General features: G+C 35.8%; 2 protein-coding genes across 2 annotated transcripts; both read left to right on the plus strand.

The window, feature by feature from the left end:
• The first annotated feature begins 25,192 nt into the window (after positions 1-25,192).
• On the plus strand, positions 25,193-26,295 carry LOC129877361 (protein MIZU-KUSSEI 1-like). Its single transcript, XM_055952862.1, has one exon. It carries the CDS (start codon positions 25,253-25,255, stop codon positions 25,964-25,966), a length of 714 nt encoding a protein of 237 aa, XP_055808837.1. The 5' UTR covers positions 25,193-25,252; the 3' UTR covers positions 25,967-26,295.
• A 7,441-nt stretch (positions 26,296-33,736) lies between these two features.
• LOC129873230 (secreted RxLR effector protein 161-like) lies at positions 33,737-34,282 on the plus strand. The gene has a single exon (XM_055948280.1). The coding sequence runs from the start codon at positions 33,737-33,739 to the stop codon at positions 34,280-34,282; it is 546 nt and encodes a 181-aa protein (XP_055804255.1).
• Positions 34,283-53,710: the final 19,428 nt, after the last annotated feature.

Here is a 53,710-nt window from a genome sequence, read left to right on the forward strand (position 1 = left end):
CAGTTTTTTAGAAACAGAAACATTAGAAACTATATTATTATTGAACTGAGATGGAGAGTCTCCATTTACAGTAGATTGTCTGGACTCACACGATAGTAAAGCCTGACTATCGGACTCTAAATTTAAAGAACTAACTCTATTCTTTGAACTTAAGAACTTGACAGAAACAAAAAAATGACTCAGAACTTTGGGACTTGGCGCAGGTTTCATCCAGTACATAAAGTTCACCAACTGCTCTACCAAACACCACTTGCATCTTCAGAGAAAGAACCTGTAATATGCAAGCACTTTTGTTAAAGATAACATAACAGTCAAGTTGCCTGCACAACTTATTAATTGAGAGAAGATTATGTTTGAAAGAGGTCACATATAGGACATTATGCAATTCAATATCAGAATTTAGAATCACTGAACCGATTTGAAAAATCTTGACCTTAAACGAGTTTGGCAGCTTTACTACGATTGGATTATCTAACTGTCTCATGTTATACAGGAGAGTTTTTTCATGAGTCGTGTTGTGAAGCCCCTGAACATATTATCCAGTGGTTGGAACCAAGAGTGGTAAAACAAAAATCAAAAATGTCAGTAATAGAACATTTACCCACATAGTTAGCACTGGCATTGGACTCAGAACCTAAAGCACCTGATTTTCCTGCCTGAACAGTTTGCAGCATTTGTATCAACTTCTTACGCTGGTCACTCGTGAATCCTTGTGAAGTCATCCCTCCAGGTGTGTTATTTCCATTCTTTCCTTCTTCTATTATACTTGCATTGACTTGTCCGTTTTCATACCCTCTTTTTGGCTTATTAAACTTGAAGGATTGTGGATATCCAACTAGCTTATAACACTTTTCTTTCACATGACACTGCTTCTTACAATAAGAACAAATGCTACTATTCTTTCTCATATCAGTGTTAGCATATTAATTTAAAGTTTGATTATTTCCTTTGTACTCACTGCTTCCCCTGTCATTTTGTGAATTAGTATTGAAAGTAATAGAGTCAATGGTAATATTAACCTGGTTTCCAGAATGCACTCCCCTCTGTGTTTCTTCATGCAATATGATTGAATATGCCTGTGCTGTGGTAGGAAGTGGCTTCATCATGAGGATGTTTCCTCTTATGCCACCAAAGTTTTCATTTAGTCCCATAAGGAACTGGATCAACTGCTGATCTTTATTCATCTTCACCTTGTGTGTTTTTGTGGCACAATTACAGTCACAACTGCATATCATCAAAGTATTAGTTGCCTTTGTTTGATCCCAAATCTTCTTCAGCCTGTTGAAGTAGCCAGCAACATCATTGGTGTTCAACTCTCTCTGCAACTGGAACATCTTGGCACCATCAGTTTGCCCATATCTCTGTTCTAATTCGTTCCAAAGATCCTCAGCTGTCTGAGAGTAAATCACACTTTCTGCTATCTCTCTGCTAAGAGAATTCAGAAGCCCTCAGGCCAACACCATGTCGTTAGATCTCCTCCATTGCTCAAACAAAGGTGTGTCCTCTTCCGGCTTCTTACATGTTCCATTGATAAATCCTAATTTGTTTTTGGCAGAAAGGGAGATTAACACACCTCTTCTCCAATTTCCATAGGTTGTTCCATCAAAGAGCTCAAGCTCATATATTTATGCTCTCTGCGTAAAATGTCTTCCGATGTGGATTATTAATCGTCCCTGAGTATCAAAATGAGTTCTTTACAAGAAAGAATTACTTTTACAAAAAAAAGGGTCCATAATCTCTAATTAAGCCGTTTATGTACCCAGAATTTGACCAACCCTGCTTTTCCATGACATTTACACATTTATATACTACTATAATGATTGAACTTTGAATTAGATTGGATAACTCGATAGAAAATCTAAATAGTAGTGGAAGAAGGCGGAAGATACTTTATTATATACAAGGAACTCGCTAAAATTTCCAAATGCTCAAGCATTCAATCAACTGAAATGAGGATCAGCAAAATAAATAGGACCTATTATTTTTAACATCAGTAATATTATCTTGAGATGTTACTGTGGATTTTGCTTGTGTTTAGTTTTTTCCGACTAATCATATATGAATTTCTTTTAGATGGAGTATTTTTTTTTAAAAAGTTCAAAAATATATTTATTCTGATTCAAATGAATTAAGTGCACTAGAATTTTAATATTTATCATGTACCTAAATTACATTTGATAATATTCATTTATTGCAAAAAAAAAACAAGTCATTTATGAAAATTATTGGGAGGGTCCTGTCCTGCATCCTCCTCGAACATAGACTTTTTTTAAGTGTATAAAAAGGGCATGGGTTAAAGGGCATTTGTTGATTGTATTTGTCTATTGATAGGAATTTAGAATTAATTATGGGCTAATTCATGGGGCCTTCCTACCTCTATAGTTACAGAGAGATTAATTAAGTGGAAATATTAGTTTAATTTGCAATTAAAAATATGGCAGGCTTTTGCATACACTGGGAATTTAACTGTAATGTGCTGCAGTAGTTGAGAAATTTGAGCTATATATATTTCAGCAAGAAAGAATATAATACAAATGAATGCAACAAAATTTTAATCAGTTGTCAGGTAACATGTGTTAGTTTTTTCTCTTTTTTCTACCTTGTGGTGGCTAACGAAACGGATTCAGGATTTTTATTAAAGAAATCAAAAATAATGCATGGAATTTGAATTTGAAATCTCAAGGTCAATCCGTTAAATCACAGAGTCAAAATCTAGTTCTTGTGTTCAGGGATTCGGTGAACACCCGAACACCCCCCTATATCCCCTTGGCTGCTAAGGTCAAGTAGGAGTGGAGTTGCAGTTTTGCTTACGAGTTCGGTAAAATTTAGTAATTTTACTTCAAATCTTATATTTATATTTTAAAATGAAGAAAACTGTCTTCTCAAAAATTCTCACTCCGTCTCTACTAATGTAATGACCCTAAAGGTCATTTTTTTGAAATGTTTGTAAAATGACCATTTTACCCCTCCCTTTAGATGACCCGAGTCGTTTCTAATTGTTACCGGGTGTTGATTTTTAGAAAATCCCATGAAAAGTTAAGTCCTTGAAAATTTTGAGTTTCATAAGCTTTAAGTATTAAAAAGTGGTATTTGGGGTCAATCGAAGTTACGGGTCTCGGAATGGAATTCCGTCGATTCCATCAGCTCCGAAATGTCGAAATTGGCTTAGGAGACTTTACGGAATCAGTTTTGGAGTTGTAACGAAGTTTTGAGGCCTTGAGTTGAGAAATTGAGGAATTTTAAGTCAAGGTTTGACTTTGGTCAACTTTTGGAGTTTCGATGCTCGGAATGGAATTCCGACGACTCCATTGGATTCGGGAGATGGTTTTTGGTCTAGAAGAAGTGTTGGTTGAATTTTTAGAGGTCCCGAATCCGTTTTGGTATTTTAAAGGCCTAAGTTAGTTTAGTTGCGACTTTTTGAGTTTTGGGTCAATGAGATCTCGGATTCAAATTCTGATGTCCCGTCAGCTCCGGAATGACCAAATTAGGCTAGCAGCACTGTTAGATTGACTATCGAGTCAATCGATACGAGTTTGGGGCCATTTATCGCTTTTGATTTTGAAAGTTAGCCTATGGTTGACTTTGGTCAACATTCTTTGAAAATATGCTCGAATGAATATTCTAACAGCGCGGTTAGTTCCAAAATATTGATTTTGATCTAGAACAACCCTTCGTTCGCTTTTTGAGGCTTCCGGACTAATATCGAGGCCCGTTGTGGAATAAGGCTTAAAATAGCTTTTGGGTGTGGGATCCACTTTTTATTAAAATGATCTCTTTTGGGAATTCTGAATGCGCCATTGAGTCCGGAACGTCAAATTTAGTGCGGTAGCATATTTGGTTTATTTTTATCGGATTTCGAACGAATTCCGAGTACCCCATCGGAGATTTTGGATTCTCCAAAATCTGAAAAAAAACACAGCAGTGCAGCAGACCCAATTTTTGGGATTTTTCTCCAACTTTAAAACCCCATAACTTGAGCATTAGGGCTCCAAATTGGGTGATTCAAAAGGCACAATTGTGAGGTTTTTCATGGAGAACGCATTGGAGAGATTGAAAACTGATTTGGAGCATTCGATTCAGGTAAAAATCGCGATTTTAATTGCAGCTGTGTCCATTTTCGGATTGAGTTTTTGAAGAACTTTGAGTAATTATTTATGGACCTATATAAACCCGATTTTGGTGATTCAAGGGTCTAAATTCAAGAGAATATCGTGAGAAATCTTGTGGTAATCTCAGAAACGCGAGAAGAAGCTTTGTTCGAGGTAAAAATGCATTTTTAAGTTACTGATTTAGTCATTTTCGGAATGAAATTTTGTGGAATTTTGGAAGAGTGTATCTTGGTCAATATAACTCCGTTTTGAGTGATTCTTGAGGCTAGATTGTGGGGTTTTTCGCAAGAAACGTCATGGTGTAATATTTTTGGATTGAAAGATTTTTGTTTTTGAGAAATCGACGTGTAAAGAGGCTGCCTTATATCGTTTTCTTAGTTTGAAAATATGGGAATTGATTTTTGATCATCTAACGTAATTTCTCACCCCGAATTGTGTTATAAATCTGATTTGTGAGCTTGGGGTGACGTTTAGAACCTATTTTAGAGGTCAAATCTAGAATTTCGTATATGAGTTCCACAATTCTCGTTTTCGATCTCAAAATTGGTCCGTCTTTAAAAATTATGAAATTAGTGTCACAATGACTGTATTGACGTCGTGGTTCTATTTTTGACAGCTTGGAAACATTTTGAGGTAGTTCAGAAGGAAAAAGCTCCAACACAGTGATTTGGAGCCCGCGTGTTTAGCCTACAGGTAGGCTACGGTTTACCTTTCTTTAGATTGAGCTGAAATATGTGAAAGCATGTTGAAATAGTTGGAAATTGGGTTGGGTAGTTTGATTGAATATCTTAGGTGTTAGAAATCATGCTTTAGGCTTATTATCGGGTTTTTGGATATTTAGAAGTATGTGTATCTTGTCGTTATTTGTTAGTATTACAAGGGGAATTGAATGAGCATGTTGTTGATACGGTGGGGTATGTTGGCCTTAATATAGGATGTAAACTTGCTTTAGATGTCCCAGCGTCGCTCCGATAGATTTAGATCCTTATAGAATGGTGTAGCGGGCTAGTGCCTGACAGTTTGGCCTTAGCTAGGCGTTACTCTTGCTCTTAAAAATATCATCATCCCTAAATCGGTATAATCGTGACTTTCGTGATGCGTCGACAACACTAAATTTCGCGATCATTGATTTTTGCTCCGGTTTTAATTTTGGCGGCATATTGGTTGACTCATTGGGAAGGAAATTCTCAGTACTATTATTGTTTAGTTGAAAATGAGAATATTCGACACCATAGGATAAAATATCTGTGAGTATCTGGGTACCCAATCCCGGCCTCTATTCTGAATTATCGAGGAACATCCGGGTACCCGGCCTCCGCCGACTTGCTAGTATGACGAGCATTCGAGTATCCAGTTCTAGCCTCGATCATATCGATGTGTTACAACGAGCATCCTGGTACCAGTCCAGGCCTCGACCGCACCGATGTAATACAGCGAGCATCCGTGTACCCAGTCCCGACCTTGACCGCACTTATGTATTATGGCAAACATCCGGGTACCCAGTCCCAGCCTTGGCCACTTTGAACATTCGGGTGAGCATCTGGGTCCCAGTTCCGGCCTCGACCCCTAAGTCACCACTAGATTGATTGACTCTTAGAGATTTTGGGTTTGGAAATGATATAGTACTTCGGCTCCTAACATCTCAGATTCTTGATTCCTAGCCTTGGTAGTTGTAGCTATTCTGTGTACCCGGCGGGCTTATGGGGGTTCATCCGAGTTTTTAATTAACTTGCGCATGAGTTTTCCGATTGGGCTTATGGGGCCAGTTGGATATAGTTACCTGTAGTTCTTATAGGTAGTACTCTTTCCTCTTTTGATGCTTATGTTGACTCTTATTTAGGCTATTCTCCTATTTCATATTGTTTTTACCTTTTCTGCTCAGTCGGCCTATGATGCCTACTGGGTACCTGTTGTCTTGGTACTTATACTACACTCTGCATCTACTTTCATAATGCAGAACCGAGCACCAGCTACCGACGTGGATAAATCGAGCCTGTTGTAGTCAACTTCGGAGACTAGGGTGAGTACTTGACGTTTTTGGATCATTCTTGTCTCCTTCAGTATAAATGGCCTGTCTTTTGCCTTCTGAGACTAGCCAGTTGTTATATATATTTTCGGTCCACTTTTGGAACTTGTACTCGTATTTCATTTTGTGGCAGCTCTGTACTTGTGACTTCCAGGTTCTGGGAGGGATCTTTAGTTGTTTAAAACATATTTTGGTTTACTTTCGCTTATTAATTCTGTTTACTTTTATAATTCGATACTCTTATTTAGTTTCTGCCCTCAAACCAATTACTTAAAGTTCCGGGTTGACGGATTGGCTTACCTACTAGAGGGTTATAGTAGGTGCCATCATGACCTAAGGAATTGGATCGTGACAAGTTGGTATCAGATCCCCAGGTTCATTGGTCTCACTTGTACAGAGCTAACGTCTAGTAGAGTCTCGCGGATAGGTGCGGAGACGTCCATAACTTATCTTCAGGAGGCTACAGGATATCATTAGGAACATTCTCTATGTTGTATCATTTCGTGCAGTATTGTGTCTTATTGATTTCGTGAAATCTCATTTGTTTTACTCTTTCACAGGAATGGTTTGTACGCGCGGTACCACCGGTCATGATAATGCACCAAGGCCTAGCATGCCTAGAGGTCGTCCTCATGGGATAGGTAGGGGAGCGGCCCCAGCTCTTGACCCGGAGATAGAGCCGGAGCTGGTAGAGGAGCATCAGGACACTCCTATTCCTACTCATCCAGAGGGACCACCACCACCAGAACAGCCTCCAGCTGCACCAATTATGACCACAGCACTACAAACAGCGATTGTGCATCTCCTCACAGCTATTGGAGTTGTACCACAGGCCCCGACCCTAGTATTGGGCATACCAGCACCGCAGAATCTGCCTATTCAGCCGGCACCTGAGGTTCAACTGCCTTCACCAGTTGTTGCACCCCCGCCAGCAGTTTCAGAGGGTATGATGTCATTGCAGGATCAGAAAATATTAGGGGTATTTCAGAGGCTGTCGCCCCCGATATTTTCTAGAGCAACTGGTGAGGATGCCATGGAGTTCTTGACTACCTGTCAAGAGCAACTCCATTCCTTGGGTCTTATAGAGTCCAGAGGCGCCGACTTCACTGCTCACCAGTTCAGAGGGGCAGCCAGACAGTGGTGGCGCTCTTATTTGTAGTCCAGACCAGCTGAGTCACCACCATTGACATGGGACCAGTTCTCAGAGGCTTACTTGGCTCAATACATCCCTAGGAGTGTTTGGAACCGACTTTGGGATCAGTTTACTTAGTTGGAACAGGGCCATATGACGATTGCAGAGTATGAGGCTAGATTTCATCAGCTTTCCCGACATGCCACTATGATTCTACCCACTGAGGAGGAGCGGGTACGATGTTTTATGAGTGGATTGAGACCTTACCTGAGGTTGGGGATCGAGCACCTAGTTTTTGTGGGGCGCACTTTTCTGGATATGGTGGATCATGCTCGCACGATCAAAATTATTCATCGCCAGGCCCAAGGGGGTAGCGATAAGAGACCCAGACATCAGGGTAGCTTCAGTGGGTCCCATTTTAGAGGCCATGATAGTTATGACAGGCCCCGCCAGCGATTTCGGCAGGATAGGTACCAGCAGGGTCAGTCCAGCCGGCCGATTCAGGCCGCCCTACCAGTAGTTGAGGGTAGTCAACCCCGTTTGGGGAGTTCCATCGCAGGGCAGAGCTCGAGGGGATCAGGTCTGCTTTCTTCCTACCGCGGATGAGTTATCACGGGTCGCTCAGCTTCAGGATGTTTTGATTGTGGCTCACTGGAGCACTAGGCTAGGGAGTGTCCCGGCCGGGCTAGACCATTGGTAGTAGCACCACCTCCACCAGGAGGTATAGATCGGGGTCACGGCCGCGGCGATGGTCAGTAGGGTATTCGAAGAGGTTCCCGAGGAGGAAGGTCAGGTGGTAGGGTGAATATTCGTGAGAGAGGTCGACATGGCCACTTTTATGTTGCTACGGTAAGGGCAAAGGCTGAGGCATCAGATGATGTTATCACAGGTACTATCCTTATTTGTCAGCAGACTGCTTCAGCTTTATTTGATTCAGGTTCCACGTATTCCTATGTGTCTATATATTTTGCTCCATGTTTGGGTATTCCTTATGAGTCACTTGAGGTCCCGTTACATGTTTCGACCCCTGTAGGGGATTCTTTAGTAGTGGATCAGGTTTGTAGATCCTGTGCAGTGACTATTCAGGGGCATGAGACTCGGACAGATCTTATTTTACTTGATATGCTGGACTTCGATGTTATTCTGAGAATGGATTGGCTATCCCCTCATCATGCGGTTTTGGACTGTTATGCCAAGACCGTTACATTAGTCATGCTTGTTATTCCCCTGGTCTTATGGTAGGGTGTTTATAGTTGCTCACCGACTGGGATCATATCCTTTATGTGGGCCCGACGGTTAGTTGCATCCGGGTGCTTAGCGTAATTAGATTATGTCCGTGATATGTCCAGCGAGGCCTCTACTATTGATTCAGTTCCTGTGGTTAGGGAGTATACTGATGTCTTCCCTACTGACCTACCTGGTCTACCCCTAGAGAGAGATATTGACTTTGCCATATATTTGGAGCCGGGAACTAAGCCTATTTCTATACCACCTTATCATATGGCCCCTACAGAGCTCAAGAAGCTCAGCGTGAAGCTTGAGGATCTTTTAGGTAAGAGATTTATTCGCCCGAGTATGTCGCCGTGGGGTGCGCCTATCTTATTTGTTAAGAAGAAAGATGGGACTATGTGGATGTGTGTTGATTACAGGTAGTTGAACAAAGTGACGGTGAAAAACCGTTACCCTATGCCCCGTATCGATGATCTATTCGATCAGCTCCAGGGTGCGATCGTATTTTCTAAGATTGACTTGAGGTTTGGCTACCATCAGTTGCGGATTAGAGCAGCCGACATTCCTAAGACTACTTTTCGGACTCGCTATGGCCACTATGAGTTTCTTGTGATGTCTTTTGGGCTTACTAATGCCCCCGCAACTTTTATGGACTTTATGACTCGAGTATTCAGACCTTATCTTGACTCCTTCGTGATTGTATTCATCGATGACATACTGATATACTCGCGGAGTAGGAAGGAGCACGAGCACCACTTGAGGGTTGTGCTCCAGACTTTGAGAGATCAGCAGCTTTATGCTAAATTCTCAAAATGCGAGTTTTGGTTGGAGTCTATGGCATTTATGGGACATGTGGTGTCTAGAGAGGGTATCAGAGTGGATCCAATGAAGATTGAGGCTATTCGTGATTGGGCTAGGCCCACATCTGTTACTGAGATTCAGTGTTTCATTGGATTGGTCGGGTATTATAGACGATTCATTGAGGGTTTCTCTACCATTGCAGCCCCATTGACCCGTTTGACCCGCCAAGATATTCCCTTTGTATGGTCCGAGGAGTGTGAGTGAAGCTTTCGAAAGCTTAAGGAGTTTCTTATCACCGCTCCTGTTCTAACTCTACCAGTTTAGGGAGAGATCTTTTCGGTATATTGTGATGCTTCTGGTGTAGGTCTTGGGTGTGTACTGATGCAGTGTGGCCGGGTGATTGCTTATGCTTCCAGACAATTGAGAGTGCACGAGCGCAACTACCCCACCCATGACTTGGAACTGGCAGTGGTAGTTTTCGCGCTTAGGATGTGGAGATACTACTTATACGGAGTCCATTGCGAGATATATATAGATCACCGCAGCTTACAGTACATTATGAGTCAAAAAGATCTTAATTCTAGACAGCGGCGTTGGATTGAGCTACTGGCCGATTATGACATCTCTATTCTTTACCACTCGGGAAAGGCGAATGTAGTAGCAAATGTCTTAAGCCGGAAGATGGGGAGTATGGGTAGTTTAGTTACTTGTCTGCTGCAAAGCGACCCCTAGCCTTGGACATCCAATATTTGGCTAATCAGATGGTCAGGTTAGAAATCTCAGATTCCGAACCGATTTTGGCTTTTGTGGGAGGTGGATCATCTCTACTGGACCAGATTCGTGGCCGATAGTTTGAGGATGGAGAATTGGTAAAGCTTCGAGAGTTAGTATTGTGAGGCGAGGGTGGCCAGGATTCTATAGATTCGGATGGAATACTAATGTTCGATGGTCGCCTTTGTGTTCCCAGAGTTGGAGATTTCATTCAATTGATCCTTTACGAGGCCTACGATTCTAAATATTCTATCCATCCGGGCACCGCAAAGATGTATCGGGATTTGAGACAATATTACTGGTGGAGTGGTATGAAGAGAGATATAGTGGAGTATGTATCCCATTATTTAAGTTGCCATCAGGTTAAGGCGGAGCATCAGAGGCCTAGTGGAGTCTTTCAGAGATTACCGATTCCCGAGTGGAAATGAGAATGAATTACCATGGACTTCATGATGGGATTGCCTCGATCATCCAAAGGTAATGATGGTATTTGGGTCATCGTTGATCGATTGACCAAGTCAGCGCATTTCTTGCCAGTACAGTCTACTTTTACTGTAGATCGTCTAGCTCAAATCTATATTCAGGAGGTGGTCCATCTGCACGGGGTACTGATATCCATTATATCAGATAGGGATCTCAATTTACTTTTAGTTTCTAGAGGGCCTTTCAGAGAGAGTTGGTCACCCGGGTTGATCTTAGTATGACATTTCATCCACAAACCGACGGTCAGTCAGAGCGTACTATTCAGGTTCTAGAGGATATGTTGCGAGCTTGTGTATTAGAGTTCAAGGGTCATTGGGAGAAGTATTTAGCTTTGGCAGAGTTTGCGTACAACAACAGCTACCACTCTAGTATTCAGATGGCCCCATTTGAAGCTTTATATGGTAGGCGTTGTCGTACTTCGGTTGGTTGGTTTGAGTCTTCAGAACCTAGGCCACACAGTACCGATTTACTTCAGGATGCCATAGCCAGAGTTCGGGTTATTTAGGAGAGGTTGAGGACAACTCAGAGTAGGCACCAGAGTTATGCTGATCGTAGGCGTCGACCCTTGCGCTTCGAGGTGGGAGATCGGGTGTTCTTATGGGTATCGCCCTTGAAGGGCGTGATGTGATTCGGCAGGCGAGGTAAGCTTAGCCCTAGGTATATCGGGCCATTTGAGATTCTGAGGAGAGTTGGAGAGGTTGCTTATGAGTTGGCTTTGCCACCAGCATTTTCAGCTATACACCCTATTTTTCACGTTTCTATGCTGCGCCGGTACATTCCAGATGAGTCTCATGTGCTTCAGTATGACTCTGTTAAGTTGGATGATCGCCTGAGTTTTGTTGATGAGCCAGTTGCTATTCTAGCCAGAGATGTTCGCCAACTTCGTTCTAAGTCCATCCCTGTGATTAAGGTTCAGTGGCGCCATCGTCCGATCGAGGAGGCTACATGGGAGACCGAGCAGGAGATGCGGGAGCATTTCCTCAGCTTATTTGAACCTCCAGGTATACTCTTGTTCTTACTTTCGCGGACGAGAGTTCTTTTAGTAGTGGATGTTGTAATGACCCTAAAGGTCATTTTTTTGAAATGTTTGTAAAATGACCATTTTACCCCTCCCTTTAGATGACCCGAGTCATTTCTAATTGTTACCGGGTGTTGATTTTTAGAAAATCCTATGAAAAGTTAAGTCCTTGAAAATTTTGAGTTTCATAAGCTTTAAGTATTAAAAAGTGGTATTTGGGGTCAATTGGAGCTACGGGTCTCGGAATAGAATTCCGTCGATTCCATCAGCTCCAAAATGTCGAAATTGGCTTAAGAGACTTTACGGAATCAGTTTTGGAGTTGTAACGAAGTTTTGAGGCCTTGAGTTGAGAAATTGAGGAATTTTAAGTCAAGGTTTGACTTTGGTCAACTTTTGGAGTTTCGATGCTCGGAATGGAATTCCGATGACTCTATTGGATTCGGGAGATGGTTTTTGGTCTAGAAGAAGTGTTGGTTGAATTTTTAGAGGTCCCGAGTCCGTTTTGGTATTTTAAAGGCCTAAGTTAGTTTAGTTGCGACTTTTTGAGTTTTGGGTCAATGAGATCTCGGATTCAAATTCTGATGGTCCCATCAGCTCCGGAATGACCAAATTAGGCTAGCAGCACTGTTGGATTGACTACCGAGTCAATCGATACGAGTTTGGGGCCATTTGTCGATTTTGACTTTGAAAGTTAGTCTATGGTTGACTTTGGTCAACATTCTTTGAAAATATGCTCGAATGAATATTCTAACAGTGCGGTTAGTTCCAAAATATTGATTTTGGTCTAGAACAACCCTTCGTTCGCTTTTTGAGGCTTCCGGACTAATATCGAGGCCCGTTGTGGAATAAGGCTTAAAATAGCTCTTGGGTGTGGGATCCACTTTTTATTAAAATGATCTCTTTTGGGAATTCTGAATGCGCCATTGAGTCCGGAACGTCAAATTTAATGCGGTAGCATAGTTGGTTTATTTTTATCGGATTTCGAATGAATTCCGAGTACCCCATCGGATCATTAATTCATAGTAATCATACAAAATATGCATAGGTATGTTTGTGTTTGAACTGCATTTTGACTTGATTCTTGTCCTGCTAAGATACATGAGCAACCCTACATAAGGGTTTAGTCTTTCACTATTTCAAAATAATTTCTTCACAATTTTAAAACTTGGGGCAGTTGTTTTAAAAAAATAGTTCAAATACGCTCTCCAAAGTTCAGCTAAGAGGGCAAATCAACAATTCTCTTAAATCCAAATCTCCTAGACATCAGTGCCAATATCGACCTTACATTCAAACCTTCACTCAACTTTGATCCCGGAGCATAGGACATGAGTTTTTTTTCGAGCATCGTAGGTTATGAAATATGAAGTTTTGGCCTTCACTTTCAAAATTAAGATCTCAACACTCTCTCAATCATTCAATCCTTCCGACAACAGCGAAGATGAAACAACATCATCTTTGAAACTCATGGGAGAATCACACTAACAGTCGATTTTAAATCGGATGCATTACTTGATCACATGGCCTAATTCTAATACCTTTTATTCTTATCATCTGAGAGGGACTTTAATACATTGTTATTTGATTCTTGAAGGTTAAACGATCCCTTAACTTCACATGAGACAATATCAGACCTCAAACTTTTTGAGGCATCAATATTTAATGGGGCAGACAAATTAAGGGAGTTTTGGATCAAACGGTCACATTTTTTTTTATATATTATCTTTTATGGCTTCCCTATTTTCTTTCATTTTTCATATTTCTATAGGAGAACCAACCCTACCTACAGGTGGGGATGATCACAATAATTCACAATCATAAAGGCATCTAAAAAAAATACCAATAAATGCCCTCGCAAACAACTGAGAGGCAACAACATGTCATCTCCAACAATAATTGGAGACTATCACAATAATAATCGCTCCATAAGACTTGGGAGATCACAACAATGTTTGTGGGAGTTACTCTCTCATCAAGGATGTCGCCAACACTCAGCATACGAGGTATCGCTCTGAGTTTTTTTTTATATCTTTTGCATTAATTTTGTACATATTTTTATATTCGGTAAATATCTTAATATGTTGTCTTACATTATTTTAGAGGTGAATTTTTTTTTCTTTTTCTACACATACATTTGGTACTGTATTTTCATGAACTATATGTAGTAACCCTTCTTGGGTTCAATATTCCTTATTAAAAAAAAGAAGGAAAAAAAAATTGTACATACATTTAGTTTGTCTTTTCATGGACTAAGTGAATCTAATTCTCATCTCGATGAGATACATAAGAAAATTATTCTTGGGTTAGGTACTCATTACAAAAAAAAATTGCTTGCTTAGCAGCTTATACTATAGTGCCTAAACTACACAGACCTGATACTTGTTTTCTACTAGATACGTAGGCAACCCTTATTTGGGTTCGGTCTTTTTTTTTTCAAAAACAATAATAATAAAAAAAGAATTAAAGTCTGAACTTGATTGGTACCAACATTGTTAGGAGTGTGCATAAGGAAGAAATATTTGGTATGATGGAGAGGATCAACCTCATGGTAAACCATAAATTATTTTGGTACCTCTTAATTGCGCTTTAGTGACACTTGAGAGAATTCTCTTGCATACATCTAATTCAAGAACGAAATCTACCTCATTGTTTCATGTGCATTTGTGTGGTGAACCTTAGATTAATTCATTACATTGCAATGTTGATCTAGAACTTGGCCTAAATGTCTATTAAGATAAAATTATGAGTAATGTTTGATTTGAAAAATGACTGTAGGCCTTCTTTAACCCATTTGTGCCTTTCAAAGCCTACCAAATGACATTAACCCTTAGCATGTCCTACTTTGAGCCCAAGCCTTTTCTTTGGACAACCACATTTTAGCCTATATCCTTTCTGAGTGCTTATATGGACTATCTCTCTCTTGGCCTGACCTTTTTGAGCGTACTGAAGATGTGTGAGTTACAAAAGAATATTCAAGGTTCAAAGTTGTCAAAGACAAAAATTTAGAAGTCTTTCAATTTTTAGGATGCAAGAATGACTTCAAAAGAAAAGAAAGTTGAAATTTTTTCACAAGTTCAGGCAAGCAAAATTGCAACAAAAGAAGAATAATATTCTAAAAAAATAGGAGAAACTTCAAAAGATTATTAGAAGAGGAAAAACTCAGACAAGTTAATCTTCAAAAGAAGTCCAAAAGAAAACAAAAAAGGTACAACAATGAGGATTAAGCTCTAAAAGCATAACAAAATGTTGAAACCACAAATTCAGTGCAATGCTCAAGATGGAATTAAGTCGCTTTTATTCCAAATGACTATACTACCCGTCCCTAAGCCTACATTACAAGCCAATAACAAATCCTACATGATTTCATTTCAAATATTCTCACATTAGTAGAGATTTACATGGAGGCCAAGCCTATGGTGTCACAATTGCATGCATGAATATCATTCTGAGCGTGAGCGTACTTTCCAAAATGTCCTAAAATTATAATATTCAAATATTTGAAAAATAGGACTTTCTTTGTGGTGAGGGAACTTGAAACATGAGGGACAGATATAGTTCAAAACATTGTTTGAAATAAGACAAACAAATCGTGTCGACACTTAGATATGTTTGAGGTACCACTTGGAACTATAGAAATTACTTTGATGTTGATCTTGGTTAGCTGAAAAAAATGGTGGAATTCTTATACACAATACTAATTATTGGTACCAACTGAAGTCAAGATGTGATTCTTTCTTTTTCACTTTTCAACATTTCTTACAAAAACAAACAAAAAATGAAAATAAAAAAATAACTCATGTTTTCCCCCTCCAGATATGGGCATTTTAAAATTCAAATACGGGCGCCCACCTTCTAATGCGAGTATTTCATTATATTTTATAGGTGCCCACCTTCTAATGTAGGGATTTCAGCACATTTTATAGGCGTCCACCTTCTAATGCGAGTATTTCAGCACATTTTATAGGTGCCCGCCTTCTAATGTGGGTATTTCAACATATTTTACAAGCGCCCACCTTCTAATGTGGGTATTTCAGCACATTTTAATGCGGATATTTTATCATATTTTATAGGCACCCACTTTCTAATGCGGGTATTTTAGCACATTTTATAGGCGTCCACCCTTTGAAGTGGGTATTTCAGCACTTTTCATAGGTGCTCACCTTTTAATGCGGGTATTGCAGCACATATAGGCACTCACCTTCTAATGCGGGTATTGCAGCACATTTTATAGGCACTCACCTTCTAATACAGGTATTTCAACACATTTTACAGGCACCCACCTTCTAATGCGAGTATTTCAGTATATTTTATAGGCACCCACCTTCTAATACGGGTATTTCAATAAATCTCACATGCACCCACCTTCTAATACGGGTATTGTATTATATTTTACAGGCACCCACCTTCTAATGCGGATATATCAAAATATTTTACAGATGCCCACCATTCTAATGAGGGTATTTCAGTACATTTTTATAAGCACCCACCTTTTAACGCATGTAATCACACTCTAACTTTTACATTTTGTCGTCCTGCCAATCAGAGGCCTTTTACATTACATGCTTGCCTCGCTAGTCGAAGACCCTTTACATTACATTTTTTCCTCCATTTATACTAAATTCTTTCTACCATTATCACAAAAGAAAATAGTGTCATCATGATTTAACACTAGGCAAATTTTGAGAATCAATAAAAATTTACTGCAACTTTGCATCTAAAATTATACACGGCTTAATTCTCATAAAATTGGAGATATGTAGGTGACTTGAAATCAAAGTCTCGGCCATAACATTTTTCACGATCCCATATCATTCCACCTGGTCACACCACGACCGTCTCGCAAGTTAGCCAAAATTGGCTACTTAGTCAATGTCTTAGCCGACAATTCATTTTTCATCATCGAGCAAAGAGGGGCAAACTATTGACACCCCAATTTTGGCTCTCTATACTCAAAGTTAACGTCTTCAGACTTCTTGATCGTTAAAGAGGAAAATATAATTTTTATTATACATTTTTTCAGTTTTTTTTAAAATCATTAATAATTATCCGTATTTTTAGGATTTTCATGAATTTGTTCTCATTTTTTCTCTTTTAATAATTTATGGATAAACATACTTAGTTTCTTAAATAATAGAATTATTATCAATTTATTTTCATTGTAATATTTTAATATTCACACTATTTTTACAGTAATCAACAAGCGTACACAACATAGCACTATAATTCATTCTTTAAAACATAGTATACCTACCAAAATATCGATTATATTTTTATTTTATTTTTAGTTATTTATTTTTGGTTACATATCGATAAATATATTATTTTTGTAATGAATCGTTAAGTCATTTTGAGAACGATTTCTACATTTTCGTTTGGTCTTCCTCCGAAAAGCTGTCGCCGCCACATAAACTTTTTTTCCTCACCCACTTTTTCTAATAACCCAACAACACAGCAATAATGCAGAACACACTTTATTCTTCTTTATCTTTATTTTCCACTATTTATATTAGTCAAGTTTTGTGATGGCTTCTAAAAAGAGGAATACAAAAGTTTTTTTTATTTTTACTTTGCTTGTGAGCTCACTTATTGTAAGTTCATCTGCACAGCTTTCAACTAACTTCTACTCAAAATCATTTTTTAAACTTTATCAAGCAGTGAAATCAATAGTGCAATCAGCTATTAACAGGGAAAAGAACAAAGCAACCCCGCTCTTGTGGTAAGTAAACCAAATTTGGTTTTTGAAACTGTGTAGCTATTAGTAATTTTGGCATATCTCATTGTATAGAGCTTTGTTTTTGGTAAATAAATATGTTTTGGAAATCTAAAACACGTATCTACAACTCTTATGTTTATGTTGCAGCCTAGATCTGCTGATATTGAGTCGAAAAATAGGAAAATTTTTGTCCAGATTTTTTATTTAAAACTCCCACATGTACAATTGTTAGTGTTTTGATCATATTTTTTTGTACAAAATGTATTTTGCGGGAATTCTTATTTGTTTGCAAGTTTAAGATATATATCTACAACTTTCATGAAGGACATAAAGTCCAGTTTTGCTATTTGAAGTTTCAAAATTTAGGTACAATATGAAGTACTTGGTCTAGCCATCTATGTATTGTCAAAATGTTGTTCTTGATTTAGTTAGTCATCTTTATTGTTAATATTAATTTAGTTGATAATTTATTAATGTTTTGTTGAGCATCTGGTTTTTATTAGCTTTATTCGAATTGTCTTTGAGAGAGGTTGCTAACTTTAGCTATGATTTTAAATATGGGTGTGTTTATTAACTTTGCTACTATGTGTATCTGTTATATGATTTCGTAGATATGTTTATTAACTTTGTTACTTGCTCTTATTCTTAATTATTATTCTTAACTATCCTTGCTATTTTGTATTTTTTATTTGTTAGATTTTACTTAAGTTGAATTAGTTTTTTTTTTGCTTACTGTCTTGTGGTATTTCTTTATCTTTCATCTATGAAATTCATCTTTTCTATCTTATTTTATTATGTGTTTTGTTTATGAATTTATTATTTTATTGTTGTTCATATTGGTATGAATTTCTAAGGATTCTAACCATCTATGATGCTATTTTTACACTGTTTATTTCATTTGAGTGCTGAGTTACTATTGCATATTGATTTGCTGAGATTTGAACTTCAATAATGTTGTCATATTTTGTTTGGTATTTGCTTATTGTTTATTGTTTATCTTAATTTTTCTACTGCTACTAAATCAACTTTATTGCTTTTTTGGACAATTTTTGTGCATTTTTTCTTTGATATTCTGATAATGGCTAACAAGTTTTGGTTACCATGCTTTATTGTTGATTTAGATTATTTTTAATTTTGTGTAGCGTTTGGTTATTTTGATAATCATTCAAAACTATGATTGAAGAATTTTTTTACATTACATTAAACTTTGGCCAATGAAAAAATCTTTCCATCGATGTTTGAGGCCTTCTCATTTTAAAATACAAAAATTTTAGTTTAAGTTTATATTAGACTTTATATTTTGTAAGTTAAAATATAAAGTCTAATAGTGTTAAATCAATAAGCTTCGGGGTGGCTCAATCTCCGGTAAACAACAATTGGCTATCGCAATGACAAATTCGGTAAGATCCCAACCGTAGCTCAACTCTGTCTACTATTTATTCCTTTTTTATATATTATTGTTATTTCATAAAAATATGCTTTACTTTTACTTTGTTTCTTTTATTTTTTCATGATTATAGTGGTTGCTTTACTATTATTCTTTATTTCATTATGTAATGGGTATTTATGTGTTTTTTTTCTTATTGCTAAATGTTTTGATAATGAAAAGTATAGATTTTGGTAGAAACCACCTGTAAACACTATTTCATTTTTAACACTATTTTATTTTCGTTGATGTTGTTATATTGTGTTTCTGACTATATTCACGGCTTTAGAATGTTATTTTTTTATATTATTAAATATATTATAATTTAGTATGGCCAATGAAGAAATTACGATCGATTTCCAAGGCCTCCTATGTTTATAATACGTATTTTATTTTAGTTATTATTATTATTATTATTATTATTATTATTATTATTATTATTGTTATTATTATTATTATCATCATTTATCCCTCACTAACTCTTTTATTAAGTGCCTTTACAGGTACCTAGAGTTGATTCCCAAGGAAGTTATTCGAATTAAGCTCGAATAATATTTTAAATTTATTATTGTGTATATTATTGACGTTAGGCAAACATTAGGCCGTTCCTTATATTATTGATTTATTTTACTCTTTGTGTATATTTCATTATATATTTGTGTAATATTTTTATATCCTCAATTTAAAAAATGAGTTCATTCGGGATCCACAATTGTGGATTCCAAAGGGGTTAATACCTTCCCTTTGGAATCACTTGAACTCTTACTTAGAATCTATTGATTTCGTAGATAGTTTTTAAAAAATAATTAGTTGGTTTCTAATTATCCTAAAATTATGGTGATTTATTAAATTAAACTATTTTCTTTTAAAATATTTTTTAAACAATTGAATTGAATCACCACAACGTTGCTCCTTATTTCCAAAAACAATAAAAAAATTTTTAGGGATGTAACACTTATTACAGTTACACATCCGAGCCCACATTATAATAGAATTTTATTTTTTATAGTATATATACGGACACATATATTTTTTAAATTATTTTGATAATTATTTATTCTTTACTAATATTTTACCAAGCGTTTGTATAGGTATTCGGAGATATCTTCCAAAAAATAATATTCAAAAGTGTTTTTCTTTTCATATGGTAAAAGAGCTCTTTTTATTTTTATATTAATAAAGAACAAATCTTTTAATATTGCATAAAAGCTACTTTTTTTCTTATATATATTTATATCATCTTTCTCATATTTTCATACACATAATTGACAATAATATACACTATTTATTTGATACATATTCTGTTATACATATATTTTATACAATTTTATTACATATTTCTTTATATATATGTGTGTTATACTTGCAAATAATAATTTTATCCCCTCACTTTTTGATAAATTAACTCTAGCCGGATACCACATTTTGTGGATTTTGAAGAATGCCTAACACCTTTCCTTCGGAATAATGTAAACCCTTACCTAGAATCTAATCTGATTTTTCGCAGATTGAAACGTGAGTCATACATGTCATGCATAAAATACGTTTCCTTATTTTCCTTAATAAATTAGGTGGAGACTCTATACAACAATTAATCCTTTTAGAGTTTATAAATTGTGTTTTATCTAACTTAGGTAAAAAATGGCACATAACAGCTAGAGTTAGTTAGGAAGATATTTTGAGGCTCGAATGTGTGTATATAAGTATCAATGAGTTGTGCAATTGTGAATAAAGATCAATAATATCTTCTTCTTTTTCTGAGTTCCCTTTCTCTGAGTTTGTCAATGAATGTAAGATCATCCACTTAGTTTTCACAACTGTTTATAAATTCCTATATCATTTACTTATTTTTATTCCTTGTTCTGGGTGTTCTGGAGAGGTTGTCGAATTGGGGTGGTGTTCCATATATATATATATATATATATATATATATATATACTAGTCTTTGGACACGTGTGTTGCACGTGTCCCATGTTATAAATTCTTTAGAACGATTAAAATTATATAAAATTATGTGTATGTAATGAGTAATGAAATACAATAATTATAAATTAATCTTTAAAAGTATGATAAGAAACACCAACTGAAGGACATATTTTAATGTTTAAACTTAATTCCTTTTAAGCAACCATACATTTTTAACTTTAGTAGTAGTTAACAAACTTCCAATGAATCCACAAATAACTAATTTGAGCTCAATAAAAATATAGACTTACGAGAATTAGAAATTCATAGAAAATTAAATCAAAGATGTGTAATAGAGAGAAACAAAAAAAAACAGAGAAGAAAAAATACAATATTCACATCTTTCATCATAACAATATAGATGAAAAAAGAGATACAAAATCAATACATAATTTTTTGAGTTCTTGTCAACGCATTCTTCCATAACCAATCAAAATTCAAGAGTCATCTTCATCGATTCAAGCTAAAGCATGAAATAAATAGTACAATAATAATACAAGCTCTTCACTACTTTAACTATAGAAGGAAAAGGATAATCTTGGATAGGGGTGTCATGAAACAAAGAAGATGAATTTATATAGATAAAAATTAAGGAATATCAAAAGATATCTTAAAGTTTTAAATTAAATATTTGGAGGTTATGAATATGAAAAGCATCAGAGATATAACTATTAAAAATAAAAATTAAATAAGTAATTAAATATGAGTTATGTAAATGAATATTAAAAGCAAATAAAAGAAATAAATAATAAATAAATAGATTCCAATGGTTACTTATATACTGTTTTTTCATCCGTCCCAAATTCCTTTTTTTAAAAGAGGAGCAGAAAAGTGACCAAAGTGGCTGCTAGTGTTCTCTATGTATCTAATTTTTTCCATCAATGAGATGAATCTCATCTTGCATTTAATTAGTCAAATGAAATTAATTACTGAATTAATCTGATTCTTTTTTCTTAATTACTTCATTGTGTTAAGTAAATTGAAGAAGAGAAATTAAAACAAATACAAAAATGGAAAAATTAAAAAATATAAGTAATTTAGTTTTTAAAAGAGATATGATTACTATTTATATTTAATTAATTAAATATTCTTTTGTAACATTAACTGTAATAACATTCAATGTTAAAATTAAACTGCAGCTTAAATTTACTATTTAATAATAATAATAATAATAACAACAACAACAACAACCCAGTGAAATCCCACATCGTGGGGTCTGGGGAGGGTAGAGTGTACGCAGACCTGACTCCTACCAATGTAGGACGGCTGTTTCCGAAAGACCCTCGGCTCAATAAAAGTATAGAACAAGGTTAGACAAGAATATTAGAGTAAATAAGTAGATAACGAAAACGGTCCAAACAATAGTATAATCAAAGCACAAAAAACAGTAGATATTATTATTGGATAATAACATAAATACCATAAATAACATACAGCAGAGTACCAGAAATCATAGTGCGTTAATACGCCTACGAATAAGGGAGAATAAAACCACTATGAACTAGCCTTCTACCCTAATGTGTGTCCTCCACACCCTCCTATCTAGGGTCATGTCCTCGGTAAGTCGTAAATGCGCCATGTCCTGTCTGATCACCTCTCCCCAATATTTCTTCGGCCTACCCCTACCTCTTCTGAAACCATCCATGGCCAGCCTCTCACATCTCCGCACTGGTGCCTCTGGGACTCTCCTCTTCACATGTCCAAACCATCTCAGTCGCGTTTCCCGCATCTTGTCTTCCACCGAGGCCACTCCTACCTTTTCTCGAATAGCCTCATTTCTAATCCTGTCACTCCTGGTATGCCCACACATCCATCTCAACATTCTCATCTCGGCAACCTTCATCTTTTGCACGTGGGAGACCTTAACTGGCCAACACTCTGCCCCATATAACATAGCTGGTCTAACGACCACTTTGTAGAACTTGCCCTTAAGTTGTGGTGGCACCTTCTTGTCACATAACACACCGGAGGCAAGCCTCCATTTCATCCATCCTGCCCCAATATAATAATAATAATAATAATAATAATAATAATAATAATAATAATAATAATAATAATAATAATAATAATATGTATATTAATGGTATTGTTGTAATAACTCAACTTTATAAGGGTATTCTGGTATTTCAACTTTTTTGTTCCCATTTTTAGATATATATATATATACACACAACTGATATTCCATATTTGATTGTATCCTCCCTAGCCTTGAAAACACTTCTTCTTGACTCCCCCCCCCCCCTCCAATAGTCCCATCCCCCCCTCCCATATTTTGTCTTAATTACATTCCGTTTATAGAATAATATTTTTCGCTTACATATCAAAGATTATTAAATGGATTTTGAATCTAATTTAGTCCCAAAAATTAGCTCAAATGGAAGAAGACTGTACAATCCATATAAGGATGTGTCCCAATCGATCCGATGTGAGATATTCATTTAAAAAAAAAAACTAAGAAACTGACTTATTTTCTTGAAAATCATCTTTCTGAAAAACATTTTCCACGTAAAACATCTTTTTTTTCAATTTCTAATGGAGTTCATATTACATGAGTATATAATCTGATTACGTATTTTATATAAATTCTCATAAATGATTATTATGTGTGAGCATGAAGAATGGACAGTAAAAGACACTGATATGGCACATCATGTTTTGTCACGACTTGTACACATTGACATGTCTTTTTATTTGTCTCCTTTTATACATCCATACGTAAATCACTTTGTCCAATTCCCATATGAAAGTTCTGCCAATATATTAGGGACTTTTTTTTCTCCTTTCTATTGTGGACTCATTTCAAATTTTATTCTTTTTTTTTGTGACATTATAGTACAAAACTTTGGAGCCAAATGTAATTTTTCCTAGTGGTATAGTAGCCCTACATGTTTTGTTCCTTTATTGTCGTGGCAATGAGAAGTTTTTTCTAGAGCAGTAAGAGTGTATTCTGTCTTTGCTTTTACGTTCAATTATGTTGCTAAGATGAGTTATCTTTAATAAACACATTCAAAGTTTGAATTTCAGTCTGCAACTCATCTGCCTGAAGTCTAAATCGCTAATAATCGTTAGTTAATCATAGGGGGTGAATTCCTTCCTGGACCTTATACACACCACCCACCCCTCCTTTTTTAATTTAGCTGCCTAGATTGAATTTCTCTAGGAACAACTCAAAAATTCACATTTTTTAAATAGTGGATTCTTCACTTTAGATAAAAACATGGACAAAAAATACCATTCTAATGTCCTGTTGAACCAAGCTGACTGCTTCTACTTGTCTTGTTATCTTTGTTATTAATTGGATTGTTTTGTTTTCTAATTCTTTAGGTTTCTTTGTTATTGTCTTGATTAATTTTTCTATTTCAATTTTAGTAGGTATCTTTTTTAAATTGAACTTATTGTTTAAGTATTGAATTTTTTTATCTATTTCCAACTCTTGTGACTTTAAGAAATCAAAATTTATAAGTAAATATATATATATATATATATATATATATATATATATATATATATATATAGAGAGAGAGAGAGAGAGAGAGAGATAACATCGATTTTGTCGAAACTCGCTATGCATGGGAAGATTTAGGATATCGGGTGCGGGTTTTTGGGAATTTAGTAATTTTTGCACAAATTATATATTTATGTTGAAAAAATCTATTATATATGTCGGGAACCAATAACAAAACAGTCACTTCTTCCAATGATAGTGAAGGAACCCACTTAAACTGAGTTTGCCTTCTGTATGGGGTTTTGATTCCCTTTTGAGAATCCATAAACTTCAAATCTTGTATTCACGTCTTTCCCTATGTTTAATCTAGATACACCATTATTACAATTTACACAATCATCTAGATTTTGAAGAGTATATTATACTCACCGTTTACTTTTACTTGTCATATTTCATCGTCTATGTTTACTTTTTTATTATATTAAAAATAAATATTTTATTTAAAATAAAACAACAGATAATTTATTATTTATATTTATTTTCCTCTTATATTAGGTATTCTATTCATTACTCAACAATTAAATAATTTATAATATTAATATAATAATTATCATTTTATTTATTATTTTCAAGAGGTGTCTAATCAAATAATCAAATGTGAATAAGCTGTTCCTTACAAAAAGAGAAAAAATTCTTTTTATCCGAGGTGACCAAGAAAAGACGTCTCTTTTTATCTGTCCAAATTATGTTCCCCTGCACAATGCTTCTTAATTTTCTTTTCAACTTTTCTTCACTTAATCTCCTCTTAAAGAATTAATCATCTCACAATCCTTTTATCTTTTTAATAACTTTGTCTGACTTGCACATCCTTTATCTCCTCTTAAAGAATTAATCATCTCACAATCCTTTTATCTTTTTAATAACGTTGTCTGACTTGCACACCCTTTATCTCAACAATGATCTATAATCACATAAATATTTATAACTTAGCTTAGATCATAAAATTCAATAGTCTTTTATCTTTTTTAAATTTGATACCTATTCATTTGTCTTAGAATTTTCTTTATATAAGCTACAACATAACTAACTCTAAAACCAAATTCAAAAGTCTCTAATTATTTATCATTTTCATCAACATGATAACTTCATATACCACAACCACTAGTCCTATAACTTCCGTCGACTGCCAAAAACAAGTGCGTTCATGGAGGTTTCTTCGTTCACTCATGAAACTTCTGATTCCTCGATGCAATTGCATCTTTGTTGAAGAAGAAAACAATGATAGAAAACATATACCCTACTTCCATCACAACTCGTCATCATCATCCTCAGCCACAACCATAACTGGTACAATCTTTGGTTCACGTAAAGGAAAAGTCAACTTTTGCATCCAGTCAAACCCTAATTCCACAAACCCTATTCTTCTCATTGAACTCGCGGTTTCAACTTCTTCACTTGCTCGTGAAATGCAAAAGGGGATAGTGAAAATCGCGCTAGAAAGTAAAATAAATGATTATTCCTTCTCTTCTTCTTCTTCGTCATCTCTTTTGTCTATGCCAATATGGAGGATGTATTGTAATGGAAAGAAAGTAGGGTTTGCAGCTAAAAGAAAACGTACAAAAGTTGATTTGCAAGTTTTGAGGCAAATGGAATCAATTATTGTTGGAGATGGAGTTATTCATGGGAAAAAAGGAGTTATAAAAAGAGATGATGATGATGATATAATGTATCTAAGAGGAAAATTTGAAAGGGTTCGTGGATCTAATGACTCAGAGTCCTTTCATTTGGTTGACCCTGAAGAAAATATGGGTCAAGAGCTAAGCATTTTCTTTCTACGCTCTCTTGATTAATTAGCCTCTGTCAAGATGGATTGTCGTGGGATGATTGGGATTCATTCATTCTTAATTAGAGGTTTCGATCTTCGAGTTCAAGTCCTGAGAATGGAGAAAAAATCCTATTGGAGCGTCGCATTGCCTCCAAAAATAAGTTTCATAATACGTGAATACGAATTTAGTCGAGCCCAGTACTAAACACCTGATGAAAAAACAAACAAAAAAACTAATTAGCATCTAATTAGTAGTAGTACTCTTCTATTTTCTTTTTCTTTTTCAGTTTTGTTCTAGTACCCTTTTAGTGGTTATGTAAACAGACCCTTAACTATATATTGTAATATCTAAAATGTGACATACAATTCAATAATCTTAACAAAATTTTACTTCTCATATTCATGTTTTTAATTTGTTAAAAAGAATTGGAGCACTAATTTCTTGATTTGGGCATTGTCATTCTTGCACAAAGATTATGCTAATTTTGTTAAAATTCAAATCGACTTCAATAAAGTTAAAATTGGCAAGATTAAAAAGTAGGAGCAATTCAATTTGGAGAAGTAACTAAAGATGGAGGAATTCAACTTGGAGAAGTAAACTAAAGTAGGAATAATTCAACTTGGAGAAGTAAACTAAAGTAAGAGAAATTCAACTTGGAGAAGTTTCTATATGGAGGTGTAGGTTCGCTATAAATAGATGTTGTATTCATATAATTGTGTGTTTTAAAAAAAGAAGCAGCAACGTTTCTTAGAGAGTCAGAGAGGAAGAAATAGAGAGCAAAGCTCTTGTTGTGAGAAAGTTATAAGAGTTTTATTTATTTGTGTAATATTTTGCTCCTTATGTAATAAAAATATTACTTTGGTCCACTACGCTTTCAACAAGTGGTATCAAAGCTTTGATTTTATACATGGCACGATGTCAAATTATTCCAATTTCAAGTCTCAAAATTAACAAAATCCAATTATGGCAATTGGAGTATTCAGATGAAAGTCCTACTTGGTGCAATAGATTGTTAGGATATGGTTGAAGTTGGGTATGATATGCCATCAAATGCAGCAGCTGAAGCGGCTCTGTCAAATTAAGAAAAAAGAGTGTTGAGGAAAAATCGAGAAAGAGATAGCAAGGCGCTAAATGCAATTCATCAAAGTATTGATGAATCAACCTTTGAAAAAACATCTGAAGCAAAAACATCAAAGGAGGTGTGGGAGATTTTGCAAAATCTCTTTAAGGAGCAGAATAGATGAAAAGGGTACGTTTGCAAACCCTTAGAGCTGAATTTGAGACATTGAAAATGAAAACGTTGGAAAGTGTGGATGATTATGTTACCCGAGTTAAATCGGTGGCAAACGAGATGAAAAGGAATGGAGAATTTATTGATGATGTTAGAATCATGGAAAATATTTTACGGTCATTGACACGCAAATTCAATTATTTAGTTGTCGCTATCGAAGAATCAAAGGATCTATCACAGATATCCTTTGATGAGTTTGTGGATTCTCTTCAATCCCATGAGCAAAATATGAAGCAAAGTGATGATTTTGAAAGTCTGGATCAAGCTTTGCAAGCAAGTTATCTTAAATGAAGGTGGAACGAGTAGTAGCTCACAATAAAGTTGTCACAATCCAACCCCGTAGGCCGTGATTGGGGTCCAACCTGGATACTTGTATACATACCTATTAGATGTAGTCAAGCTAAACTACGAATAATATGATAAATTACATAAGAACTCCAATGGGTCATAACGTCTTCATATAAATATATCCCTATCATTTGTCTCCTGAGGAATCGTCACTAAGCATATCATGAAAGAGAACGCAAACCGACAAGACTTCCATTTCATATTAATATTCACAACACATCGTATAGATGCATCTGAACAAAACTTACACACAACCCACACACACATGTCTACAGACCTCTAAGAGTGCCAACGATATCATATGGCGGGACAGGGCCTCCGCCATACCCCTAAATAAACGAATGTATACATCAAAAAGATCAATATAAAAAATTTAAACTTCGGTACAATGAAGCACTCCAAAATACCTGAGTGGAAAATTCTAAGTTGGTGGATCCCTGAAATGCGTGTTTGTACCCGCAGGCATGAAATGCAGTCCCTCGAAGAAAGAGGTCAGCACGGAATACGTACTGAGTATATAAAGTATAAAATACCACAAAGGAGATTACATCTAAAATAAGGGGCCAGGAGACAAGTATAATAATTAATAAATTATTGTACCTGCATCTTATGAAATAAAGTCATGCATATCATCATCATATACCGTACTTGGCCCATTTTGGAACTCGGTGTTACAATTAATCATTATGTCATCATATGTATATATATATATATCATACCCGACCCTCTAGCAAGGTACTCGTTGACTAAAGTAATGTACACTTATATCATAATCGGCCCATTATGGGACTCAGTGCCATAACCATATCATTGCATCATCATATCATCATTTACATATATTGTACCATACCCAGCCTTCTAGTAAGGGACTCGGTGAAGATGTAGTGAAGCTGTGCACGATAACATACCTGGCCCGGGACTCGGTGAAAAAAGTAATAACAACATGCACAAGCAGAGTAGTAAGTAATTATATGAAAATTAAATCATCATCTAAGACTCAATAGAACAATCATAATGAACTATCATTTGAATATCAAGATAGTAATTGTCTCAGGTACACTCTGAATGCCATTAGGGACCATATCAAATAGAGCCTCACGAATCATAGACATGTATTAATATAATGCTAAACGGCTTATGAAATCAAATACATTTGCCATCGTAGAGTCCTTAGGAATAGGAACTTTTACATTCATTTACTTTTCAACAAATAGAAGGCACGAGGGCAATAGATCAACTACTTTAAGATTTTTACCGTCAAGAAGTAAATAAGAGTCATGAATCATACCGGAACTTATGAATGGAATTACCCCCAAAGCTCATATCATATATTACTTATGTCTAAGACATACCAAAAGAAAAGAGAGACAACTTTACATACCTGTTACAGATCAACCGTATCCAAGCTTGCTTTGTTACCCCTTTAGCCTATTTACTATGAAAACATCTTTGATATTTCCAGTATGAAGTGCTTGCATTGTTGCGTTTTGACTTTGTCTCCCGGGATCCACCACAGGTTGGATTTGAGAGCCATGTGATGGGTGACTATCCAGCACGGTTCGGAGAGCACTTAAAGAGAATAATCTTATCCTTTGAGAATAATCAAAAATGGGGTATCCCGGGGCTAATAATCTATGAAGAAAGGAGGGGGAAGGACAGATCAACCAAAGATCCTACTCCTCTTAGAAAGGCGAATGAATCATTTTTCCTATTTTTCATTTTGTTTTAAGGCCCCATCGATGAAAGAACAAATCGGAAAATAGTCAATTTGATGAATGTAACACTATTATGAGTAAAATTTGACTTTCCAGCTTATAAATCTAAAACCAATCACGTATAGGAATCATTTCTTTGTTCAGACTTTTCGATTAGTATATTAATTAGTTAAGAACTTAATGGAAATCGGGCAGCATTTTCTCTATATAACTCGCATAATCCGAACTTCCAATTAACCTCCGATTAGCACAGCAACACCAACAACAACGACCACCATCCTATACAATAAAACTATTTCAATATCATTCAATACATGTTCTAAATAGCCCACCCGAAACCACGACATCAAAATATGATTTTCGATTTTTATTTCGTAAAATTACAACCACATAAAAAGGAGCATAACGTGGTTGTGAACTGCAGCACTTATACTCATCTATAACTATATTTCCAGCCCTTCAACATACAAAAATTACCTTCAAATACAATACCATAATAATGACAACACTAATCAAACTTTAATCCAACTAGAACAATTTTATTTCTGTCCATTTACAACGTCAACAATATCCATGTAATTTTTTTTACCTCCAACCCTACTTAATACAAAGTAATCTCTCTATTACAACATTAGTAACTCCAATTTGAAAAGAAGAAACCCTACCTTAGCAACTTGGCTTCTCAACATGACTGAAAGTTGATGGCTTCGATTAACTCGATATTGCTGCTCCTAGGATCACCCTACGTTGTTGTAGACTTTCTAAGGGTGGAATTACTTTGTAAATATTAGGTTCGGATCACTAATTTAGGCTGTAAGTTTAGCTAGCCATGGCTGAAGTTCTAAGTCTCTCTATCTCTCTATTTTTCTCTAAGTTAGGAAGAAGACTAATGAGCTAAAAATGAGCTCTTAGTCATTAGTTTAGGCCTATATACACCACCCTTGAGAGTGACATGTGTCATCCCCTAAGGGTGACACATTTTGATCCCCTACACGTGTCCAGCGCCAAGGGTGACACATGTCCAGTTCCTACACGTCCATTCCTTTCATGCTCCAACCACCTAGTGTCACGTATCTTGGTAGGGTCCACTTTAGTAGGTGCATCACCTACTCATTCCAAGTAGGTTATGCACCTACTTGAAGTAGGTGCATCACCTACTTACTCTTTTTCGTAGGTTCGTAATCTCATTTCACTTTAAGAACCTATATGATCCTTTCTACTTAAGCTCAACATGTACTCAAGTAGCTTAGTTATGTAAGACATCCAAATCGGTATCTTATGCAAGTAGGTCTATTTTCACGACTCACCTACTTACTCTTTTTTGTAGGTTCGTAATCTCATTTCACTTTAAGAACTTATATTATCTTTTCTACTTAAGCTCAACATGTACTCAAGTAGCTTAGTTATGTAAGACATCCAAATCGGTATCTTATGCTAGTAGGTCTATTTTCACGACTCATTATTCAGCCTCTAACTCCTTTCAAATCCTTTCAAACCTATTTTCAACCATCACTACTTACACAGAACTAGTCTATGCAAAATATGGGGCCTTACATCCTCCCCTCCTTCGGATTAATTGGTAACGTCATGGATAACATGGATCACATGGAAACTTTTTGAGAAACTAAATAAATATTTCCATGTACAAAAGTGCGGGGTATAACAAAAGTTCAAACAACCGTGGAAGATACCGTGGAGAATATAGAGGTAGCAACAGAGGTGGACGTGGACGAGAAAATCAATCATATGGAAGAAGACAATCAAGTGAACACTATTATGCCACAAGTCATAGATAAGGAGATCGAGGCAGAATCCGAGGTAGAGACAGATCTCAACAGGGATATAAATCTCAAGTACAATGCTATAATTATAATAAATATGGCCACTATAGCTATGAGTGTAGATCAACTCCTAAATAAAAAGAAATAAGTCATGTAGCAGCTGTTGAAGATCAAAATAGAGAATCTCGCATATTCCTCACCTACAAGAGAGATGAAAAATCCAAGAAGAATATTTGGTAGTTGGATAGTTGTGCTAGCAACCATATGTCTGGCCCAAAGAAGTCATTTTCTAAACTAGATGAATCTGTTATTCGTAAAGTAATCTTTGGCGATGGATCACAAGTTTCTATCAAAGGAAAAGACAAAATCAGAATAACTCAAAAAATGGGAAAAAGAAATTTATTCCTGATGTTTACTATGTACCAGTTTTGAAAAGCAACATCATCAGCCTTGGCCAGCTTTCTGCAATAGGATATGAAGTGCAGATAAAGAATTGCTCAATGACCTTGAGAAACAAAAATAAAGAATTCATTTCTAAGGTTAATATGATGTAAAATCGTCTATTCACTATTGATATAGAGTCTGGAGATGTGAAATGCATGAAAATATTTATAAAAGATGACCCGTGGCTTTGGCAATTGAGATATGAACGTCTTGAATTTTCTAATCTAAAGCTGCTCGCAAAAGAAAAGATGGTGAATGGTTTGCCAAAAATAAATTCACCTGATGAACTATATGAAGCCTGTATCAAAGGAAAACAACACCGACAAAGTTTTAAAGTTGGATATCTGGAAGAGCTAGAAGATCACTTGATATTTTGCACTCAGATTTAGCTGATCCATTTGACATGCCATCACTTGGTGAAAACAAGTATTACCTAACTTTTATTGATGATAATAGTAAAAAAAGTCTGGTATATATTCTTAAAGAAAAATCAAAAACTCTTGAAAGATTCAAAGAGTTTAAAGCGATGGTGGAAAAATAAAGTGGGCATTATCTGAGATACTCAGATCAGATAAAGGAGGTGAATACACTGCAAATTTATTTGAAGATTTCGTTAAAAGCATGAGATTATTCATCAGTTGATAGTCAGATATACACCTCAACAAAATGGAGTTGCGGAAAGAAAAAATCGTACCATTCTCAATATGGCAAGGAGTATGGTGAAAGGTAAGAATTTATCAAGAAATTTCTAGGCTGAAGCTATTCGATGTGCAGTTTATTTGTTGAATCGTTGTCCAACAAAGAGTGTATGATATATGACATCAAATAAAGCATGAAATGGTCAAAATCCTAGAGTTGGACATCTCAAGATATTTAGATGTATTGTATATGCTCATGTTTCTGAACAGTTAAGAAAAAAGCTCGATGATAGAGAAGAAAAGTGCATTTTCATTGAATATGATAAAAGAAGCAAAGCTTACAGGTTGTATAATCCTCTCACAAAGAAGGTGATTATCTTAAGAGATGTTGCATTTGATGAAGGTGATTATTGGAAATGTTGTGAAGAAGAAAAAGAAGTTGAAGGATTATTCTTTTGTGATAAAGATGATGATGATAATGATTTAGTTGATCAAAATGAACAAGGTGACAGAAAGAGTCCACCACAAAGCCCTGTTTCAACAACTCTTTAAACATCTACATTACCAAGTAGCAGTAGCTCAAGTATAGCTCCAACAAAAATGCGTAGTCTCCGTGAGGTGTATGATGATACTGAACCCATAGAGATAACTCTCGACTATTTCTTATTTTGTTTAATGACTGAATGTGATTCGGTAACATATGAAGAGGTAACTGGAGATGTTAAATGAAAGAAGGCAATGGACGAAGAAATTGTTGCCATCAGAAGATATGACAAATAAAAGCTAACAAGGATACCAGAAGGACATAATCCTTTTGAGTCAAATGGGTGTACAAGAAGAAAATCAACAAAGAAGGAAAAGTGGACAAGTACAAAGCAAGACTCATTACAAAAGGCTATAAACAAAAATATAGAGTAGATTATGATGAAGTATTTGCTCCGGTGGCAAGAATTGATATCGTAAAGCTTCTCATAGCAATTGTAGCACAAAATCAATGGAAGATTTATCAAATGGATGTGAAGACAGCATTTCTAAATGGCTACTTGGAAGAAGAAGTTTATATCGAGCAGTCGCCTGAATATATAAAGCAAGGACATGAAGACAAAGTCTATCGTCTGAAGAAAGTTTTGTATGGATTAAAGCAAGCTCTGCAAGCATGGAATACCAGAATTGATGATTATTTTCAAAAGAATAGATTCATGAAAAGCTCATACGAGCATGCATTATACATGAAAAAAATAAGACCGGTGACATCATGACCATGTGTCTATATATGGATGATATGATTTTCACCGAAAACAATCTAGGTATGTTCAATTACTTTAAGAAAGCCATGACTAAAGAATTTGAAATGACAGACATTGGTGAAATGTCATACTTTCTTGGAGTCGAAGTGAAAAAAATGAGAGATGACATATTTATGTCTCAAAAAAAATATGCGGAGAAAATTCTAAAAAAGTTCAGAATGCAAGATTTTAAACCTGTAGCCACGCTAGCAGGACTAGGAATGAAGTTAAGTGTTGACTCAACAAGCGAGCCAGTTAATCCAACTTTCTGCGTAATTGAAAGTTTAAGGAATGACTATCTCGCGGCCAGATATTATGTATGCAGTTGGACTGGTTAGCAAATTTATGGAAAAGCCAAAACAAGATCATTGGATTGCCGCAAAGAGAATTTTGAGATACATCAAAGGTACGATGGATTATGGTCTCTTTTATACACACTTTGAAAAATCAAAATTGATTGGTTACTTAGACAGTAATTATGGGAAAGACTTGGATGATCGAAAAAGCACATCCAGATATTTATTCCATCTTGGCTCAGCAGCATTTTCATGGTCATCAAAGAAACAACAAATTGTTGCTCTTTCAACATGTGAAGCAAAATATATAATTGCGACAGCATGTACCTGCCTAGCAGTTTGGTTGAAGAATATTTTGGAAGAATTATTTTTTGCTCAAGAAAATCCGATCACAATTTATGTTGACAATAAGTCTACCATATCACACGCGAAGAATCCGGTGTCGCACAGTCGAAGCAAGTACATTGATGCAAAGAATCATTTTATCCGAGAACAAAACAGTGGAGAACAAAACAGTGGAGTTAGTCTATTGTCGCACTGAAGACCAATTGACAGATATATCTACGAAGCCATTGAAAGCATACATATTCCGCATACCCAAAGAAAAGCTTGGAATGAAAAGTTCGATTTGAGGGGGAGTGTTAAAATTCAAATTTACTTCAATAAAGTCAAAATTGGAAGATTAAAAAGACAGAGGAATTCAATTTGAAGAAGTAAACTAAAGATGAAGGAATTCAATTTGGAGAAGTAAACTAAAGACGGAGGAATTCAATTTGGAGAAGTAAACTAAAGTAGGAAGAATTCAACTTGAAGAAGTAATATAAAGTAGGAGAAATTTAACTTGGAGAAGTCTTCTGTATGAAAGTGTAGGTTAGCTATAAATAGATATTTGTATGCATGTAATTGTGTGTTTTTTTAAAAAAAAAGATGCAAAACTTCTTAGAGAGTTAGAGAAGAAGAAATAGAGAGCAAAACTTTTATGATAAAATGAAGTATCGAAACACTTATGAGAAAATTAAAAAAAAAATTCTTTTATATATATAATATTTTACTCCTTATATAATAAAAATATTACTTTGATCCACTACGTTTCCAACAAATCTTCTCTATATCTTTTCAATTTTCTCTCCAATTACTTCTCATCAAGATTACAAAGGACTATTTTGTCTCCTATCAAATATTACCCAATGATGTCAAAGGTGCTTACCAGTTGGATAAACACCAATTTTTTAGTATCAGGATTCGATATGACAAGACAAATTTTTTCCTTAGTTGAATTTATGATTGGTCATAAATTTAGTTAGAATGAGATTCTCTTCTACAATAAATCCTATTTTTTGCTTATTGACTGGCGTGACAGTCAAGTACTATTGTATTATGAAGTCAGGCCTAGCCCCTCTCTGTAACTTTTTAATTTGTTGGAATATAACTTACACTACCAAATGATAGTAACAAAAAAAAAAGTCTCAACATTAAACTCATTGCATTTTTTTAATTACAAGTCGAAATTAAATATTTGTTAAAATTTTATCCAATATCAACATATATATATACCTTATGTAAGAAATATTGGGTTCAAGTCAAACCTATAGGCTCCATCTGCTTCTATGTTGTAATACCTGGACATAATTTTAATACATTTATATTTAATTACTTAATTATATCTTTAATACATAAATTGTACAATTAATTAGCTGTATCCATTTGTGAACCAAATTTTGCAGGTAAAAAGGAGTCTGATTTGGATGTATGTTTATGTTGGGTTAGTGCGCTACTGAAATGATGATGCCTTTTATTTTTTGAGCTGTTTTTGGATTAATAATTTACATGTTGATGTGAGTAGTAGGTCATATAGAATGATTGGCATTGTAATCTTTATGACAAGTATGAGTCATATAAAGATTTTAAGATTTACATAATGTTTAATTTTTCAAATGATGAGACCCTAATCAAGTACCTAATTATATATTGATTAAAAAAAAATACTTTTTCTGTTTATGTTTGCTTGGCCACAATAGACTTTGCATACTTCTTAAGAAATAATTTGATTTTTTAAAATTGTGATTTTTGAAATTATTTTTTTTGTATTATTGTTTCTGACGAATTTATACCATTAAATAAAATGTCTAGTGACTTTTTATTAATAATAAAATAAAATCCTCGATGTGAAAAAGTATAGGCGAAGTCCAGATGAGTAACATTAATTATCGTATTTAAAAGAACTTTGTTACATAATTTAACTTTAGGAGCATCTTTTACCCCTCTATTCTTGTTAGAAGTGGATTTAAATACCATCTAAAGAGTCATGTGGCAAGGGAATTTTCATCCATTTTAGAGATAAGTACTATTGAAAATAATGTTAAATTTAGTGTGAATTATTATATTAGTCTCTTAATTATTGACAGCTTTAAAAATATCAATTTACTTGATTAACTAAGTTAAAAATATCTCTCTTATGTATATGTCACCCACCCATGCATATATCCACCCATGCATATATGTGGAATATTTTATATATCCCACATAGATATATAAAATAAAATAATATTTAAATAATTAAATGCTAAATTTAGCAAGTAAACAAGAGAAGAATTTTTAGAAAAATTACGTAACTCTTTTTCATACCCTACTCGATCCTCTACTCAGAACTCCAACCCCACCCCTCAATTTTTTTAAAAGAAAATATTCTTATCCTACACTACTGCCTGCCCCGACTTCCCCCACCCAACCCCTCGAGCCCCTCCCCCCTAAAAATAATTAAACTTAATTTTTAAAAAAATATTTTTTTGTTATAAAATAAACTAACTTGATAAAATAAGAAAAAGAGAGTAAGGAAAAAGAATAGAAGAGAGAAAGCAGTGAATTTATGTTTTGTATGTCTCTATATTTTCGTTGCCAAAATTGGCATTATATAGGTAAGAAAAGGTGGGCAAATTGCCAAGAAAAGGTGGGCAATTTGCCCAAGTGGACATCCACTTGCGTAATATTCCGCCTTGGATGTCCATGTGTAAAAAAAAATTACAAAAAATAATATACATATTAATTCTGAACCCCCCATAGATGTTGTGCCTCGTTAAAACCTTATTAGGAAAAACCCAATGGGAAAAAATCTAATGAAGAAAAAAGAGTACACACATCTGACAATACGCCTTGATTGCTGCCTCATTAAAAACCTTACCAGAAAAATCTAGTGGGACAAAACCTTGGTTAAGGAAAAAAGAGTGCAGCGTGTATTTTACTCCCCTTGATGAAAACTTCATTTGATATTTTGAAAACGATGCATTCCAATCTTATATCTTAGTTTCTCAAAAATTGATGTTGGTAATGCCTATATGAATAAATCTGCAAGATTATCACTCGACGAACTTGTTGTACATCAATATCACCATTCTTCTCGAGATCATGTGTGAAGAATAATTTTGGTGAAATATGTTTCGTTCTGTCTCCTTTTATGAAGCCACATTTCAATTGAGATCTGCATGCGGTATTGTCTTCAAATATAATTGTGGGTACTTTGACATCATTTTATAGGCCGCATCTTTCTTTGATGAACTGTATCATCGATCTCAACCACACACATTCTGTACTTTCTTCATGAATTGTTATTATTTCAGCATGATTTGAATAAATCGCAACAATAGACTGTTTTATAGATCGTCATGATATAACAGTTCCTTCTTGTGTAAATAGATAGCCTGTCTGAGATCGAGCTTTATGTGAATCAGATAAATAACCTGTATCTACATAACCAATAAGGTCTGCACAACCTTTGTTAGTATAAAACAAACTCATATCAATTGTACCTTTTAGGTATCACAAGATATGTTTGATACCGTTTCAATGTCTTCGTGTTGGGGATGAATTATACCTTGCCAGCAAATTAACAGAAAAATATTATACCAGGCCTGGTTGCGTTAGTAAGGTACAAAAACTGCACTAATAGCACTAATATATGGTACTTCAGGACCAAGAAGTTCTTTATCCTCTTCTGAAGGTCGAAATAGATCTTTTTCCACTTCAAGTGATCGAACAACCATTGGAGTACTTAATAGATGTGCTTTGTCCATGTAAAATCATTTTATTATTTTTTTAGTGTAGGCAGATTGGTGGACAAAGACCCCATCTACTAAATGTTCAATTTGCAGACCTAGACAAAATTTTATCTTTCCAAGATCTTTCATCTTAAATTCTTTATTTAGATACTCAATCGTCTTTTGGACCTCTTTAGGGGTTCCAATGAGATTTATGTCATCAACATAAATGGCGAGTATAACAAACTCTTATTTTATTTTTTTAATAAAAACACATGGACACATGACATCATTTGTATAACTTTCATTTATCAAGTACTCACTAAGGCGATTATACTACACGCGCCCTGATTGTTTCAAACCATATAATGATCTTTGCAATTTTATTAAGTAAATCTCTCAATGTTTAGTACATGCTTCAAACAATTTTAATCCTTTTGAATTTTCAAGTAAATTTCATTATCAAATAAACCATAAAGGTATGCTGTAACTACATCCATTAGATGTATTTCAAGAGTTTTATGTACAGGTAGAGTGATGAGATATCGAAATGTTATTTCATCCATAACAGGTGAATATGTGTCATGACCCAAGCCTAGGGCCTAGACGTGACATGGCGAATGAGGAACCCGAAAGCACCTCAAACAAGCCTCTTAGCATTCTTTTAGCCTTTCATAGGTAATGATGATAAATAGACAAGCGGAAATCATAATAATAAATCTCCAACTTACATATGTCCAACAATACCTCTAACTATTAGATTTAATGGGGCTAAGACAAGTTCCTAGCTCACCCTCAATCATAATAGAAGAAATACCATAATAAAATATCTTAACAGATCATAAGCTAGAAAGATAAAGGAGCATTGTTCCCGGAACATGGGAACTCACCAAAAGTAGTCTTCAATGGAATATAACCTAGCCACGTGGAGGAGAACGAGGAGGAGCATCGATCCCTACATGGTGATATCATGTAGGCAAAAGAGTATGCGTTAGTACTTTGAATGTACTAAGTATGTAAGGATGCATGAACATTGAGGAAATATTATAACATTTATGTAATATGGAACATAATGTAATACATGCATAATAATTCATATGGATATACTTTAAAACATTCATTTTGTGAGAAAATAACCATAACCGACATTTAAGACCATGCGAGCTATTACATGGAATCCAACATAACCCCCCTACGTTGGCCGGGGAGACTACTTGTCAGGTAGAACTCCGTCAATTTTATTCATTTCTTTAGCTTTAACTTTAACGACTTTCATAGATCCATTAGCCTAAGCCTACAAGGGCTCCTATGTTGGCACATAGTTAATGAGACAAGGGGTTGCTACTAGGATTTCCTTACCGAATCCCACCTCAATGCCTCATTCGATGCTAATTCAATCCCACGAAATAGTTTAATACTTCAAAATATTCATAGCATATAACTTGAAAATTCAAACATCATATTCGGTAGAATAGCTCATTAAAACATTTGATAATTCAAATATGCAAGAATTGTCCTTATTGCATAAAGAATTCATCATTCATATCATTTCATCATTCTTTCATTTCATAAGACTCCCTTTTTTATCATAGATATTGTTTTCATAAATATTTATTTAGAGTCAAAGCTTTCAAGTCAAACTTTATTAAAAACATAGTAAAACTGGGTGGGTTCAAATCACTTCAACTTGCAAATATGTATGTAAATAAATATACATAAATACTTTTAAATCCATTAATTAAAAATCATGCTTTAAACAACCCACCATGAATTTCAAGAACCTTTAAATAGATAAATAGAGGAATTACTTGTAAACCATCAATTCATACATATATAATTATGTTGCATCAAAATAGACCAATAATCATTAGTTTAACCATGATTCATACTATTAAGTAAAAATAAGAATTACCATAAGAAAATATTACTTGAAATCAAGAGACTTAATTGAAAGAGTTTTTGGACTACATGGTGGAAGAACCCATGGATAAATACACACATAACTTAGAGTAGAGCTTAAAGAAAATAAATATAATTTATCATATAATCAAAATAATTTAGACATGAGAGTGGAAAGAATACTCTCATTGAAGTCTTACATACCTGGAGACCGAAGCTTTAGTTGGTACCGAAAGACTTAATGAACACTCTTGAGTCCTAGCTTCTCTCCTCGCCGGAACATTTTGTGTACTACCCGGAGTATATTAATCACCGGAATAGTATTTCTTCACTACTAAGAACTAAAACTATATTTGAGAATATGTAAAGAAGTGTATAGAGAGAAGATTTGTTTGAGAAAGCTTGATGAATAAAATGAGGAAATAAGGTGGGTATTTATAGGTGGGAAAGAGGGACCTAATAATAAATAAAATAATTATAAAGAAAAATCTGAAAATTTAGTGGAATATATTGATGTCATGGATGATGTTAAATGGAGGACAATTTATGTCATGAGTGATGTCAAATGTATCTAGATCTTTCTATGGTAGGTGAAATGAGTTATCTTTGACAGAATACTCTTTTTGGGAGCTGGTTTGAATAAGATAAATTCCTTATTAGGATTTGGTGTCTTCATAAGAATTGTAGATATGGAAGTCTAGTTTCATATCGTTCAGGAATCAACCAATTTGGATAAACCTACAGTGAGATATGATGTTTCTTCTATAAACACTCATTTCCATCACAGCATCCTACCTTACAAAAATTAATTTATTTGACCTACTTAACCTCTGAATCTTAAAATATGGTCTTTATAAAGGTTGTAGGTAATGATCTTGTGGTTACTCAGAAATTTGAATCACTCAATTTAGATATTCCTATGAAACGTTATGCCCAAAATACAGAGGCTGTATCATGTTTAGGCAAAAATTAAAACATCGTATACAACGTTTTTAGGGGATGTTACATTATCTCCCCCTTGGGAACATTCGTCCTCGAATGAGAAAAGACTTAGCTTGATTAGAGTAGAGTGTTAACAAACAACCTATCATTAATGCAACAGTGTAATTTAAAATATCATTTAAAATATATTTCATAATTTTGCAAGCATATGACAAGAAAAGTTGAGATGTAAAGATTTCAAGTAATTGAGCAAGGGCAACTTAATACCTTAGGTTTGGGTAGAGGGGAAAAGATGAGGGTATCTCTTAATCATATCCATTTTCGCTTCCCATGTTGCACTTTCTATTTGTTGATTCCTCCAAAAAACTTTAACAGATGCAACTTCTTTGTTCCTCAATCTCTTAACTTGCCGGTCCAAAATTTCCCCAGGAACTTCTTCATAGGTCAAATTTTCTTCAATATTCACTACTCCCATAGGTACAATGGAACTAGGATCACCCACATATTTTTTCAACATAGATACGTGAAACACCGGATGAACCATGGCCATTTCCAATGGTAATTCCAACTCATATGCAACCTTACCAACACGTCTCACAATTCTATAAGGCCCTACATATCTAGGGCTCAATTTCCCTTTCTTGCCAAATCGAACCACACCTTTCATGGGTGAAACCTTCAGATACACCCAATCATCTACATTAAACTCAAGATCCCTTCTTCTAGTGTCAGAATAGGACTTTTGACGACTTTGAGCAGTCTTTAACCTTTCTCTAATGATCTTCACCTTCTTTAAAGCATTAAGTACCAAATGGGGGCCCAACAAGGTCATCTCGCCTACTTCAAACCAACCAACTGGTGATCTACATCGTCTCCCATACAAAGCCTCAAACGGCGCCATCTCAACACTTGAGTGGTAACTATTATTATAGGCAAACTCGATGAGAGGTAGATGATCATCCCAATTCCCTTTAAACTCCAACACACAAGCCCTTAACATATCCTCTAGTGTTTGAATCGTCCTTTCGGCTTGCCCATCCATTTGAGGATGGAATGCTGTGCTCAACTTTACCTTAGTACCGAGGCCTTTTTGAAATGATCTCCAGAAGTGTGAAGTGAATTGGGTACCACGATCCAAAATAATGGATAATGGCACACCATGCAACCTCACCAACTCTCGAATATACAACTTAGCATAGTCTTCAGCACTATAGGAAGTTTTAATTGGTAGGAAGTGAGCTGACTTAGTCATTTTATCAACAATTACCCAAATCGAGTCATGACGCTTCCGGATATGAGGCAAACCCACTACAAAATCCATATTCACATCTTTCTACTTCCAAGTAGGGATTTCAATGTCTTGAGCTAGTCCACCCGTCCTTTGATGTTAGGCCTTCACTTGTTGGCAATTTGTACATTCGGACACAAACCTTGTTATGTCCTTCTTCATGCCACCCCACCAATACAACTCCTTTAAGTCTCGGTACATTTTTGTTGAACCGGGATGAATGGAGTATCTAGAATTATGAGCCTCCATCAAGATCAAACTCCTTAGGCCATCCACATCTGGAACACATATCCGACCTTGGTAGTATAGAACCCCATCTCCCCCTTGGGAAAAGACCTCTATCTTCTTTTCCTTTACCAACTTCTTTAACTCAATAAACTTTGGGTCAAGATCTTGCTTTGTTTTAACATCCACCACCAAAGAGGATTCAGACCTATTTTGAACAACCATACCCCCATCATTAGTACTACCCAACTTCACTCCTAATCTAGCCAATCGGTGAACATCTTTCACCAACTCCTTCTTCCTTTCATCCACATGGGCCACACTCCCCATAGACACTCTACTAAGTGCATCAGCAACCACATTGGCTTTACTCGGATGATAGTGCACACTCATGTCATAGTCCTTAAGGAGTTCTAGCCACATCTTTTGCCTTAGATTAAGGTCCTTTTGGGTGAACACATATTGAAGACTCTTATGATCAGTATACACATCCAGATGCACCCCATAGAGGTAATGCCTCCAAATCTTCAGAGCAAAAACAACGACCGCCAATTCAAGGTCATGGGTAGGGTAGTTGCGCTCATGCACCTTTAATTGCCTAGAAGCATAGGCTATTACCTTGCCTTTTTGCATTAAGACACAACCTAAACCAATCTTTGAAGCATCACAATAAACTACAAACCCTTCTAATCCTTCTGGGAGAGTCAAAATAGGAGCAGAGGTAAGTCGATCTTTTAAGGTCTGGAAACTCTTCTCACACTCATCTGTCCATATGAATTTGGACTTCTTTTGGGTCAATTTTGTCATAGGAGATGAAATGGAAGAAAAGCCTTTGACGAACCTTCTATAGTACCCGACTAGACCTAAGAAGCTCCTAATATCTGAAGGAGATAATGGTCTAGGCCAGTTTTTTACTGCCTCTATTTTCTTAGTATCAACCTTGATTCCATCACCGGACACTACGTGACCAAGAAATGCTACCTCCTTTAACCAAAATTCACACTTACTAAATTTTGCAAATAATTGTTTATCCCTCAATGTTTGAAGCACAACTCTCAAGTGATTTTTATGTTCTTTCTCACCCCGAGAGTAAATTAAAATATCATCAATGAAGACTACTACAAAGGTATGAAGGTAAGGTTTGAACACCCTATTCATCAAGTCCATAAACACCGCCGGTGCATTCGTCAACCCAAAACTCATCACCACAAACTCATAGTGACCATACCTTATTCGGAAGGCTATTTTGGGAATGTCACACTCCCTTACCCGTAGTTGGTGGTAGCCGGACCGAAGGTCGATCTTGGAGAAGTGACCTGCCCCTTGTAATTGATCAAACAAGTCATCTATTCTAGGGAGTGGGTACTTGTTCTTAATGGTCATCTTATTTAATTGCCGGTAGTCTATGCACATTCGAAGTGACCCATCCTTCTTTCTTACAAATAGAATGGGAGCACCCCATGGCGAAATACTTGGTCTTATGAACCCCTTCTCTAACAAGTCCTTTAATTATTCCTTCAGCTCTTTCAATTCTGCTGGGGCCATGCGGTAAGGAGGAATAGAGATAGGTTGGGTATCGGGGAGGAGATCGATACCAAAATCAACTTCCCTTTCGAGAGAGACACCGGGAAGGTCATCAGGAAAGACATCGGGGAATTCATTGACTATAGGAACTGACTCAAGAGAAGGACTTTTGGAGTTGACATCCCTAACCCTCACAATATGGTAAATACATCCCTTAGAAATCATTTTGCGAGCCTTAAGATAAGAAATAAACTGACCCTTCACCACCGAATCACGACCCTGCCATTCAATAACAGGCTCATTTGAAAATTAGAACTTGACTCGATGATTCCTACAATCTATGGAAGCATAAGATGCATGTAACCAATCCATCCCAAGAATGACATCAAAATCTATCATTTCAAGCTCAATGAGATCACAAGGAATAACTTTATGCAAGATAGACACAAGGCAACCCCTATAGACCTTTCTAGCAATAACTGACTCACCAACAGGGGTAGACACCAAATAATGCTCTAATAACATTTCAGGTAAAACATCAAATCTATTTGCAAGGAATGGAGTAACAAAAGATAAATTTGCACCCGGATCTAATAGTGCATACACATCAAAAGAAAAGACCTTTAACATATCGGTAATGACATTGGGTGCATCCTCAATCTCTTGTCTTCCATGCAAGGCATAAAAGCGGTTGGTGCGTTGGACACCTCCTTGGACTTGTTGACCATGAGTAATTTGTCCTTGAGTCCTACCACCACCATCTCTACAATCCTTAGCATGGTGGCCCAGCTTGCCACACTTAAAGCATGCATTAGAGTCGGCTAAGCATTCCCCTTTATGAGTCCTTCCATACTTCTTGCAAGTGGGGAAAGTTTGAGTAGCAACATTCTCTCTTGGAATCATTGGTTTACCACTCTTGTCCTTGTTGAACTTTGGAGGAGGAGTATTGGTGGAACCTTGTCCCATAAATCGTTGCCCACCTTGGCCTTTGCTATTGTTACCATGATCGGACCTTTAAGGGTTAAACCCTCCACCATCCATTCTAGCCTTTTTGAACCCCCTTGATCTCTCTCTAAGCTTCTCTTCTTCGATTTGTTCTGCGTAAGTCATTAACCGAGAGATGTCCATCTCCTTGAAAAACATGGCCGTTTTGCACTCTTTGGACACCAAGCTTGAGACACCGGAAATAAACTTGCTCATCCTAGCTCTTGGGTCGGAGACCATGAAGGGAGCATACTTTGACAACTTGGTGAATTTGAGAGCATACTCCCTCACGCTCATACTTTCTTGACAGAGGTTGATGAACTCTTGGATTTTGGCCTCCCTTAGCTCCAATAGAAAAAAGGGGTCTAGGAAGGCACCTTTGAACTCTTCCCATCCAATCGACCCTATTTCTTCATCCCTCTCAACAATCCATTGTTCGTACCACACTCGAGCCACACATTTGAGTTGATAGGCCACTAGCTCAGCCTTCTCATTTGGTGGTACACCTATGATAGCCATAATCTGGTACACCTCATTACTGAACTCCATAGGGTCCTCATTTAGTTTAGAACCATCGAACTCGGGCGGATTCATCCTTTGGAAATCCCGAATCCTAGAGGATGGATTTTGCATTTGGGGAGGTGGAATACCTAGATTCCCCTGGTTGGCTACGACTTGAGATAACAAAGTAATAACACTGCGAAACTCAGCATGGGTTACCCCATCCTCATAATGTTGGGCATTGGGAACCGGAGGAGTTTGGTCCTCATCGTCAACCCTTACTCTTCGAGGTGGTCATCCACGAGTCATTATCTAGAGCACACAAAATGAGTCGTTAGTTAAAGGAAAGCTTAGGATGCTCTAAGGCATGACATGAATTTGAAAGAAGTGAATTTTTTTCCTAAACGCCTTATAGTCTCCTATTCATAATTGTGGCGCGCTTCACAACCATGAACAAGACCCTATTTGATGCGGTATGTTGGACTCCAAGGATCATTCAAAACCTCGGGCTCTGATACCAAGTTTGTCACGACCCAAGCCTAGGGCCTAGACGTGACATGGCGAATGAGGAACCCGAAAGCACCTCAAACAAGCCTCTTAGCATTCTTTTAGCCTTTCATAGGTAATGATGATAAATAGACAAGCGGAAATCATAATAATAAATCTCCAACTTACATATGTCCAACAATACCTCTAACTATTAGATTTAATGGGGCTAAGACAAGTTCCTAGCTCACCCTCAATCATAATAGAAGAAATACCATAATAAAATATCTTAACAGATCATAAGCTAGAAAGATAAAGAAGCATTGTTCCCGGAACATGGGAACTCACCAAAAGTAGTCTTCAATGGAATATAACCTAGCCACGTGGAGGAGAACGAGGAGGAGCATCGATCCCTACATGGTGATATCATGTAGGCAAAAGAGTATGCGTTAGTACTTTGAATGTACTAAGTATGTAAGGATGCATGAACATTGAGGAAATATTATAACATTTATGTAATATGGAACATAATGTAATACATGCATAATAATTCATATGGATATACTTTAAAACATTCATTTTGTGAGAAAATAACCATAACCGACATTTAAGACCATGCGAGCTATTACATGGAATCCAACATAACCCCCTACGTTGGCCGGGGAGACTACTTGTCAGGTAGAACTCCGTCAATTTTATTCATTTCTTTAGCTTTAACTTTAACGACTTTCATAGATCCATTAGCCTAAGCCTACAAGGGCTCCTATGTTGGCACATAGTTAATGAGACAAGGGGTTGCTACTAGGATTTCCTTACCGAATCCCACCTCAATGCCTCATTCGATGCTAATTCAATCCCACGAAATAGTTTAATACTTCAAAATATTCATAGCATATAACTTGAAAATTCAAACATCATATTCGGTAGAATAGCTCATTAAAACATTTGATAATTCAAATATGCAAGAATTGTCCTTATTGCATAAAGAATTCATCATTCATATCATTTCATCATTCTTTCATTTCATAAGACTCCCTTTTTTATCATAGATATTGTTTTCATAAATATTTATTTAGAGTCAAAGCTTTCAAGTCAAACTTTATTAAAAACATAGTAAAACTGGGTGGGTTCAAATCACTTCAACTTGCAAATATGTATGTAAATAAATATACATAAATACTTTTAAATCCATTAATTAAAAATCATGCTTTAAACAACCCACCATGAATTTCAAGAACCTTTAAATAGATAAATAGAGGAATTACTTGTAAACCATCAATTCATACATATATAATTATGTTGCATCAAAATAGACCAATAATCATTAGTTTAACCATGATTCATACTATTAAGTAAAAATAAGAATTACCATAAGAAAATATTACTTGAAATCAAGAGACTTAATTGAAAGAGTTTTTGGACTACATGGTGGAAGAACCCATGGATAAATACACACATAACTTAGAGTAGAGCTTAAAGAAAATAAATATAATTTATCATATAATCAAAATAATTTAGACATGAGAGTGGAAAGAATACTCTCATTGAAGTCTTACATACCTGCAGACCGAAGCTTTAGTTGGTACCGAAAGACTTAATGAACACTCTTGAGTCCTAGCTTCTCTCCTCGCCGGAACGTTTTGTGTACTACCCGGAGTATATTAATCACCGGAATAGTATTTCTTCACTACTAAGAACTAAAACTATATTTGAGAATATGTAAAGAAGTGTATAGAGAGAAGATTTGTTTGAAAAAGCTTGATGAATAAAATGAGGAAATAAGGTGGGTATTTATAGGTGGGAAAGAGGGACCTAATAATAAATAAAATAATTATAAAGAAAAATCTGAAAATTTAGTGGAATATATTGATGTCATGGATGATGTTAAATGGAGGACAATTTATGTCATGAGTGATGTCAAATGTATCTAGATCTTTCTATGGTAGGTGAAATGAGTTATCTTTGACAGAATACTCTTTTTGGGAGCTGGTTTGAATAAGATAAATTCCTTATTAGGATTTGGTGTCTTCATAAGAATTGTAGATATGGAAGTCTAGTTTCATATCGTTCAGCAATCAACCAATTTGGATAAACCTACAGTGAGATATGATGTTTCTTCTATAAACACTCATTTCCATCACAGCATCCTACCTTACAAAAATTAATTTATTTGACCTACTTAACCTCTGAATCTTAAAATATGGTCTTTATAAAAGTTGTAGGTAATGATCTTGTGGTTACTCAGAAATTTGAATCACTCAATTTAGATATTCCTATGAAACGTTATGCCCAAAATACAGAGGCTGTATCATGTTTAGGCAAAAATTAAAACATCGTATACAACGTTTTTAGGGGATGTTACAATATGTTTCTTCATAGTTGACCTCGGGTCTTTGAGAGAATCCTTGTGCAACAAGGCGTGTCTTGTATCTTACAATTTTATTTCTCTCATTTTGTTTTCGCACAAAAACCTATTTATATCCAACTGGTTTTACACCTTCAGAAGCTTGGACTACAGGTCCAAAAACCTCACGTTTAGCAAGTGAGTCTAATTCTGATTGAATTGTCTTTTGCTATTCTGGCCAATCACCTCTTTGTCGACATTCTTTGATGGATTTAGGCTTAAGACTTTCACTATCTTTTATGAGGTTAAGTGTAACATTATATGAAAAAATATTATTGACCATAATTTTCGATCGATCTACATTTATCTCATCACCGGTAGAACTTATTAAAAATTCTTTATTCACTTGAGTCTCGATTCACTGATTTCTTTAGAAATATCATGATTACTCAAATCTTGACCTTTTTCGGGAGGTTCTTTTGTAGTATCATTTTTGTTATTCCTTAAACTTCTCTTTCTATGATTTTTATCCTTTGAACCCAATGGTCTACCATCTTCAGGAGTGTTTGGGATTCAGAAGCTATGATACTAGTAGATTGTCCTTTTGGGACATCAATTCGGATAGCCACATTCACTATAGGGATATGTGACTTAGTTATCCGTTGAAATCAGTAAATACATCTAGCATTTGATTTGCTATTTTTTGTAAGTGGATGATCTTCTGGACCTCCTTCTTACATGTGCAGGTACGTGAATCAAAATGAGATAGTGATAAAACTTTTCACGCAATTTCTCTTGCGGGTTCCTTATCTCTCCCTTAATGGCGGGAAATTTGTTTCATCAAACCAACAATCCGTAAATTGAGTAGTGAATAAATCTCTAATCAACGTTTCAATATATCGAATTATGGAGGGTGAGTCAAACCCAACATAAATACCCAACCTTCGTTGAGGGACCATCTTTGTACGTTGTGATAGTGCTACAGGCACGTTAACCGCACAACCAAAAATTCGTAGATGGGCTATATTTGGCTCATTACCAAATACTAATTATGACGTAGAGTATTTATTATAATGTGTCAGTATGAGACGTAAAAGTGTTGCTGGATGTAAAATAGCATGATCCCAAACAGTATTTGACAATTTTATTTTTATTAGTAGAGGTCTGACTATCAATTATAGGCATTTAATAAATGACTCTGCAAGGCCATTTTGAATATGAACATAAGCAAAAGAACGTTCATTTTTTATCTCAATTGATAAACAATAATCATCCAAAGATTGGAATGTAAATTTTCCAGCATTATCTTGTCGAATAGTCATAATTGGATAATATGGAAATTGAGCCCTTAATCTTATTATTTATTCTAACAACTTCGCAAACGTCAGGTTGTGAGATGATACGAGGCACACATGAGATCATCTAGACAATGCATCTATTACGATCATAAAATATCTAAACAATTCACTAGATGGATAAATAGGTCTACATATATCTCCATGTATACGCTCACAAAAGTCAGGAGATTCGATGCCAACCTTCAGGGTCGATGTTCTGGCAAATAATTTGCCTTAATAACAACTAGCACATGAAAATTCATCATTCGTAAGAATCTTCTAGTTCTATAATAGATGTCCAGCTAAATTTTTAAGGATTCGTTTCATCATTATTGATATAGGATGACTTATTCGATCATGTCATAGCACAAATGTATTTAGATTAGTAAACTTTTGGTTTATGATCATATGTATTTCAATTACACTAATTTTTGCATAATATAGAACAGACGACAAAGTTGGTAATTTTTTGTAACGACCCGTTAGGTAATTTAAAAAATGAGCACTTCCTTTTCCATAAAAGACCCTTTTCGTATATTTGAATAGAGAATTTTGGACTATTCGGTAACTTCGGTTAATTAGTTGAGGAATAATTTTAGAGAATTAATTTAACTGATGGCCTAAAGTGTTAATTTATTTGTGTTAATTTATTTAATATCATATACCACTTTTCTTATATTTATTAAAATTGGTTTGTAGAATTTATAAATTTTAATACATAATTAGTTTGGAAAAGGGAAATATATATATATATATATATATATATATATATATATATATAGAGAGAGAGAGAGAAATATTGATGGCATAATGCCGTCAGATGTAAACAGCGGCGGCAGAAAGTCTAAACAAGAAAACGAACCAGAAACAAGAAAAACAAATATACGGAGGAAGAAAAAAAAAGAATAAAGGAGAAGAGAAAAATAGAGATTTTCATTCTAAAGCGTTGAGATAATTATTCTCCTCCTTTCCATTAAATTTTCATGTGATTATGAATATATTTTTAGAGTATATTGGTGGAGAAACAATGTTGAAATAAGAAAATATGACCCTAGGGTTCTTCATATAAAATCTTGATTTGAGGGTCGAATAACGATCTGTTTTAGCTAAAATTTGACATGTGAATTTATTTTATCATGAGTGAACATAATCGAAAAGAAAATTTCAGATTTGACTTCAATGACATGGAATGAGTTAGTTCCCGAATTTTGATATATTAAAATAGATAATTAAATATTAGGTATATTAGATTTTATGAATTCCATTAAATTTATGAAATTGGGGAAATAAGAACCTAACACGAGGCTTAAAATTTGGAAATATGAGAGTTGACATGTTATTTGACGTCAACATTAAGAACTTGATTATAGATTTGGGTAGGTTTTGGGTCTAGGCTAGACATATAATAATATGGGTGTTGTTAGTTTCGAAATCTTATTGTGGTTATTTATTTGAATAGATTACATTGATTTGAAGACCCAACGAAAAGGGAAGGCTCAAGTACTGAAGTAATTGCTTGATTAATTAAGGCAAGTGGATTTCTAAACGTCAGTTTAAGCTTGTAGATGCTTGTATTTCCGTGTTATGTGTACTAGGGAGTAATGAGTATTAGACTGAATTATTGACTATATGATTAGCCTTAAAAAATGGAGATGAGGGATGTAATATGATGATCTAATGACATGTATTGGTGGAATTGATATGTTGTGATTGTGGATTTATTTTGGACATGTGAAATGACTATGTTAATGTGAGATAGGAAAAATTATGGTTGTTGTCATATTATTATCGTGAATTATATGAACATGAATTATTTGTATTCGTTTTAACATATTGTGTTGAGACTAAAAATGATATGAAATAAAAGGGGTCGGGCCACACGCTCCGTGGCAGGTATTATGAAACAAAGGGGTCGGACCATACGCTTCGTGGCAGGATATATATATTGAGGGGATGGGTCATATGCTCCGTGGCAGGTTACATGGACAGAAATATCCCACATGGGTTTCGGACTGTGATTCAGCGGATATGTACCGATAGGACATACTTGCATCATTTCCTTGCATTGCATTGCACCTTTCTAATATTTATGAATGTGTGTTTACCCCTATATTGCTCTATGTGTTTTGAAGTTGATTTGGTATGATTCATTGACGAGACTATTAATGAGTATTTGTGGACTGTATTACTGTTGTTAATGTACAAATGTAGAGTTGGGCTGATTTTATGCAGGTAGTAGTTAAGGAGGTTCAGTTGGGAGGACAGGAGTACTTGTATCTATTAAGTTTTGCTTAGTTTTAGCTATCCACTTGCTGAGTACCATGTTGTTTGGTACTCACCCCTTGCTTCCACACTCGTGTAGATTGTGAGCCCGGACCTGCTTAATCTCCTACTATTTTCTACTACATCCAATGCTATCATTTCGAGTGTTGAGGTAGCTGTTACATCCATCCAGTGGACACCTCTTACTCTTTTATTATGTTTTAGTCCTATTCTAGAGAAAAGACATTGTGACTGTATTCTCTTTTGTACTTCGGTAATGTATTAGTGGCTTGTACACATGATAACCAGTCGTGGGGGATTTTGAGATTATTTATTTGTTTTTGACTAAGTTAAACCTTGCTTTATCTCAATTACTTCCGCATTTACTTTCCGTTGAGTTTTAGGCTGACTTATCTCGGTGGGTTGAGATGAGTACCATCACACCTGGATTCGGGTAGTGACAAAATGGTATCAGAGTCCCAGATTCATAGGTCTCACGTGTATACAAGCCAAGTCTAAGTAGAGTCTTGAAGATCGGTACGAAAACGTCTGTACTTATCTTTGAGAGGCTATGAGGACTTTTAAGAAATTTTCCCTTTGTTCTTTCACTTTCTTTCGTGCGTGGTTACTTATGTTGGTACTGAACTTTCGCGTGTCCTTTCTGACAGATGGCTAGGACCAGGACTATAGCTAGAGGTAGAGGAAGGGATGCACCTCCTTAGGTTGATGTTAGGACCACAACTAGGGGTAGAGATAGAGGCCGTGGTCGGGGTGCGGCAGCAGGCAAAGGTCGTGGCCAAGGAGTGGCGCCAGCTAGAGGTCATGCTAGAGAGACTTCTCTTAAGCCACAGATTGATGCTAGAGAGGAACAGGTCCCTCTAGAGCCGCTACTACACAACTATTTCAGGCCACTTTGATGCGAGTATTGGATGCACTCGACGGATCTAGAGCAGGAGCTCAGACCCCAGGGCAGCATCAAATTCCAGTTGTTCAGGATCCAGTAGGCCAGCTACCTACTGGCCTTAGAGCTGATGAGGGTGAAGTACAGGTAAGAGGAACTCAGGGTGAACCTATAGTCATGTTGACTGACGACGAGCAACGCCGATGTGAGAGATTTCAAAAAATAGACCCCCCACAGTTTTAGGGTGGGAAGACTGAGGATGCACATGAGCTCTTAACCATGTGTCGAGAGTTATTGGAGGTAGTAGGGTTAGCTGAGACTCACAGAGTTTGTTATACTACACTACAGTTGCGTGGACTAGCCAAAGAGTGGTGGAGAGTGTATATAAGTTCTAGGCCACTTGGGTCACCCAAATGACTTGGGATGAGTTTGCTAATTCCTTTTATGACCGTTTCATCCCCTGGAGTGTGAAGGAAGAGAGCCGATTACGGTTCAAGAATTTGAGGCAAGAGGGACTTACAGTTGCTGAATATGAGACTCGTTTCTACCAGTTGTCTAGACATGCCATGGCTGTCCTTCCCGATGAGACAGAGCGGATTCACAGATTTGTACAAAGACTGAACTATACCATTCGTATAGCAGTTTTTCAACCCGCTCGTGAGGGCGCTTCCTTCCAGTCCATTGTGGGTGCTGCCAAGGAGAAAGAGTTGATGGAGAGAGAGGAGTTTGGGGACCCAAGAAGGCCCGTGCTTCTGGTCAGTTTTCGGGTACCTCATCTTGAGGTAGAGGGTCCTATAGAGGAGGTGGTTCCTTCTAGTGTAGAGGACCAGTTCATGCATCTATGTCGGCTTCTGAGGATGGTCAAACACCTCGTGGGTCATACAGTACAGGTCAGAGTTACCGGGGGTCACAACAGAGGTCGGTTAGCCGTGGTGGTTATAAAAATTCTTTAGGTTCATCACAGAGGTTTTCGCATGGGAGGGAATGTTATACTTGTGGTGATCCAAATCATCTTTCATGGTAGTGTACATCTCAAGGTTGAGGAGGAACCCAACCTAGTTCTTCAGTTTCAGTTAGAGGACCAGCGGCGCCGGTCAGAGGTCGAGGTAGAGCCCAGACTAGTAGAGGTGGTCACACTCCTGGTAGGGGTACTGGTGGTGCTATAGTCCTTCAAGGAGGAAGTAGAGGTGTTAGGCAGATCGGAGATGGTAGTGGAGCTCAGTGTTATGCTTTTCCAGGGAGACC

This window comes from Solanum dulcamara, chromosome 2, assembly GCF_947179165.1.
Source record: "Solanum dulcamara chromosome 2, daSolDulc1.2, whole genome shotgun sequence".
NCBI lineage: Eukaryota > Viridiplantae > Streptophyta > Magnoliopsida > Solanales > Solanaceae > Solanum > Solanum dulcamara.

Excerpts from the sequence above, each read along its gene's own strand:
- LOC129877361 (XM_055952862.1), top strand. The coding sequence starts at position 25,253 with ATGATAACTTCATATACCACAACCACTAGTCCTATAACTTCCGTCGAC.
- LOC129873230 (XM_055948280.1), top strand. The coding sequence starts at position 33,737 with ATGACTATCTCGCGGCCAGATATTATGTATGCAGTTGGACTGGTTAGC.